The 72089-nt window shown below is 35.3% G+C and overlaps 2 protein-coding genes and 1 long non-coding RNA gene across 15 annotated transcripts; 2 read left to right on the forward strand and 1 right to left on the reverse strand.

The window, feature by feature from the left end:
• The first annotated feature begins 19579 nt into the window (after positions 1 to 19579).
• LOC111880112 (uncharacterized) lies at positions 19580 to 23035 on the forward strand. 2 transcript variants are annotated; one of them, XR_002846366.2, is made up of 2 exons: positions 19580 to 20352; positions 22081 to 23035. It is a non-coding gene; the product is annotated as an uncharacterized LOC111880112 (long non-coding RNA). The 2 variants fall into 2 exon arrangements; XR_002846369.3 differs by lacking the exon at positions 19580 to 20352 and adding an exon at positions 20523 to 21778.
• Positions 23036 to 35984: 12949 nt separating this feature from the next.
• LOC111880129 (2-hydroxy-palmitic acid dioxygenase mpo1) lies at positions 35985 to 38216 on the forward strand. Of its 12 annotated transcripts, none has more exons than XR_006190063.1 (6): positions 35985 to 36536; positions 36685 to 36747; positions 36882 to 36953; positions 37043 to 37105; positions 37508 to 37618; positions 37803 to 38216. XR_006190063.1 is itself a non-coding variant. In XM_042900847.2 (6 exons), the coding sequence occupies exons 1-5, from the start codon at positions 36189 to 36191 to the stop codon at positions 37328 to 37330; spliced, it is 588 nt and encodes a 195-aa protein (XP_042756781.1). In that variant the 5' UTR covers positions 35985 to 36188; the 3' UTR covers positions 37331 to 37377; positions 37508 to 37746. The 12 variants fall into 12 exon arrangements, 5 of the variants coding, with proteins under 5 accessions (XP_042756781.1, XP_052626117.1, XP_052626116.1 ...); XR_006190062.2 differs by lacking the exon at positions 37803 to 38216 and adding an exon at positions 37289 to 37381 and having other exon boundaries at positions 37508 to 37746; XM_042900847.2 differs by lacking the exon at positions 37803 to 38216 and adding an exon at positions 37289 to 37377 and having other exon boundaries at positions 37508 to 37746.
• On the reverse strand, positions 37241 to 39566 carry LOC111880123 (cytochrome P450 704B1). Its single transcript, XM_023876520.2, has 6 exons — positions 39263 to 39566; positions 38837 to 39052; positions 38262 to 38558; positions 37792 to 38181; positions 37497 to 37697; positions 37241 to 37420 (listed from the first exon to the last, which is right to left on the reverse strand). The coding sequence occupies exons 1-6, from the start codon at positions 39539 to 39541 to the stop codon at positions 37241 to 37243; spliced, it is 1563 nt and encodes a 520-aa protein (XP_023732288.1). The 5' UTR covers positions 39542 to 39566.
• Positions 39567 to 72089: the final 32523 nt, after the last annotated feature.

Here is a 72089-nt window from a genome sequence, read left to right on the forward strand (position 1 = left end):
AAGCTGTGAGAATTGGATGAAATGGTGAATACTAATTGAAGTAAAAAGATACATAAATATGTAAAAATAAAATTTTTATATATTTAAAATACATAAAAATACATATAAATACGTAATATATATATATATATATATATATATATATATATATATATATATATATATATATATATATATATATATATATATATATATATATATAGGGAAAAGATCAAATGAGAGCACCTAAAATGTTGAGAACGCGAGAACACTTCTGGACCAATCATATTATAAGGCTATATTAGTAATTGTGTATTTATTTTAAATTTAAACAAATTAAATTCAAATATTAATTTCCTAAAATTTAGCGATACTGATTATCTACCTAAAATAGAATATGAACCGATTTTTTTTATTTCTTTTATTAATGGATGATAAATATAATTTATTTTATTTTTTTGTAAAATAAAAAACCTTTTTTTTTTCTAATTTTTAATTCATCAAAATATTTTCAATCATATATGACTAAAACATTTGTAATTATAAAAATATATATTTGTAATCCTAAATAATAAATCATAATTTAGAGATAACATTTATAAATGAATAAAAAGAGTGAATTACACGAATGGTCCCTATGGTTTGGGATAATTTGCACGCCTGGTCCCTAACTTATTTTTTTTACTTGGAAGGTCCCTACTATTTATTTTTGTTACGCGTTTGGTCCCTACTGTTTGTTTTTGTTACGCGTTTGGTCCCTATCTTACTTAAAAAATATTATTATTAAAATATGAAAAAATTGTAGGATAGGTAAGGTAAGATGAGGGGGTGGGGTTGGGGTGTGTTTATTCAAATAAATTAAAAAAATCAAGGGCAAAATAGTATTTTTAGTTAAGACAGGGACCAAGTGCGTAACAGAAACAAACAGTAGGGACCTTCCGAGTTAAAAAATTAAGTTAGGGACCAAACACACAAATTACCCCAAACCATAGGGACCATTCATGTAATTTACTCGAATAAAAATAAACTACTAATCATACATGAATATTCTAACAAATAAAAAAATCAACACATTAAAAATTATATTCATCAAATAAAAATTTCAAATATTGAGTTTATACATTTATATAATTATATTCATAAAAGAATATGCCAAGACTAGTTTCATACATTTATACATAATTATATTCGACAATGAGTAAACCACTTCAAAGGAAACTTTTTTTGCAAAATTCATCCCTATATCAACTATTTTCTTGAATTGGTCGCAACCCCTTCCTTCTTTTTGAATCAAATGGCTCGTAAGCTTGTGTAACGAGCAGGAGCAGACACGATATCTAAAAAATTCTAGCATACCTTTTTCTTTGAATAATATCTACAAAAATGACAATAGCATGTAAAGACAATAAAAAGACCAACAAAATATTAAAATGAATGATTAGTAGAAAAGCATACGTTGTTATAATCATAAATGATTATTAACAACCATGTTTATAATCATAAGTGATTATACAAAATACACATCAGCATAACAAGTGTAATCATGGATGCTTCAGTCCATCCTAACCCAGCCCGCAAAAAGGAAAATGTAATTGGCATTCAATTGCTTAACCAAAAGAAGCACTACATGAATATTGCAGTCTCAAAACATGGAGAAAAAGGAAAAATCAAACAAATGAACAAGAAAAATATACAACTACTACAATTCAAATCATTGATTTGCGAGGGGAAGGTTAAAAGCGTATTAAAGCTCCATGTCACCACAACCAAGCTTCTGGATCACCTTGCATAACCCAAAATTGTAATTTAACACTAATCCAAACCAGGAAGTCGATCTTGTTGCTTGATTCCACAATCAGAATCCAAAATTAGTGTGGAATAACACAGAACAAAAATTAGGTTGTAGCAGTAAAATGAAATCGAACGTACCACGTGACGCATGGACGTTGTGAGCACTCGATCTTGTTGATGTTCATAATTAGCCCTAGGTAGGGTTCTTCCAAAGGCACCACTATCAGAAGGATTCTGAAATTCATTTGTTTGGGTGGATGAAGATGAGATGGTTATGGTGTTGAAGGTGGGTCAGATGTCGCCGAAGAGAGAAAACGAAAACGAAAACAAAAACAAGGGGGTTATGATAGGCAATCGAACGTACTACCTTGTATCATCGACGAAGACAGAGGCGATACTTTTTCATGCTCCGACTGTGAAAGTGGTTCGTGGATGGCGGCGACGCAAGTCGATAATACTGGAGTGAATGATGAAGTCGTAGGTTTAGGTATATAGAGAGAGAGATTGAGAGATTTTAGGAGTTGTTAAAAATAAGGGAATGATTAATTACATTGATACTACTCCTATATATATATATATATATATATATATATATATATATATATATATATATAGGGGTAGGTTATAATGTGGATGCACAACTATTGTGTGGACAATGTTATTCTATGAGAATTACTAAGAGAATAGGTTGTTTAGTAATGTGAATACGTTCAATCTCACTCGACTATTGTTATTTTAATGGATTCTCACTAATTCTAATTCAATTTTGTTCTCACGTATCGTTTTCACTTATTTTCATTCTTACAGAATACGACTCAATAAACATTCTGACAACATTCTGATAGAATGAGAATAATTAAAAAAAAATTTATAATAACCTTATAGACGATTTAATTAGTGAACAAGCATAATAATGACAATAGTTATAGAAGATTGAACGTATTCATATTATTAAACAACATATTTTCTTTGTCATTCTCATAGAATAACATTGTCCACACGTTCACACAATAAATGTCAATCCACATTTGAACTTAACTATATATATATATATATATATATATATATATATATATATATATATATATATATATATATATATATATATCTTACTATATTATTATACAAACCTTACTATTTCTAAAAATATATTTAAGACGTCCAAGTGTTTAAGCTAATAGTACAACAAATCAGCATTACAATAATATAATAATTTAAATCCTACAAAATACAACGCAATAAGTACAAATGTTTAATGCACAATAAATCACATACTCCAATGTTGAAACATTCAAACGTCAGGTCCTTATCTTTCCAGATATAGAGGACATCAACAACTTTGACTTGACTCTTTTTTTCCTTCTTTTACTCTTTATCCCTTCTTATCTTGACATTTGAATTCCCTGTCAATTCTCTTAATTTGAAATTTAAAAATATGTATGAGGAGTCATCAATTGTCATAACTTGATAATAACCCCTTAGGTCTACACGTTTTAAATTTTTATGAACTTTAATTGATAATGGACGTTATATCATAAAAATGATTTCTAATTAAATATGGGGCCTATAGAAAAAAATAAAATATTAATATAAATTTGTTCCACTAACAAACTCATGGATGTATTATGTCACAAATAACGTCAAAATATAATTATATTGTTCTTAGAGAGTTTGTAACGCCCATAGATCAGGGCTAGTCAATTTAGAGACAATAAGCGTCAAAAATGACTTTTTGATAGAAGATTATTTAGGATGAATAATCCTAACTAAGTTGTAGTATATGTTACAAGGTTTCCGTGCATATAAAGAACGCCAAAATCCGAGTTATAACAAAGAAGTTATGACTTGTTGAAGTTTTGTGACAGAACCGGCACAACGCTGAATGACGTAAAAAGTGAATTTACGTTAGAGTGATATTTAGCCTTAGCGATCTAAACGAGAATCGAAGATCTCGTTGTTAGTAGCAAAACGACGAAAAGTTAGGCAAGAACGGACGTCAAACGAAGAAGTTATGAATTTATAACGAAATCTTCTGTCCCGGCCTATTAAAAATAAATAATAAAAATAAAAGTCAAAATTAGCCGACGGAGTCTAAACGAAAGTCGTAGAGCGTAGTCTCACCTACGCGTGGATATAAAAAACGTCGAAAACGGAGTTCGTATGAAGAAGATATGAATTTTCGAAGTTTATTAAATAATTAATAATTAAATTTAATTATTAAATCCCAGTATTATCCGAAGACGAGTCATCGGACTCATCCGAAGTACGCCCAGCGTACTAGTGTACGCCCCACGTTTAGCGAAGCATGACGACCTTCGCACTCGAGTTCTTCGGATGACGCATGCAGTGACGTTTCGAACGCGTACGCCCCGCGTACTCCGAGGCTCCAGCCTTCTATAAATAGGATGCGAGGGCAGCCGGCTTATTTGCTCTTTTTCTCTCTTCTCTCTCCCGTTTTGCATCGTTTTGCATGCCCGAAGTGGCCCGAAGCCCCAGTATCAATCCCGAGTCCCGAAGCAAGATCCGAAGCCCTGAGAATCCCGAAGAGCGTGATTCCCGAGCCGAAGCTCTGCCGGCGAGAAGTTCAATTTTTGTGAAGATCTTCCAGATCTGCGGAGATATACTACTTCTGCAAGCCGTAGTGCTATCTGATCATCTTCTGATCAAGTGAGTGTATACTACCTTTCATAAACACGATAATAATACAAGTATGGTTTGAGTGTATTAAGTATATTGGTGTTTATATGCATGAGTGTGTGGTTACTTTCTTCTAACACATAAATATGAAGTATTTTCTATGAAATACGTGCTATGTGTTTATATATTATTTGTCTATTTGAGATGGGCATGGAAATTGGTGTTTTATACAGGTGTTAAATGATTTAAACTGGGTAAGTATTTATATCTACGAAAATGTTGGGTAGAACATGGGTAGATAGGATAGTTGGTGACTATGGAGTTAGCGCCTATTGTATAAACCTTGGTGACTATGGAGTTAGCGCCTATTGTATAAACCTTGGTGACTATGGAGTTAGCGCCTATTGTATAAACCTTGGCGATGATGTGACTTCGTGCCTATTTGATGAACCTTGGCGACTATGGAGTTAGCGCTTGTTGAGTAAACCTTGGAGACTATGGAGTTAGCACTTGTTGAGTAAACCTTGGCGACTATGGAGTTAGCGCTTGTTGAGTAACCCTTGGCGACTATGGAGTTAGCGCTCGTTAAGTGAACCTTGGTGACTATGGAGTTAGCACCTGATAACTATGCATTTAGTACTTGATAAATAAACTTTGGCAGCAATGGATTTTGTGCCAATTCCTTAGGAATAAAGGAATGAAGGATAGTTGGTTCTTAGGGTAAAACCTTAAGAAGATAATGGGGATGGGTAATTGGGTTGATTGTTTGCTGGTTAAATATAATAATTATATTATCGTGGGTTGAAAACCCTATATGCTCACCAGGCTCCCAAGCCTGACCCACTCAGTTTTCTTTTCATTACAGGTAATGGCACAAGGGTATAAGTTGGTGGACTTGACGAGAGATTTTGGATTATAGATCAGTAGTTAAAAATAACTATTGTAAGATCTATTTTATATTGTTTATGCTTTTGGTCTGTAACGAACATGACATCCCGAGGTTTTATTATTTAATGAAAATACATTCTCTTTGAGAAATGTTTTGATAAATGGTTATCATATTTTATTTTGGAAACAAATTCCGCAACCGTTTTCTTTAAACGATCACTCTGATTTATAAAACAAAGCATAAACAAATCGGTCTTTTCTGGCCGTGAAATTGGGGATGTCACAGTTGGTATAAGAGCATTAGTTTAAGCGAACTAGGAATATGGATTTATTTCTAGACTTAAACTTAGAATGCTAAGCAATGATTGTGAGTTGAGTGTGTCCATTATATTTTAGGTAGTACACCTAAATTGACACAGGCACTAGTTTATTTTAGGAAAATTGCCTAAAATGCTATTATGTGCTAATTGTTATATGTTTGCCATATATGATGTTAATTGTTCGAATCTAGGGTCTGTTGCCGACCGGATCTGGAAACCTTATGTGTTTAGGATTCTAAGCGTGCGTCTACGATATTAGAACTAGCATGTAAACGTTTCGGAGTGATAAGGATGATTTGAATATCTATCGTGAATAAGGATCTGATTTCACCTTATTCGGTGTATAGATCAAAAATGGTGAGAACGAGGAGTGGAGTTGGAAATGCTGATGAAAACAGGAATCAAATACCAGTGATTGAGAAAATACCTGTTGTAGCAGCAGCGTCTGAACCAATGACAATGGCCGGAGTTCAAGTGATGATCCAGACAATGTTGAATAATCAGATGGAAGAAACCAGATGTCTGATTAGGCATAATGGCGAAGAATTGTCAATTCAAGTTGAAGAGCCCGAAGTAAATGGAGGGCAGTCTGAAGGAGGAAACTACAGTGGGACCATTGGTCAAGCCAACCCACCAATAGTTCGTCGAAACAATCATGATGGAGGCAATGATGGACGTGGATGCAAGTATAAGGATTTCATGGCATCCAAACCACCATGTCTTTCTGGGAGCCCAAAATCGGTGCAAGTCATGGACTGGATCTCCGAGATGGAGACAATGTTTGAAAGTTGCGAGTGTAGCAACAAACAGAAGACCGCTCTTGCAATCCCTCTGTTAAAATCTGGAGTACTGAGCTGGTGGAAGTTATTGGCTGGTTCGAGGCCCAAGGGGGAAGCTAGCAAGATGTCTTGGGAAGAGTTCGTGGTGCAACTGAAAATGCAATACTGCTCTGAGCAAGATCTTCTGGAAATCAACAATGAGTTCCAGAATCTGAAGAAAGGCAAATTGAGCATCACTGAATATGCTACGAGCTTTACGGAGAAGATGAAGCTTATTCCATACCTAATTCCAACTGAACTTTCCAAGGTCAACAAGTTTGCCAATGGATTACCAGCGGACTTTGGTCCGATAGTCAAGCAAGCAACCACTCTGAAATCCGCCATCTGGGCAGCCAAGAATGTTGAGACCCAAATAAAAGAAAAGAGTCTGGAAAGAGCTGAAGTTGGAGAGAAAAGGAAGTGTGAAGGATCTTCAATAATCGACAAAGAAAGCAAATTCTCGAAATCTGGGGGAAGAGATGAAGCTAAGTGGTGTGAGAAGTGTAAGAAGAAACACTTCGGGAAATGTAGCGAGGAGATGACTTGCTACAAATGTGGGAAGACAGGGCACTACGCCAACAAGTGCGCACCCATCAAGAAGGTGTGCTATAGATGTAACGAAGAAAGGGCATATTTCTAAAGAATGCCCAAAGAAAAACACACCTCCACAGCCAAGGGCATTCAACATGTTCCTCAACGAAGCAGAAAAGGATGGGAGGATTAAAAGATGAAGACTTCATATTAATATATAAAGTCTGTATCGGGAAGCATAGCCTGTTAGAGGCATAGTATAGGGTGAACTTGAACTTTTGTGTAATAGTTTCAAGAATTAATATAAACCCTGGTTTTGTTATCTGATGTGTTGAATGATTATATGATTTATGTATGGTGACTTGGTTAACTGCGAGACAATGCTTGGGACGAGTATGAGTAGGTGTGAATGGTAGTAGAGATCTATACTACCGGAAGCACAGGACTCACGCTTGGATCAGGGAAAGTCACAAGGTTACCAAGAAGCTAGTAATTGATTTCGTTTTATTCAAGTTTGTCATTACCCTTGTTTCGGTAATGGCTAGTAGGATGATGGTTATTCCGACCCTAGTGGTCATATTAAATTCAGTCCGACCACGATGAGAGGTCATCGGGACACGACCCATCGGTTAGTTACAATAGATAAATGAATGTATTTATCCTTAGAAGAAGAAGGAGTCCACAATAAGGATTTATTTTGTGACTTAAAGATGTCGATCGAAAGTCCAACGTAGTACGAAGAGCAGATGCAGGATTGAGCATCAAGGTTATTACTTAGGATGGAGAGATAACTTATGGAGTTAGTATACGAATCCTATTTCGTTGATGATTCCGAGACGTAATCATCCTAAGGGGGAGATAATTGTAACGCCTGTAGATCAGGGCTAGTCAATTTAGAGACAATAAGCGTCAAAAATGACTTTTTGATAGAAGATTATTTAGGATGAATAATCCTAACTAAGTTGTAGCATATGTTACAAGGTTTCCGTGCATATAAAGAACGCCAAAATCCGAGTTATAACGAAGAAGTTATGACTTGTTGAAGTTTCGTGACAGAACCGGCACAACGCTGAATGACGTAAAAAGTGAATTTACGTTAGAGTGATATTTAGCCTTATTGATCTAAATGAGAATCTAAGATCTCGTTGTTAGTAGCGAAACGACGAAAAGTTAGGCAAGAACGGACGTCAAACGAAGAAGTTATGAATTTATAACGAAATTTTCTGTCCCGGCCTATTAAAAATAAATAATAAAAATAAAAGTCAAAATTAGCCGACGGAGTCTAAACAAAAGTCGTAGAGCGTAGTCTCACCTACGCGTGGATATAAAGAACGTCGAAAACGGAGTTCGTATGAAGAAGATATGAATTTTCGAAGTTTATTAAATAATTAATAATTAAATTTAATTATTAAATCCCGGTATTATCCGAAGACGAGTCATCGGACTCATCCGAAGTACGCCCCGCGTACAGCGAAGCATGACGATCTTCGCACTCGAGTTCTTCGGATGACGCATGCAGTGACGTTTCGAACGCGTACGCCCCGCGTACTCCGAGGCTCCAGCCTCCTATAAATAGGATGCGAGGGCAGCCGGCTTATTTGCTCTTTTTCTCTCTTCTCTCTCCCGTTTTGCATCGTTTTGCGTGCCCGACGTGTCCCGAAGCCCCGGTATCAATCCCGAGTCCCGAAGCAAGATCCGAAGCCCCGAGAATCCCGAAGAACGTGATTCCCGAGCTGAAGCTCTGCCGGCGAGAAGTTCAATTTTTGTGAAGATCTTCCAGATCTGCGGAGATATACTACTTCTACAAGCCGTAGTGCTGTCTGATCATCTTCTGATCAAGTGAGTGTATACTACCTTTCATAAACACGATAATAATACAAGTATGGTTTGAGTGTATTAAGTATATTGGTGTTTATATGCGTGAGTGTGTGGTTACTTTCTTCTAACACATAAATATGAAGTATTTGCTATGAAATACGTGCTATGTGTTTATATATTATTTGTCTATTTGAGATGGGCATGGAAATTGGTGTTTTATATAGGTGTTAAATGATTTAAACTGTGTAAGTATTTATATCTACGAAAATTTTGGGTAGAACATGGGTAGATGGGATAGTTGGTGACTATGGAGTTAGCGCCTATTGTATAAACCTTGGTGACTATGGAGTTAGCGCCTATTGTATAAACCTTGGCGACGATGTGACTTCATGCCTATTTGATGAACCTTGGCGACTATGGAGTTAGCGCTTGTTGAGTAAACCTTGGCGACTATGGAGTTAGCGCTTGTTGAGTAAGCCTTGGCAACTATGGAGTTAGCGCTTGTTAAGTGAACCTTGGCGACTATGGAGTTAGCACCTGATAACTATGGATTTAGTACTTGATAAATAAACTTTGGCAGCAATGGATTTTGTGCCAATTCCTTAGGAATAAAGGAATGAAGGATAGTTGGTTCTTAGGGTAAAACCTTAAGAAGATAATGGGGATGGGTAATTGGGTTGATTGTTTGCTGGTTAAATATAATAATTATATTAATGTGGGTTGAAAACCCTATATGCTCACCAGGCTCCCAAGCCTGACACACTCAGTTTTCTTTTCATTACAGGTAATGACACAAGGGTATAAGTTGGTGGACTTGACGAGAGATTTTGGATTATAGATCAGTAGTTAAAAATAACTATTGTAAGATCTATTTTATATTGTTTATGTTTTTGGTCTGTAACGAACATGACATCCCGAGGTTTTATTATTTAATGAAAATACATTCTCTTTGAGAAATGTTTTGATAAATGGTTATCATATTTTATTTTGGGAACAAATTCCGCAACTGTTTTCTTTAAATGAGCACTTTGATTTATAAAACAAAGCATAAACAAATCGGTCTTTTCTGGCCGTGAAATTGGGGATGTCACAGAGTTATACTTTACTTTCTATGGAACATAACATTTTTATAAAATAAACGTATCGCCGAAAAAAAATTATTCGTGTGCCCAATATAAACAAAAACGACAAATACATCAAAGAATACATTGTTTCTCGAAAAGAAAAAAGAATCAATAAATTGAAACTAATATGAAAAGAAACGATTTGTAGAAACAACGTATTTGTCACCGCCGCTTTGCGCGGGCAACGACTATTATATATATATATATATATATATATATATATATATATATATATATATATATATATATATATATATATAAACTTAGAAAAATACATAAATATGTAAAAATGCATATAAATATGTAAAAAATATGTTTATACATTATATACAAATTTTGAGAAAATATGGAGAGAAGTCTTATTGTTTTTGGAAAATTAATGATTTGGCCTCATAACCTGTTGCACAGGTTAAAAAGGCTAAATTGAATAAATTTGTCAGTTACTTGAGTTTTTCTATTCAAAAGGTTAAATAATCCAGACTTTTCTGTTAACAAAAATTAGGACTTTATCAAAAAAATTTCCAAAATAGTGAGACTTTACTGTAGAAAACTCTCTCTCTCTCTTTCTCTCTCTCTCTCTCTCTCTATATATATATATATATATATATATTGAGAGAGAGAGAGAGAGAGAGAGCTAGGTTCATGTGTTTTAACTATCTATTATATGAATATAGGAATCAATATGGACCAATAATTTCAAAAGGATAATTTGGTAGTATTAGAATTTAATTATTATTTTAAATTTAATTAATTTGATTCCTATGCCAATCAAATCTTTTTATATTAGGCAATTATTTATGATTGATTGCCTACCACTTTTGATCGATCACCACTAAAGCCCTACCTTGCTCATTGCTCCTCCTTCCCCCAAACACTGATGAACTAAAGTCTACCACGCCATGAATTCTCCATAGAAGGTCTGTAACCCTAGTTTTCTCAAGAAATTCTCAATGCCTCCACTGATGCAATCGCCATCTACATTTCTCTCTGTTCTCATGTATATATGCCAGCAGAAAAAGAAGCAACCCTGCTCTCTGAGACATGAAACAATCGCTAAACAACAAACCGCAGGTAAATTTTTCTTTCTTTTCTATAATCAATCTTCATTTCTTCCGATCCTAGTCTGCTATTTTTGTTTTATTCTAACGAATCTTGGATCAGCATATAACTTCATAATGCTAAACTCTGAAACCAGAAACGTACACTACAAAAAGTAGAATCAATATTGTGACAAACAAAATGGAATTATTAAATCGAGAGATTTCTTTATGTTATTTTGATTTTGATATTCAATTTTTGATTCAACGCATCTTCATTATTGTTCTTTCTCCTTCCTTAAAGCATGCAACGTGTGTCTACTATAGAGATGATAAAGCAGAGTAGAGAAAATGATTGAATTAACATAAAAAATTTGATTTTCTTGTTCTATAAACTAGCATTGAGCTTCAAATTGATAAGGTATTTGATTTTGCCCGCCAACTGTTTGCTAAAATGTTTGAATCAAATATTTGAACCATTTTTAAGATATACACTCTAATGTGTTTTGTTATGTGATTATGAATCGGATTTCGTTTGTTGAACTTCGATCTTTGGTGTGTTCTTAATGTATAACAAATAATATGCAGGAAATTCTATGGCATCAATGACGTTTATGAAGGATTATATGTAATGGCTCTCTTTGATCATGTAGACCAATCACTCTACAAACTACTCATCCTACAAGAAACCCTTAAATCCACAATCAAACAGCTGGAAAGAAACAAAGATTGGTTGCACCGGCTCCAAAGTAAACTTTTCTGATCGATGGTTCTCGTGTCGATAATTCTTTCAAGGTATGTTGTTTACAAATTAGTCTACCTTTTCATAAGATTTCTACAATTTTTTTTACTTTGTATATTCTAAGAGAATAACATTATGTATGTAAGAATTGTTTTCTAAATTCAAAAACCCTTTTTGAGTTGGATGTTTTTGTGTTATTAACTGTTTTTTGTAGCGATTCTGGTAGAATTATAAGTAAGGTTTTGAAAACCAGCATTCTTAACGAATATGAACTTGTTAAAGCTTCTAATATGAATTATTATGCAATAATGTAACATTGGTATTTTTTATATCAGTATATTCTATCAAAATTACTACATTTTTTTTATTATTTGTCATATTAAATCATTCTCACGGAATTTTATTTTACATAATTCGATTTGTAGTTATTCTCACAGAACACGTGAAGGAACATGATGATCAAGGACCTCAAGGTTGGATGATGGTGTATGAGATTAAGATGAACAATGGTCATCGATCTTCCAAAAAGAATGCACCATTCATCGTTATATTCTGTAGAATAATCGACAATAGAACAATAAGATATATGTAATATTATATTCTGGTAGAATATTCAAATAGAATAATCCACACACTGTGGTTTTTTTTAGTGAGTGTTCTATTGTTATAGAATTGTATATAAGTTTTTTTTTTTTTTTTTTTTTTAAGAATGTGATGAAATTTTGTATCTGCTAATTTGTTATTCTTCAGAAAGTTCTTTCAATCAATATATATATAATCAGAATATTTATTATTTTATGTTTTAAAAATATTGTTATTTTTTAATATATTCATAAATATATTCTATTAGCATATCTGAATTAAGAGAATTATCATCAATAAAATCAGATTTTAAAATTAATATAATATATGATCCCTTAACATATGTAATTTTTCTTTTTTAAATTTAGATTAATTTACTAAAATGCCCCTACAATAAATTATATTGTATTTTTCAATTATCTTTAATTCAATAATATTTATTAATCAATTTTTTTTTAAAATAACTAAAATAATTGGTCCACAATCAGCTCTACATCTACACAATAGATGGTTAGCATCCAATTGAACATTTCTTTCTTTCATTATCGTTTTATCATCTCCGTTTTCTTTCCTCAATTATCGTTTATTACTTCATCCAAGTGAACATTACTAAACCCTAAACCTAAACCTAAACCCTAAATTTAAACCCTAAACACTAAAGCTAAACCCTAAACCCTAAATCTAAACACTAAACCCTAAACCCTAAACCCTAAATCCTAACCCTAAACCCAAAACCCAAAACCTTAACCCTAAACCCTAAACATAAACCTAAACCCTAAACCCTAAACCCTAAACTCTAAACCCTAAACCCTATTGTGTCGATCTTGAATTTACATCTTGAAGTATTAATCGTGAATCCATTAACCGTAATCTTTATATAGTAAAACAATGTATTTTCAAGAGGTTTAGTACCTAAGCTTAGGTGGGGCTGTAATGTATATTCCTTTTTCCCATATATATATATATATATATATATATATATATATATATATATATATATATATATATATATATATATATATATATATATATATATATATATATATATATATATATTCTTTATCTATATGTCTCCTATTGGGTGATGTATGCATTAATATCTTTTTTGATCGCTATAAGTTTTTTCTAAAAACAGTAAACCGCATCATCTGGCCGATTAGTCAATACTAAACCCGTCCAATGGTCCGTTATGTGGGTAAATCACAAATCAATAGCAATATTTTGGGCAAATAATTGCTAAACCTTTAACCTACTTTATTAAATTATGCACGTCAACTTTTAAACTTCATCACAGAGGCACATTATAAAGGTAGAGGGTGTTCATCCGTCCCACGCCACATAGTATTTTTCTCTTCTCTCAATTCCAACCCTCACAAACCTAAACATTTGGAAATGCGAAATGGGGTCTTTTCAACCCACACATGTTGGTTCAAGTATAAAAACATAAGGTACAACTAGACAATAAATAAGCTTTAAAGGGTTGGTCAGATTAAAAAGTAGTTCAAAATTAACTGTATCTAGCCTTCACAAAATAATGTTCCTATATGTACCAACGGTACCTAAGACATACCAAGGTAGGGATGAGAATTTGGCCCGAAAACCCGAACCGAACCGAACCGAATTAGACCCGAATAAGCAATTCGATTCGGTTTTCGGGTATCTATATAAGCCTTATTCGGTTTTCGGGTTATTCGGTCCGGGTTACCCGAATAAGGGCTTATTCGGTCCAAAAGGACCGAACCGAATATGAAAAGTCACATTCTTTTTCCACTTGCACGATTGCTTATTTGGTCTTGTGTTCTATCGATCGTTACCTAAAATACCCAAGTAAGGTTTAATGTTTAACTTATATACTTATAGATAGATTTTTGGGTGTTTTAGATGTTTAATGTTTAGTGTTTAATATGTTGCTTAATAACTATATCTTAAGAATGTAGTGGTTGGATTTTACATTTTATATATCAAGAATAATTAATCCGTGTACATGTTATTTGGGTTATTCGGGCTGGAACCGAACCGAATCAAATAATACCCGAACCGAACCGAACCCGTATTGCTTATTTGGTTCGGTTTTCGGTTCATATAATTACCCTTATTCGGTTTTCGGTTTATTCGGGTTCGGGTCGGTTCGGTTCGGTTCCGACCCGAATAACATCCCTATACCAAAGTTTAAGTTGTTCGATTCCATCGACAATAAAGCTTTTGAGTTTTCATATTCTAGAATTTATAATTTATTTATCATTTATCATATACAGGTGGCTTATCAAATTTATTGTTCATTGAAACTTTTTTTTTCTTTGTAAAAATGGGTTGAATTTTTAAGACACTTTACAAAAATGGATTGATTTTAAATTGGTTTGTATTTATTTTTAGGTGGCCCTAGTAGAAAAACAATGTTTGTATGTTAATATTTTACATTCGGTTCTTCTATTTTTTATTTTAACCTTCATAATTTATATATTATTTTTTTACATCTTTTATTTTAGAAAAGTTACATCATATATAAATTTGTATATTAAAAATAGGGTTTTTTCATAAAATAAAAAGTTAGAGGTTTTCTTTTAATAATTTATGTATTTAATTTTTTATTTTTATTTTATTATTTTATTATAATACTAATGTAATATTTTTATATGACAAAAAGTATTATCTTATTATTATTTTATTTTATTTCTCATATAATATTATGTTACATATATTTTTTAAATTAAAAACAAGAAAAAACATCATAAATGGTCTCTGTGCTTTCCCAAAATCTGAAGTTCCGTGGTTTAAAAACTTCATAGATGGTCCCTGTGCTTTCAAACCTTTTGACGATTGGTCGTTATTGCTAACTCCGTTAAGTTTTGTCTGTTAACTGAAGGGTATTTTCGTCATTTCACTACAACAGGGACCATTTATGATCTTTTCTCTTATTTTATAAAAAAATGAAATAATATACAAAGGGAGTCCCACCTCTCTCTCTCTCTCTCTCTCTCTCTCTCTCGTATGAACACCACCACAATCCCTAAAATACTAAACATGTTCTGAATTTTGGGTTCTTGAATCGATGTATAGGAAAAAAAAGGAATAAACTTCGTGGTTACTTCTAAACTAGTTGTCGATGGTTAAGTGCTACAATAATGAGGTGGGGTTTGAGTTAATTGGTACAAACAACGGGGAAACGAATCATCGTCTTCATTAGGTGGATGAAGAAACAAACGAAAAGAAGGAAAAATTGGGAATCTCCGGTGAGGCTGAGAGATCATGAGAAAGGGAAGGCGTTGACCTCCGGCGACCATCGTGGGTTCAATCTTCGTCTGATCGGAAGGGAGAAGTACGAACGAAATCAGCAAATGAGTTTCTCCGGTGGGTTTTAACAGATCACAAGGAGGGAATAGTTGATCCTCAACGTGCCTTCATCTTTACCTTGGTCATCGTCTTCATCTGATGGGAATGGAAATCGAACGGAGTGGTCAAAAGAGGTGGTCCGACGACTGAAATCGGTGAAGATGAAGAAGGGTTGTTGGATTTTCCAACGACCCTTCTCTTGTCTGTTCGTTTCCGGCTAACGCGAAAAGGGAAAGGAGGAGTTTGGCCCTCACCAGTTTGAGAAAGAACTGGACAAAATCAGAAAGTCGGGTGGGGTGTGGGACCTCGTCTTCATCCGATTGAAGGAGAAGAAAACGAGAGAACGACATGGGGTGTTCGAGGGTTGAGCTTCGACGGGAAGGGATCTGTTGGAGGTTGGGATGGAGGCAACAACCTCCTCTCTCTCATCTCGCGTTTTCTGGCGATCGGAGGACCATCCACCTCCGGTGGGTGAGTCTTGGCAGTCTAATGAAGAAGAAATAGGGACAACAAGAGTAAGTATCGGGGGGGGGGGGGGGGGGTTGTGAGGTGCTAAACGAGAAGAAAATAAGAGAAAGAGAGAGAGAGGTGGGGCCCCCTTTGTATATTATTTCATTTTTTATAAAATGAGAGAAAATATCATAAATGGTCCCTGTGGTAGTGGAATGACAAAAATACCCTTCAATTAACGGACAAAACTTAACGGAGTTAGCAATAATGACCAATCGTCAAAAGTTTTGAAAGCACAGAGACCATCTATGACGTTTTTAAGCCACGGGGATTAAACTTCAGATTTTGGGAAAGCACAGAGACCATTTATGATGTTTTTTCTAAAAACAATAATCTTAAAGTTACAAAAAAAATTAATTTAAAAAAACATATTTTCCAAACAAAAAATATCAAGGTTGTTATGAACTCGACACAAATAGCTCATTTGTCAAACAAATATATGTGTCGGACATGTATTTACACGACATAAAGTTGTAAAACATGAACACGATACAAATTATAAAACTTGTTTTGGGTATGATACCCAAACACAACGGGTAATTAATCTGAGTGATACGTGACGCAACACAAATGTACACGTGTTTAACCGTGTTACACGAAAACACTAATTTACACGAATTTATACATGCATTCTGTAATACTATTTTTTTAATCTAGGAAAACATGTATTTAATTCGTGTATGTAAGTGTGTATACGTTTGTATATGTTTCACATGTTAAACGGATTTAATTCGTATTTTATATATGTTTAAACATGTAAATTCGTATTTGACATGTGTAAGACACAAAACATAAATTTAGAACTTGTGTTGAAATGAATAAATAAAAAACAAAAACTTCTAAAACTATACACGAAAACTTGTGTCATGTATCAAATTATCGGGTCTACCTGATCGTAGGATTGTATGATTCTATATATAATCCCGATCTTGACAACCGTGAATGATATTATTTGTAAGAAAATTATAATAAACAATTATTTTAGTAAAAAAACTATTTTTATAATGGATATTATATTTTAGATAAAGAGACTATTATAAGATCAAAATAAGATAATATAATTCGTCAAACCGACAGAATATACCAAAATAATAAGATAATATTAAAAAATAAAATAAAAAACAATTATTTAAAAAAAACCCTTAAATTTTGATCTTGTTTATAAAAAAAAGGCCTCGTAAGTTGTTGGACCGGGTAAAATAAAACGGGAAAATGACTTACCAAGGTAATTAACTTTTCGGTATGTTCACATATAGGTAACTATCTTTTTTTGTACATATCTAGATAACAAACTTGTTGGAAGTGTTCACATATGACCATTATGACCTGCTATAGCAGGTTAAATCCTAGATGTAAACACTTTCAACAAGTTCGTTACCTAAACGTGTACAAAAAAATAGTTACCCAAATATGAACAAAATGAAAAGTAAATGTAAATTACACGAATGGTCCCTGTAGTTTGGGAGAATTTGTGTTTTTTGTCTCTAATTTATTTTTTTAACTTGGAGGACCCATAGTGTTTATTTTCATTATGTGTTTGGTCCCTATTTTATCTAAAAAGATTATTGTGTCCTTATTAATTTATTTTTTAATTAATTTTCTTATTTATGTATTTATTTTTTTACATATTAAAAAAATTAATAGACCCCACATATTTGTATCTACTCGGATGATCTTTACTGTTTATTTTTTAATTAATTTATTTTTTAACTCGGAGGATCCCTACTGGTTAATTTTGTTATGAGTTTGGTCCCTGTCTTACCTAAAAAGACTATTGTGCCTTTATTATTATTATTTTTTAATTATGTATGTATATTTTATATATTTAAAAAAATTAATAGACCTCATATATATGTATCTCCTTACAATCTCATCTCTCATCATCCTCAACTTCTATTTATTTTCCATCTTTAGTGATATCAACGTCTTCACCATCCCTTCTTTTTTTTTCGGTCCTTCAACTCCATCGAATCAACACCACAACCACTAAAGAAGAAGAAACAGTAGGTTATGGTGTTTGTTCGCTAAAGTTGAAGTACCAAAAAAAGAAGGATGATGAAGACGTCGATGTCACTAAAGATGGAAAAGAAATAAAAGTTGAGGAGGATGAGAGATGAGATGGTGACCGGTAAGACCCAAATTAAATTTCTCAAACGTGGTTTCAGGTTTATAGTGAGGAGATACAAATATGTGTAGTCTGTTAATTTTTTTAAATAAATCAAAAATAAATACATAAATAAGAAAATTAATTAAAAAAATAAATTAATAAGGGCACAATGGTCTTTTTAGGTAAGACAGAGACCAAACGCGCAACAAAAAAAATAGTAGGGATCATCTGAATTAAATCTCTCAAAAATGGTTTGAGGTTTATGGTGAGGAGATACAGATATGTGGGGTCTATTAATTTTTTTAAATATATAAAAAATAAATACATAAATAAGAAAATTAATTAAAAAATAAATTAATAAGGGCAAAATAGTCTTTTTAGGTAAGCAGGGACCAAATGCGCAACAAAAATAAACAGTAAGGACCATCCGACTTAGAAAAATAAGTTAGGGACCAAAAACACAAATTCCTCCAAACCACAGGGACCATTCATGTAATTTATTTTTACTTTTCGTTTTATTCATATTTGGGTAACTATTTATTTTGTACACATCTAGGTAACGAATTTGTTGAAAGTGTTCACATCTAGGATTTAACCTGCTATAGCAGGTCATAATGGTCATATGTGAACACTTCCAACAAATTTGTTATCTAGATATATACAAAAAAAAAAAAAAAGATAGTTACCTATATATGAACATATCAAAAAGTTAATTACCTTGGTAAGTCATTTTCCCAAAATAAAACACTTACATTTTTTTTTGGTTTAATTGCTAATAAAAAAATATTAGGATTTAATTGAATATGATATTAAAGCCTAAGGAATTTTTTGAAAACCCCCCTTTAAAATATTACATAAATTTAGATTGTATATGTTTAATAAACAAATTATATCGTATATGTAATAGAGGTAAAAAAACAAACTTTACAAAATAGAAATTGTAAATAACATATTTGTATAAGTTAGAAGACTCAAATTATAAGTTAGAAGACTTAAATTATAAACCATAGGGGTCAAATGAAACATTATGAAACTACCGTTGGTTTTCTTGTGGAACCAGTGGAAACCAACTCATTTTTACAAATAAATTTAAAATCAACCGATTTTTATACAGGTTTCCAAAATCAATCCCTTTTAACAAAAATACTCTACAAAAATATACCAATTTTGTTATTAAAAAAACAAACAAACACTCACAAATCATGTTATCCATTTTTTTTTAAACAGGAGATAAGATTTAAAAAAAAAAAAAAAAAAAAAAAAAAAAAAAAAAAAAAAAAAAAAGATTGAAGCAATCCCATCAAGTAGATGAGGGAAACCATAAAGAGACCTTCAACTTACAAGATAAACATGGGACACATAACATGCTATGCCATGCCCCCATCCATATATTCCATATCACCATCACCATCTCATCATACCCTCTTCTATGTACGCAATATCCATATGTTCCAATGAAGACCCTTCTCTCCAAGGCATTTTTTCATACACCCAAAAATGTCCAAATGAAAAGACCATTTCCATATATAGAAATCAAGTCCCACAATTGACTCTTCTTTCCAACTAACGCATCCTATTTCCATAATTGGAAAAAAAGATTAAGCATTGATTCTTAATCTTCATCTTCATCACTATGTTCTTCATCCTCTTTCCACAATCCGAAAAAAGTTCCCACATTTGATCCTTTTCTTGTTTCGGTCTCATGGGAGATAAATTCATCCAAGTTCTTGCATGTGGAGACAAGTTATGTGTAGTGCAGCCAAGGATGACTTGCCGGAGATATTCTTAGGTCTTTGTTTATCCATCTTTGAGTTCTTTTTCTATTTCTTAAAACCCCCCAAAAAAATCATACTCAAAAGGTCACGAAGGCACGCATTTGAAAATTTATATATCACCCATTAATCGTAAAGTTTATTAAAGATTCATAAGCTCCGGTTGGTTAACTGCATAAACTATTTATTAGCCTGTTTCGTTATTTTCATGTATACGTACATAGGATAAGAAAGAAAGCATAACGTCGGCAAGTTGTCCTAGGCTACATATCTATCATGTACTCACATGCTAGAACTATGATGAGCAGTATTCAAGATTGATATTGCAGAGAGTTGGGGGATATCATCTATGAAGTGTTTTTTATGGTAAGTCTCTTTTCCCTTTTTTATATGTTTTGTCTCATGAACAGAATTTGTATTTTGTGTTATTAATGATGCTATATATATATATATATATATATATATATATATATATATATATATATATATATATATATATATATATATATATATATATTTCTTTTCATTTTAACACAATAACATCATTCCTTAAGTTAATAGTCAGTTTTTGATCTTTAATTTGGTTTATCGATACTTGAGTTGGGAGATATATTAACCACTGGTTGTCATGTTGTAAACTTCCGTATGCTAAAAATAGTTAAAGAATGTTCACAGTTGTGCTTGAAAAAGAAAGGCAAAAACAGTTAATTAGAAAAATTAGAAGAATATATTTGATTGATTATTTCACAAAATGCATATATAGAAACTAAAATGAAACTAAAGTTTGTGATAGCTGGTGATTACAATTATTAATGTAACTTGCTTGCAAGTTGGGTTCATTTAAAAGATGTAAGGTCTTATCTAATAAATTATAATAAATAAAAAAAACAATTAAAAACACCCGATTTAAATGTGATTTTATGGTCCTGCTGATAACATTTATTATTAAATTTTAAAACTACTAAGGATAATATAGACATATAAAAGTATAAATGTATGATGCATCAACTTGTGAATATGACGTATTTAGCCCTTAATCTGTTGTTCTCAAATACTTGCTTTTTGCCTTTTTCATTTTTTTTGAACCTTGTAGAAAGTTAATCAAACTAGACCGCAATAATTTTGATTCATTTGATGATTTGACGATGGATTAATTTACTTTATTATTATTATTATTATTACTAGAAAAATGTGGGGTTTCCTACAAAAGTTTCCTAGGACCAAATTTTTTTCGCTACTTCCTACACATTACTGAGGAAATTCCGAGGAAAACATGCTTCTGATAATTAATTTGAAGTTCCTCGGAAATTTGGAGGAAATACCGATGAATTATCCGTCTTCGGAAGTTTCTCGGAAGTTCCTATACTTTTCCTACGAAATTAATGTATATTTAATGTTCCTAGGTAGTTCCTCGGTAGTTTGTTTTTTACCATTTTATTATTATAAACAAATGATATCATTTTTTTATATAACAAAAAGCCTCACATTTACGTTAGAAGCATTTCATTTAAGTGGTTTCTAGGAAGTTTCTTAGAAATTGTGAGGGATTTCCTTGGGAATTTTCAAACCAAGGTTTCTCATCAAAATGTCAAACTTTTACCAATTATCCTAGGGTCCAAGTCAATAATTTAATACACATAAAAAAAACTTATAAAGTTAACACAATTAGACAATTCCTAGATATAATACAAGGAGCTCTTGCTCTTGTGGTTTTTGTTTTCAATTTTGACCAATATTTCCTGCGCATTGAACTGGAATCATCGCCTCTAAGCATTGTCGAACCTCATGGAAGGTAAAGTCCTTCAATTTTCTGCATCTTCTTTTCCTTCTTCATCTACTTCATATGAGTTAGAAATATAAATGCTTACTGTTGGTAGGTTTGAGAAATCGATTACTACATGAATCAGAAAATTAATTACCACTTTTGGAGATTTTATATATATATATATATATATATATATATATATATATATATATATAATAATAATAATAATAATAATAATAATAATAATAATAATAATAATAACTTATGAGATGATCATTAACACTTTATTGAGGTCTTTGACATTTTTTTTTTATTTTTTTCTTTTGCAGTTGATGTGGTGTATGGTCTGTAAGCTCCTATATTCATTTATCTTATTGTCTAAGTTTGGAAATGTTATTTGGGGGAAATTAAGAGTTTGATTTATTTCGGTTTGTCTTGTAGTTTCAATGTAGTTGAAATGGAGAACCTCTAACCCCATAGAAAATCAACTACCTGAAGCAATTTGGTTGCCTGATGGGCCTTAAAAATTAAATCAAGGAATGATTTGGTAGTGAATGACTTAAGCTACCATTTATGTTGCAACAACCAAACAAGGGATGGATTGCCTTTATGCTTGAAGTGTTATTGGTATAGATGTCAGTCCAAACTTCATCCATCTAGTTTTCTGTATATAGTTTATGCAAATGTAAAAATTACCTATTTAAGGTGTGTATTCTTATAGCATCCAGGAATAAATTTTGCATGAAAGATGCTCAAAAGAGTGTGTAGTGTTGGTTGTTAGTAATGAATTGATCAAAAAACATGGGAGAAAAGAATCATATGATACGAAAGGGTAAAATAGTCATTTTTAACATTCAACTACTTATAATATGCTCAGGTACAAGCTGAAGTTGAAACAAATACTACAACAAATTAATCAAGTTGCAGCAATGGTCTTCTTTACTTGACAAGGTATCTTTTTGTCTTTATTTACATTCCACATCCACCAAACAGGAATGTACAAAGGAATGAAATCCAATTCCATTCCATTTCAATTCTTTTTTGGTTTTCAAGGGCAATAGACTTCTTGGTGGAGCTATTCTGTAAATTATACCAACATCAAGGCTGGTCTATGCAACAAGCTTGCAATCTACCTAATGATCCTTACATTATTGTTGTAAACACTAGCTAGTACTTTTTAAAACCATTATCTTATTTTTGTGTTTCAACATTTATATTATGTTTGTTTTTAAACCTCTGTTTTGAAGTTATGTTGTAATGAAGAATATTTCAGATTTATGTTTATTGTGTTTGTACATAAACTTCAAACATAATCTGGAAAGTCACTGTAGAACAATGAACTTTTGTGATTTGTCCGACTTGACTAATTATGTTTTTTTCTTGCTCATAAGGTCATCTAACTTTTACTGTACATGTCAATTAGGTCATTATCGTTAGTTTTTAACCATTCCTCCCTTAACTAGTTATCTAAATTACACGAATGGCCCCTATAATTTAAATTTCTTTCGTAATTGGTCATTATCAGCCATGTTTTAAAATCACTCGACTAAAACTACCACAATCCTGAAACTCTAGCGACCAAAGTGTAACATTGTCATAATTCTCCTTGTTAAATCTTGTCGAAACACAAAGCTTACCATTGGATTTCGTAAGCAACAACAGTTAAACTCGCAAATCATTCATCATAAATTGAAGTCGATTTCGACTCCAAAAGTATATTCCCAGTACACGATCAAATCAATTGAAACATTTACATACAACCAATTTCGATCTCAGTTCACTTCTCAGTGTCGAAGCTTTAATTTTGAATTTAATTCGTTGACTTTTCAGATACAACCAAGTCGATAATCAAATACACTATCATCTTCAATCCTTCGATTTCCATCATTCCTTGACCACAATACAATCGACTATTAACACCATATAACGAATACAACACAATAAACTAGGTTATCTGACCCCAAGATGTTCGACCGTGATCCCAAAACGAAACCCAGATCGGGAATGAAAACCAATTCGAACTCCAATCAGTCGAATAACATACATAACACAATGATTTGACTTACACAAATCAAAATCAACTTCAAACTTTAACTATCTACTCTAAGCTTTCGCTTTTCACAAATCGAGCCTTCAAAGTCAAAATAATCGTTGTACGCTGTTCATTCACGAAATCAAAACAATTAGATCCAAAATCAAATTGATATCAACATATCGACATTCAAAGTCGATTTCAACTCCAAATATATATTCCCTGTTCGCTTTCAACCATCGATTATCAAAGACTTTCAAAATCATCAATTTCGACTTTCTGTGTTTGACTCTTAATTGAACTTCAAGAACATATGTGATTTCCATTAATGAAACGACATCAAGATGTGAACAACAATACTAGTCAAAATCAGATCGAATGACTCAATGCCATATTGAAACTGTAGTGACCTTTCGATTCCTAACCCAAGCATCGCCAAAATCAACTCTGATGCTTGACTTTATATGAAAATCAAATTAAATGAGTTAAAGAAATATATGGGCTTCGAAGTCGGATGAACAGTAAAGGATTTTAGGTTATGAAATCCAATGGTATGTGCTAACATCAAAGAAAAATTTGCCTATTATTTGGTTTGGTGCTTATGAAATCCAATGGTATGCTCCGTGTTTCAACCAGATTTAATGGGGAGAATAATAACAATGTTACACTTTGGTGCCTAGAGTTTCAAGATTGTGGTAGTTTTAGTTGAGTGATTTAAAACATGGCTGATAACGACTAATTATGAAAGAAATTTAAACCATAGGGGCCATTCATGTAATTTAGATAACTAGTTAACGGAGGAATGGTTAAAAACTAACGATAATGACCTAATTGACATGTGCACTAAAAGTTAGATGACCTTATGAGCAAGAAAAAAACATTATTGGTCAAGTCGGACAAATCACAAAAGTTCATTGTGCTAGAGTGACATTATCCCTAGATTTATTATTATTATTATTATTATTATTATTATTATTATTTTACATTTTGAACAGAAAAGAATCTGGTTTTGTTTGTGTTTATTTTGATTTAAAAAAAATCAGATTTCCTCAGAAATGCATAGGAAAATCTATTTTAATAGTGTCACTAAAAACTGTCGCGAAAACTGTCAAAACAAATACTTCCTAGTAAATTCCTCGGAAAAGTATTGTAGTAGGAAATTCATCGGAAATATATTTCCTAAGAAATTCCTCAACAAAGTACTGTACTAGGAAATTCTTCAGAAGAAATATATTTCCTAGGAAATTTCTCGGAAATAACAACACAATTGGTATGTAGGAAAATTCTCGGGACTTCCGACAAAAGAGCTCTCCTTGGAAATGCCTCATAAATTTCCTTGGAAATTCCTCACAAAACATTTCTTAGGAGCCTTTTACCTATGCACATATTTTCCTCGGAGTTTCCTCGGAAAACCCGTTTTGTTAGGGATTAATTCCGAGGAAATTGTCCTTCAGAAAAGACGCTTTTTTTTAGTAGTGAATTAAAGGTATATTATTATTATTCAAAATTTTAATTAACAGTGAAACAGATTAAAAGATTGGACTAAAAGTCACCCAAAATATATTCAAATTATTATTCTAACTAGATTATGATCCGCGTTAAACGCATAAATAAAATATAAATGTATATAGATATTGCAGAATGATTATAAAAAATCAGGGTTATTGATATTATTGAAATGTATATAAAATACACTGAGGTTGGTAAATATATATAGTCGTTGAAGGACTTCTTTGTAGACAATATTTTTTGTTTTATTAGTTGAACGACCTTCATCGCCACAAAGTACCTTCAAAACTTTTTTACTTGTGACACCGGAAACAACTACATATAGTTAACCATGCACAAAACGGGTCTACGCAAGTATAATCCAACGTTTGACAATGTACTTTCAAAATACATTGTTATTTTATGGTTATATTGCGAAATAGAATTGTTTATTTTAAAAAATAGCAACTTATTTATGTTTATTTGAAATGAACCACATAACCCCCCCCCCCCCCCCAACACACACACATACAATATTAAATATATAAAAAAAACTCTAACAAAGAAATATAAAAACATTTATGCTTGCTCGATTTAGATATTGCTCATAACTCATTGAAAATGTCAAAATACATAATTGGCACACAACTTACTTGTTATTATGAGACGAGTTAAACAATTTAAACAAATGATGATTTTTTTTTTTTATGACAATGATAAAATAATGGAAAAATGAATGCTTACTTCAAGACATTTGCGGACGTTTGAGTAAGGTCTATGGTCTTAACTGCTGAGTATTCATATCTTTCACATATATCTATTAAATAGTTATTCAAGATGAATTAAAAGTTCATTGCTATTTCTTGCCAATTTAGAAGTATGTTTCGACCACTTTTGCATCAGATAAAAAAACATATAGGTTCTTTTAGTATTACTGCAATCATACTTTCATATAAAATTATTTTTTTTCGCATTAGACCAAACTCGGTGTTTTTTTAAGCATTATTATCATCCTATATTATACATTCTTGATAGTTTTTAAAAGTTAGTTGCAATTTCTCATTTCTTTTTGAAAGTTCGTTGTTATTTCTTGTTGCTTTTATAAATAAGTTTTAGACTATTTTTTGTATCAAACCAAATTTGAAGGTTATTTTTGCATTATTACCATCGTATATGTTACATTTCATTTTTATTATTTGAATATAATTTTTGTAGTTCAAAACCGATACGAATATAAAAATAACGACTACATATTAACCGACTTTCTATAATGTATAATTAAAAATCAAGACACTATAATCATAATTTATTGATGTTAGTTAATATGTAATTTATTTGGGGATGAGGTTAGTTTTTGGTTATTTATTTGGGAAGTATAATATGTATTATGCATTACAAGTGTTTATCTTTTAAATTTAGCATTTGTTACTTTAGAATTTTATTTTGGCTTGAAATAACCATGATCATCCCATATTTAGTATTTTTCTTTTCTTGCACCTTTACTTCCTACTGACTTGCATTCATTAAAACAAGATTTAACATTTAAAAAAAACAAATATGAACAATAAACTATTAAACTCAATGGATATGCTAAAAGAGACATAAGACTTGCCTTTTGTGAGATCAATAATACCAAATTGAACAACTTTCTGCAAAATAATTTAGGAACCGAAGAAAACCTGATTGCCCAGATATCTAATATTATTATTTAAGTCATAACATGTTATATGCCGACAAAATTGAAAATTTCAGCCAAAACTCTGTTACATGTCATCAAAGTTGAAAAAAATCATTTAAAGTTAAATGATGGTATTAATTAAAAAAATTATCTTTCACTTTTTGTTGGATGTATTTTTTTGATGACAAGAACAATTATCAGTCCAAACATAATCCGTAAAAACCATCATAGCCAATCATAGATCGCTTCATCAACAAAATAGAATACCACGGTCGTAGATGATAATCCAGTTAGAACATCTTTTTCTAAAAGATCAAGAAATGGACAATTTATTAAAATCTTATCACGCTGATAAAAGTCATAACAAAGTGACATAGATTGAATCGATAGTTTACAATAAATATAAAAAATGAAGCCCTATCAGAGATAGAAAAACCTGAGGATGAGACAAAAAAAACATGTAACACTACAAAGTTGCAAACATAAAAAAACACATGATGCTAAAAATCTAGAAAAAAAACCAAAATTTATACATGGTTGTGAGGTGAGCATAGAGAACTTGTGTCAGATTCTTTGAGACATTTCGTCAAACACCTAAGGTGTCTGTTCTAATAACCCATATTTTGAATGTAACATGACAAAAAAATTCAATGTTACAGGAAAGTATAGAAATGAACTAAATTAACATGTATTTAGATTATACAAATTATTTTAAACAATGTTCCTTCAAAAATATACTTATTGTTGTTTCATACCTACATACAAAGTTTAATAAAAACAATGTTAATTGTAATTATGCAATTTGATTCTACAATCAAATAAAAAATTTCTATAATACCGTAAATATGATATTCAAGGAAATAAGATTATTTCTAGTTTAGATTCTAACTTCTTAGCCTACTTTTGATATGGTTCATGTATTAATATCTAGAGAAACTGGTAGGAAATGATGTTGATATTAGGTGTTGTATATTGTTGTTACCGATAAAAAACTAAGTTGTAGTTTAAATTAAAAGTTCTTTTTATGGTAATTATGTTGCTATAAATTGTAAAAAAAATCACATAGCTATTGCAGTTTGTAGAGGTTGTTGAGTATCGAGTCCAAGTTAATAGGTTAAGAATTTAATATGAAAAATTATACAATTTTGTTTTGTTTGACTTAATCTAGACTGAATGACGTTAATCAATTTCATGTAAGTTGTGACAAAGAATATCAAAATATATATGAATACGTATATTTGATACGGGAACAAAAAAAATATAAAAAAGCGAAAGAAGGTACTGACCTTCTAGTGCACAACAATGAAGGATTGAAGCAGATAATGATGATGAAAGTGATAAACAATAAGAATGATGTTGTAGGAGAAGGTCTGAAGAAAATCAATGATCGAAAATAAGTGCGAGCCGGAAATTCAAGGATGAATCGTATATGTATGTGATAATTTGAATATGATTTTTTAGTATTAATGGTTTCCTAATAAAAATGGATTTTATATTAATGGTTTGCTAATATAAACGGATTTATATTAATGGTTGATATTTAATGTCTTAATTGAAATGGTTTTCACTAATATGTTTTTAAAGTTGACTATTTTAAAACCTTTATAACCGAAAATTCAAGATTTAAAATAGGAGGAAATTTATTAAAATTAAATACATTCTATTTCAATGGATTTAAGTTAATTTTGTTTGACAATTGGAAAACTTTTATTGGAATTAAATACATTCCATTTACGGAAGATGATGTCACCAATTTAATCTAAGGGTGGAAAACATAAGATTGAAATGCAATCAATGACCCAAACTGTTTCAGATGATATCATAAGATTTTGTTTTAATATATATTAAAGATAACATAATTATTGATATGCTTATTTAATGAGTTTTTTTAAAAAGAAAAAACTAATCAGGTTTAAATTTTGAAGCCAAAAACTATAAATAATGGAATTAAATTATGAACAATATTAATTAGGGTTAATGATGACATAGATCGTCAAAATATGTCTTGAAGGAGATGCTTGCTTCAGTTTGTAGAGATTTGTGTGAAGCCAAAATAGAGGTGTGATAATTGGAGATGCAAGGGAGAGACAATATGCAAATTCTAAGAATACATGAGAAAAAGGAACCACCTTATGGTGCTACATTCTGTTATGAACACACAAAACATCAATTGAAGCACAACCATTGACATGAAGAAGAAGAAGAGGATTAGAGAATTCTAGTTTAAGAGAAAAATAGAGGAGAAAGATGGAGGCGGTTATTCATATTTTTGGCCAGATTTATGGAGAAACCGATGTCTCATATATAAATAGAATGATATGCTTTAATTGATAACATAATTGCTGATTTTAAAGATTCTACAATTAAATGTAATTATGCCCGAATTGTGAAATATATTTTCGAAAGTATGAATAGATTCTATAATTAAATATGAATAGATTCTATAATTAAATATTCCATAATTTAATGTAATTGTGATTGAAATGTAATTGGTAAATTTAATGATTCTATAATTAAATGTTTGAATTCTATTGAGAGAAGATGATGTCATCAATTTGATCTAATGGTGAAAATCATATGTTTGAAATACAATCAAGGGTCTTGATTGCTTCATTGGTGAATTAAAGGTTCTCTTTTAATAATATTTAGAGATAATAACCTTATTTTCCAGTCGTATTAGTATACTTAGTTATTTATAAAATAAAAATGGATAAAATATGTTGATGCATTAAAGTATCAAACCAATAAACATGTATGGACCGTATGTAACAATTATGTATCACCCAATTTGTCGATTAGCTCTAAGCTGTATAAATGTTTATTTGATTGGTTTTAAAAACATTTTTTTGTGTGCATAAAATGCTGTTATGATAAGGTTTTATTGTCGATTTTTTTCCATATAAAAGGACTAAGAGTAAATTACACAACTTATCTATATGGTTTGGGGTAATTTTCATGTTTTATCCCTATCTTTTTTTTCATTCGAATTGTCTATGGTTTGGTTTTGTTTCCAATTTTAATATCAGACTTAAAATGACTATATTATTGTTTCTAGAGAACAAGAAATAATATAATAAATGTTGATCTCTTAGTACTATAAAATGAATTGTAACATCAAAAGTAGGTCGTGTCCATATGAATTCGAAGTTAACAAGCTATACTAAGTACGAACGAACAAAACGTGTAAAGAAAAAACAATAAGGGGTGGGAGTTGTATTACTAATATGAAAGGAAATTAATAAAAATCCAGAAATAAAAAACATTCCAGTTCAACTTATGATCATTAACGAATTTGGTGCAATGATTTCTTAAAATGATTTGATTGTCATTAGTTATCAAGCACCCCAATAATTCTTCTATTTATCTGATTTAACTAAATATTGTTCGTGATTAAACCTAATATGCTATTCTAGATTCTAATTGTTCTAAACATAATGTGCATATTACATTGATGTTGATGGAAATGCCAATTATAGCCAGCAATTCATGTAGTTCGGAATGTTGTAATAATATTATATGAATCTATAATGGTATCAAAGTCATAAACAAAACAATACCATTATTTGTTCCATACTAAAACTTAGAATTATAACGGGATTCTAAATCTAAATGAACTTTATTAAAAACTAATAACTTGATCAGATTTATTAAGAATCTAATATATGTCCGAGTTAAATATATATGAAATTAAACACAATATTTCATATAAACAAAACATTCAAAAGTAATATAACATGATCCTTTCATGTAATAGATCAAACCAAAGTTTCACACAAAAACCCTAATGTTAGAATCAATGTGATTTACCCACATATGAAGGCTAATTAAATCATCATTACAATTTGTTCGGTTGTTCGAACAAAAAATTACTTTTATAATAAGATTTAAAAAAATGCGTTTAAATTGGCTTCTAGAGCATTCATCCCATAAAATATATAGCTTCTAGCATTTAAGAACTAAATTTCATTTGAAAAAAAATGATTTGTACTAAAAATATGGTGATGAAAAACTGTTTGCATGACCATGAAACTTAATGCAATTTTTACATGGTCATGCAATTTATAATAGATTGTTGTTTTGAGCTTTGGCATGAACATATGTTGTGCACTCATTTTTTCAATAATTTTTTCTTCTTCAAAGTTTATTTTCCTTTTTTCTTTATCATTCCTTCAATAATCTAAGCTTTTTATCCAAATTTTCATCGAGTGTCTTCAAGTCCAAGCTTCCAGATTCTGCCTGCTTTTGTCCCGAAAAAAAACAATGTACAATACAAAGATGTCGTGCAATGCATGATAATGCTATGATCATGTATATTAAACTATGCTAGATGTTAAATAAAACATGGTAAAAATATGCATGAACTGCAAGCTAACAAAATATCCCTAAGATTTATCATTTCATTGTCCTCAAGGAAAAAAGAATCGAAATTAACAAACAAACAAAGTTAAAAACATCATTAAACATTAAACGATGCCAATCAACATTTGATCCATATGACATAAGTTTATTCTTAACAAGCAATAACGAAGAAGAAACAGGTGATCATCTATTAATTAGATGCAGTGTGGCAACGGAGGCTAGAGCGTGGATTTTCAAATGGTGCGGTATGCCTCTCATTCCTTTTGAAAATGTGGTCGAATTTAGTAACTTTCCAGCTACGTGGGGGAATTGCCCAAGGAAGAGGAAGAAGATCATGGCGGTGTTTTATGGGCTATTGCGGTCCATCTGGATGGCTAGGAACAACAAGCTGTTTAAAGGATTGCCAACGAATCCAGCTAGGATTATCGACGAGGTGGTGTCCATGACGTTTGCTTTGTTCAAGTATAGAACTTCGATGGTGAATTGCAGGTGGATTCATTAGAGTATCTCACCCTTTTGCTAATCTTTATTTCTGTTTTATGTTGTGCTGCACTCTTACTGTACATTGTATTATGCCCTCGATTTAGCTACTTACTAATCGTGTGGCCTTTATCTATTTATATATATTTGTCGTTTCCAAAAAAAAAACAAGCAATAATAATACAAGTGTTACATGTTAAACACGAGGCCCACAATATAGATTTAGGAAAACAATGATTCAAAGCCATATGTTTGTACTTATGAACTATCTCTTTCTTGTCTTTAGAAAGTCTCAACAAAATCACGAACTTCATAAATTATCCTCAAAATAATACTTAGTAGAATCCGAATTTAAAAGAAAAAAGATGTACTATTAGACTAGACTTTATATTATATTAGAAGGTGTCAAAGTGTAATATTGTAAAGTATATATATATATATATATATATATATATATATATATATATATATATATATATATATATATATACCCTTGTAATCTATTGAACGATAACTTAGAATATACAACATCGATTACCAAGATTAACTTGGTATCAGAGCCCTAAACCTAATCAGCAGCCACACTAGCCGTTCTCCCTCCAAAAGTCGTTAACTACCATCTTCATCTATTTTCTTTTATTTTCTATTCTCTGGTAATCACAGGTAATTACAAAACAAGATGACAACTCTTGTTGCTTTTACTCAAGCTGAGAAAACCGTTTACAACTCACACAAGTTTGGTTTCAAACTATCCTCAACCAATTACGGGTACTAGAAAACGATGATTCAACCCTTTCATGTAACAAACAATCTATTCAGCTATATCGATGGTACCATTCCTTGTCCCCCATCTACAATCTCAGTGGCTACATCCTCTTCTAATAAAGACAAAGAACCGACAACTGCTGCACAAGTCAACCCTGAGTTTACAATCTGGGTTTTGAATGATGCTCACGTAAGGATGATAGTTCTGTCCACAATCTCTGAAAGTGCTTTTTAACATGCTCAAGGAAACACCTCTCAAGAATTATGGCTTGCTCTGGAACGTGCTTTTGCCCCTCATACCTCTTCAAGGGAATACACCTTGAAGACTCAATTGTTGAAGATACAAATGAAACCTGATGAGTCGTCATCTGCCTATCTTACTAGGGCTCAAGCATACTCAGATGCCCTAGCCAACATAGGCGAACCCATGAAAGAAAAGGATTTGGTTATGCTTGTTCTATCTGGGTTGCGTGAAGAATACAATGGTCTAAAGTCAACCATCCTTGCCCGTCAAGTCCCTATTCCTTTTGTTGATCTTCATGCTCTACTGTTAGATCATGATTATATGATCTCAAAAACCTCCAACGAGGTTACTCTAGCGCAAGCCTTCACTGCAACAACATCTATTCGGAAAACCAACCATTACAACTATCTCTAACGAGGCCTCCACAGAGGCAATTCAATCCATTTAACAACTTGCTGCTCAATTAGGTTTTCAGTTGCAACCTCTTAGTTCCCAACAACCTCAAGCACACTACACAAATAGATCTCATAACAACCGTGATTGGTCTCAAAACACTCGACCTGGCAACTCCAACAACAATCGTGGACGTGGGAACTACAACAATCGCATTCAAGGAGGAGGTACTCGTAATCAGTTTAGTTGGGCATCTAATCAAAATATTGTTTTTGGTACATGTAACAGGTGTGGTATAGGGCATGTACCGCCTCAATGTCCAAACCGTGACCCCAGTACACTCAAATCGAGACAGGCACCGTCTGCCAACTATGCTGATTACCTTTCACAAGCTTCAAGTACCTGACTTCCAGATACAGGATCGAGTCATCATGTTGCATCAAATCTCTCAAGTTTTGACAACTCTAAAGCCTACTATGGCGAGGATAATCTTCATGTTGGCAACGGTAAAGGTTTACCTATCTTACATATTGGTTCTTCAAGCTTCTATTCACCCAACAAAACATTCAATCTTAAACATGTCCTATATGTCCCAGCCATTACACAAAATCTTCTCTCTGTTCAACAATTTTGTCAAGATAATAATGTTTATTTTGAATTTCATTCTACCATTTTTCTTGTGAAGGACACGTCTACACACAATATCCTCCACAAAAACTGGTTTAACAACCAAAAAACATCAATGGATCCTTTTAATTTTAGTAAACTAATCCTATACCTAAAATTTTGATTCCAACGCCTTCTATTCCTATCGTCTGTTGTCTTTGTGAATCACATTTGGAAACAAAAGAGAGACAAATTCAAACATCTTCTAAAAAATAAATGGATGTTCAACTTTAAATAATCTAATTCATGTATCCGTAACGTAACGCATCATAAAGACTTAACTATCTCATGATGGATTAATACTTAAGGAGTAAAAGGAAAATAAGTTTAAAAGAAAATATTTTGGATTTTTTTTGAAAAATTTCAAGCCCTAAGAGGTAAAACTAAAATGCAAACTATTTAAAAATTAATGCAACCTAAAAGTAAGTTAAAATGCTTGAAAATATATGCAGGCCTCCCAAAGCATAAGATGAAGCACTGTGTCATTGGTGCTTGGAATGGATACTTCATATTATACTATTAATCGTGAGAGAATGGGTGAAAACATAATCACGGGTTATGCCAGATTTGATTTTTTTTCATTTCTCGTGATTAGACGTTTTTTCACCGTGATTTTACTTTTATTTTCAGATATGATTTCTACTATTTATTTTGGGGAATCTACCAACACCGACAAAATCACACACAAACATTTTCTGTTTTTAACCATAGTCTTTACGAAATCTAAGCCTAACCTCATGCTTGGGCAATGTTTTCTTCATGGTTTCTATGTATTAATTCCCAATACGAAGGATGCCTCACTCATATTCTTGTTTATTCAACTATTTTAGACAATAACATCACATTTTATCTCTTTTACCAAATATAGGAACTCACTTTGCTATATTTCATTGTATTCATCTCCAATCATCAAACATTTTTCACTAGTTTACTTCTAACTAATATCATATCATTTTCAAATAAAAATTCTACAATAAATTATCCCCTAGAGAACGTTAAACCCAATTTATCATATAGTATAAATATATAATACGTGTATTATAAGTTTAATATGACACTTCAATCTAATTATAAATTATATCAATATCAATATTCCAAATGGGATTTAAACCTCCAACCACTTTGGGTTAAGAAGAACATCTCAATATCATTTATCATTTAGCTTGAAAAAAGACTTCACAATGGTACGTAACTGATGATGTTTTGAAAGATTTCAAATACAATTCACGAAATGGATCAAACAACAATAAGAAAATACATTTCTTTATATAGAGACTATTGAACTCACATTTATGAACTCACGAATACATCTTCGCAAATATGGTAACTTATTTTATTTTTGAAAAATTATTATTATTTTTTGATCATATAAGTTATGCTTTTAATATAAAAGTTCTTAAGTTTGTCAAATTTTGTTGGGTTTGTCTGCATATCATTTTTTTGTTTGTTAATGTCCAAAGTTTGCCAAAAAATTTGGTTGTTAAGTTTTTTTTACCACTTGTTACACTCTTATTCAATTTGACAAATATTATTTTGTGGTTATTTTGAATTAATTTTTTTTTCTACATGTTATTTTATGAGTTTTTCTATTTTATTAAATTCCACATAATATTTTAATATAATAATTGTAATAAATATATTAATAAATGAATATCAATTTCATTAATCAACTTACCTTTTAATTTCAAAATTCTCAAAATTAAAGTTCATTAGTTTCTTTTGTTTATTTATTTAAATTATTTGTTTAAATATAAAAGACAAAAAACAATTTCATCATAATAATTTTTTTTTTCTTATAAATTCAAAATTCTTAAATATTTTGATATTTATATTTAATTTTTGTTTTTAAATTAACTCATATAATATATAGATCTTATAATTAGTTTAGATAATATATATTTAGAGTAAAAACATAACATATTTATAAACATAAAGTTTTCTTTACGTAAATTTGATTTCATAGTTAAGTTTTTGTTTTATTATTATTATTATTATTATTATTATTATTATTATTATTATTATTATTAATAAAATTGTAAACTTAAAATATACAAATAATTTTTTTTTTGGTAAATTTTAGACATTAACATACCTAAACTTTAGGTTGACTGCAGTTTTGATTCTTAGATAAACACAACCCACACTGTCACCCAACCTGTTGGCAAAACGGTCTTCCCTCTCCTCAAGGCCAGTGTTGAAGCCCATGTTATGTTCTTGAAAAAAAAGAACAAAAAAAAAAAACCTTTGTTAAATTAAAACTCAAAACTCCCACTGATTTCGTTTGATCGGTTCTCTGCTTCCCTCAAATCACACCTTTTGCAAAATTGATGAAATGGGGCTTCTTGATCTTGAGAAACACTTTGCTTTCTATGCGGCTTATCACAGCAACCCAATTAACATAGCAATCCATATGATATTTGTTTGGCCAATCTTTTTCACTGCTGTTCTTCTCTTCAATTTCATACCACTTCCTTTTGATCTCCCTCACATCGATTTTTCTTTATTTGGGAATCATGTTCTTCTAATATTTAACTTTGGGTTTTTGTTGACTTTAATCTACGCTATGTTCTATGTCTGCTTCGATTATAAAGCTGGTTCGTTGGCTGCTTTACTCTGTCTCTTTTGTTGGATTGCAAGCAGTGTTCTTGCAAGTCTCCTAGGGTTTCAACTCGCATGGAAGGTAAGTTTTATCGTCTCTTTTAACATGAAATTGATTTCGATTTTGCTTATATTGATGATTTATCAATCAAAGTTTAGATCTTTTCGGTGAATTTGATTTGGGATTTTACAGATCATGTGAATTTTGCCCTAATTGATGTACTATATAGGTTGTTCTTGTTGTTCAATTGGTTTCTTGGACTGCTCAATTTGTAGGACATGGTGCATTTGAGGTTAGCAGGTTCCCTTTCATAATATTTTCTATTTCACAAAATTAATTATAATTCACAAAATTCTTTTATTTGTTTATGAAAATGGTTTGTTTCATAAATTGTATATAACTTCTAATAAAAAAAAAAATTCACAGAGAAGAGCACCAGCCCTTCTAGACAACATTTTACAAGCCTTCTTAATGGCCCCATTCTTTGTTTTATTTGAGGTAATTAACTTCTATTTTCAAAATATAATTCATCAAAAACTAAAATTAAGCTAAAATTTGATCATACAATTTTTTTTCTCCTAATTCAGGCGCTCCATAACTTTTTTGGGTACGAACCATATCCTGGATTTCATGTTCGTGTGACATCAATGGTACATGAAGAAATAGAAGATTATAGAAACATGAAGGGAGAATTACTATCTTAGTGTAATAATCCAAATATGATTGAAGATCATAATTCATACAACATAATCTATATATATATTTTAACGAAATTGGAAAGTATTTTACGAACGCTTTGAAACTGTAATCTTTAATCCATTTGCCATTGACAGAATTGTCATCATTCTGTAATCCACCACATGACCTTTCACTAATTCGAACTTGAAAAATCGACACAAAATTGCAAGCGCCATTTTCATTTGTAGGTAGGCCGAGTCTTTTCCAAGGCATATTCTTGGGCCAGCCTGTCATTTTAGTTAAAAAAAAAAATTATTATTTTCATTAAACAAAAAATTGTTTATATCTTTTTTTTTTTTTCACCTGAAATGCAGTGAATTTGAAAGGAGACGCGTTTTGGAAAAAGCCATCTTTAAGCCATCTTTCGGGGTTAAATTGATTTGCATCTGGTCCCCAATTGTACTCCATTCGTCCCATCGAATAAGGTACATATGTCACCATACCTCCTGCTTTTACTTTCGTTCCATCAGGTAAAATATCATCATTCAAGATTCCTTTTGGGTCCTTTTCAAAAAAAAATAATAATTATAAAACATTTACTAACTTCATCAAAGTGTACTTTCTTCTGTTTCAAATAAATTAAATTTAAGCAACTTACCTGAGGTACAGCAGGATACAACCGAAGTGTTTCTGTGATGACAGCATGCAAATAGTACAACTTTCCAAGCGAATCATAACTCATAAGTTGTGCAAATTGTTTTGTTCTCATGTCAAAAGATTCAAGATCTTGTGTTTCATCACAAGGTTCCAAACACATTTGTTCTTCTTTCGCACATTCTTGTTCAAATGCTTTAAGTTCTGTATACAGTTTTTCTGCAACATGATCGTGTGTCATGATCATGTAAATGGCCCACGAAAGAGTTGTTGCTGTGGTGTCACGTCCCGCAATCACAAAGTTTAATACAACGTCTCTCAAACTCTTGTCATTGATGTTGTTTTCAGGGTCTTTTCCTAACTCGATAAATCTTGATAATATGTCATGCTTCATCTGATAAATGTATGAAATAAGATCAATTTTAGTTACCTATATGTTTATATCACCTTATTAATATGTAACACTCGCATTACCTTATGGTTATTAGGACCCTCTTGAGCTTCTTCTATTTCGGATTTTCTTTTATGGATGACTGAATATGTAAAGTCATCAATGGTTTTTATGCTTTGGTCAAGAACGGCTTCCGAACCTACTCTTAGAAACTTTTTGATTTTCCATAGTGGATCAATGAACCGAAGAGTGACTATAATGTTTGCAGCATCAAATGCTTTGGCAAATTTGTTTTCGGGTAAGTTAGGAGCCAATGTACCAATCTCTACTCCAAATCCCACCTTACATATTGAGTCCAAAGTCATCCTCATCAATAATTCCTACAACAAAAACATGAGTTTTAGCGCATAACCAATGAGATTTGCTTTTTGACGCCCTATTTGTTGTACAAAACATGACTGACTGTATTTGACATGCAATAGACTGTGACAGGGGAAAAGCAAAAACTAATGTTAATCGGACAAAAGCTAAAATGTTTTGTTACACCTAAAAATGTAGACCAAGGTGGGAAGATGGACTTTACTTTGGTTATTTGTCTGTGGAAAAGACGTAATTGTCCTCATATCCATATCATCTAAAATAACCGTAGGAAGCTTACCTGAATGTCTAGTTGTTGGTTCTGAAAAGCTGCATGACTTAGAATTGAAGAGAGCTTGAGGCTATACTCTCGGAAGACCACCGTGCTAAAATCCCTTAAGTTTTTAGAAGCAAACTCAAAACTTGCGGTTTTTCTTTGTTTTCGCCAATTCTCTCCATCAGAATTGAAGATTCCATTTCCAAGCAAAACCTCCATATACGAATGATACACTTCGCCCTACAAAACCCGAAAAAGAAAAAACATAAAATTTTATGCCTATATCATAAACAAAAAAGAATCCCAATACAATTGTAGTAAAAAGAATATACAACAATACTCAATTCCCAGTCACATGGTAACACCTTAACCGTAAAAAGGAAAAAAGAAAAAGAAAAAGAAAAAGAAAAAGAAAAAGAAAGAAAGTCTTGAAAGTAAATGCAATGAGACCTTTGGGTAGTTTGCAAAGTTGGTTTTAAGAACATGCTCTACATTAGCCGGATCGGCTATGTAAGTGTAAGTGGTGAAGGGCATTGGGACCACAACAGTGGTTGACTTTGATAGATAGTTAACCAACCAATCGTGCATTCGGTCATAGTTCATTAGTTGCTCGATAGCGGCTCCAACAAGGGGCCAAGTTTTTGGGCCTTTTCTGGATCGTTGGTTCCATCGGTGAAGGAAGATCCATGTAAAGATTGAACATGCCAAAATCAAGGCTCCTATGTCCATTGTTGTGGTGTAAAGTTATCGAGTTTCTTCAAATTCAAATGTTATGGCACAAAAGGTAAAATAGGGGGGAAAAGATTAAAAAAATTGGAGAAGTGGTTGTGATATTGGTTACTAATGAATGAGCTATACTTTTGTCAACGATCTTTGTATGCTATGCTAATTAGAGGTTTTAATTTTAAATGCTTGCATGAACTTGGTGCCTTTAACCTAAATTTTTTTCAGTGTTATATATATATATATATATATATATATATATATATATATATATATATATATATATATATATATATATATATATATATATATATATATATATATATATATATATATATATACTAGCCGTTTACCCGCGCCAAACGTTGGGTGTGATAATGGTAGTTGAATGCTGAAAGATGAATTAAACCCTAGAAATGGAAACGTCGGCGATATATATCCAAGATTTGTGAACAGAAATTGCGAGATTTGGGGAAATACGGAGATAAGGAATGAACCGGGTCAAAATAGTCTAAGAATAGAGGATAAGAGATTTGACCTTTTCAACTGTTGACCATGTGTACTCTATTCTTTTTGTAATGCATAAATTGATTGTACAAATGCATTGTATGTTTGTACGACTTAAAATTCAGCATTTGACCAAGAATGCTTTATAAGGTAATTAAGATTAGCCGTTTACAAGCGCCAAACGACGGATGAAAATTGTTTTTTCAGAAATTACTTTCTACAAACGATTAGTTTTTTTACACATTTAACGTTTAGAAAACATTTAGAAAACAATGAACTTTTATTTTTACACAATGTACCGACTTTTAATTAAATCAACAACATTTTAAGTTTATTGACTTTATTCCATTAGTTACTCATTTTTATGCCATTAATGTCTTTGAATTATTTCAATATTTTAAAAAAGATTTTTTATATCCTACATAGTTAAAGGTAACATAAAAAAAATTTCTAGTGATCGAAGAACTGATCACCTAAATGCACATTAATTCTATTCTTTTGTTCATTTTGATGTTATGCACTACCGGAGGAATTAAATGGTTGAAACGGTAACATGATGAGTAATCCTTACAACCCATATCTTGTTAAAATATAGAAAGCTCTAACTTATTATTTTTGTTTTCCTGATTTATTGTTATTTGTCGTGAATATAAGTTAACCGAAGCACAACATCACAAAAGATAAAAAGATAGTATAATGAACTAAAATGATCACATACACAAAACAACAATAACCCATAATGTCAATCATAACATAGAGGACATAATTGAATATATACAACAAATGCATATATTAATCAAAATGACAATGTTCATTAGTGTAAACATAGCTAAACTAGGAAGCTATGGAGTCAACAAATGAGAATTCAGAAAATATGGTTAAAATCATAATTATCTAACTCTGTTATGTCCTCTAAAAAACTAAAATAAATCATCATTATGTTGAATCTCAAAATTAATAAGAGAATTCATTGAAAAGCTTGAAATAAAAGACATAGAACTTACAAATTGTATACATCGATTAAATACATTGGAATACTCTATCCATCCCAATAGTTTCTATTTCTCAATGCATCTCCATGTCGTCGCAATCATTTCTATTTTTCAATGCATCTTCATGTCGTCAAGATCTCAGATAAAACATTAGTTTGAACCTAATATTGAAAAATTGAATAAGATTAAAAATGAAATTGAAAAAGTAAAGAAACTTAATTTATTTAGAAATTTGATTCAAAAACTATTGATTATTTGTAGTAGCTAAATATTGAATAAACCAACAAGAAAGTTATTTATTTAGAAATTTGATTCAACTTTGAACCTATTTATTTTTAGTTTATTGTTTGTATAATAATAGCATTTGTTAAGAGAACTAGCTGTAAAACACATGTATTACATCGGTTCATTTAAAAGAAAAATTATATATGAAGTTCTAAATATTTAAAAGTTTGAATTTATAAGAAAATTAGAAAAATATTTAATTATTAAAATTAATGTGTTTTTTTTTTTAAATTTAAACAAATAATTTAGATAAATAAACAAAGAAAACTAATTAGGTTTTAATTTATAAATTTAAAATTAAAAAGAAAGTCAATTAATGAAATTGATATGCATTTATTATTACATTTATTATAATTATTACATTTAAATATTATGTAGAATTTGATAAAATGAAATAAAAAACAACAAAATGTCATGTGGAAAAATTTAATTGAAAATAACCACAAAATGACATGTGGCCAAATCAATAAGAGTATGACATGTGGCAAAAAGATTTTCATTTATTAGAGTAGATGCGTGGTAAACGTACTTCATTTCTTATATCATTCTACTTTTATTTTCTTGTAAGTCTGTGTATATTTACTTTTTTACCCTTTGACGATGATGCTTTTTTTAAAGGTAAGGCGGTTCTTGCGATTTATGCATAAGTGGATGGAAGCGGAGTGGAGATGTGCATTATTATTATTATTATTATAACCAAATCTGAGAGATGATAATTTTAGTATTACTATAAATGTGAATACAAGTGTAGAGAAGAAATTTAGGGTCAGACCATATGAAAGAAGAAAAAAAATGTAATTAATTAGTTTGTTTAGGGTTGATGGTATTTATTTGTGATCATATATTTGATTTCCATATCATTAAATCATGTATAGCGCCAAATACATGAGTGCCACATTGATCACTAAATTCTAGAAGAAAACATGAAAAATAACAATGCTTACAAGACATATGCGACAAAATAGGTTGGCAAATGAGTTTAGGGCTGCTTCAAGATCTTTATCAAATAATCCACTCATATCAAACTCCACATTTCCTGGTTTAGATACTTCAAAAGCATTCTCTCTATTAACAAGGACTTTATATCTTGTCTATAGAAACAAAGTCCCTAAATGCTAGGTGTACAAGTTCTTACCATGAGTTTAGAAGACTTTATGGATAACCGTTGTCCTAGTAAAACAAAAACAGCATCAGATGAGCCAAGTTGTTGAATGGTTATTCTGAAATTATAAAAAAAATCATGAACATGTGTTGGTATCCAAAAAAAGAAAAAGATGAGTTGATGGGATCATAAGAGTAAATAATTTGAGATACATCAACCTGATGATGTCATCTTCAGACTCAACAAGCTCTTTCTTTTCCTCATCTTCATCAATTGCTTCCTTTTCACTATCACTGCAAATTAAAGCTTCATCACCATTTTGATCATAATAGATTCTCCTTCAACCCAATACAGATTGGTGTTATGTCAATCTTTGATTTATGTATCATTCATAGTTACATAAACAGAAACAATATTAGCTTAAAGTTTACAAAAATTGTGATAGAAATAACAAACAAGATCACCTACCATGTATAGCCCCAAATAGGTTCAAACTGAATCAAATTTGAAAAACTTTTAACCAAAAGAACAGAAAGTTTTTTAAACAAAAGTGATGACCAAATCAAGATATCATTTAATTAGTGTTGCGGTTTGACAATTTTAGTATACCTGGGTAAGGATTAAAGGGAGATATATTTTGCCTCCTTCGAGTGCAGTATAGAGAGAAGGGGAAAATCTAATAGATGCCAATTGGTAAGGATGTTCGAAAATGTATCCATTACTCCATCTTCATCATCAAGGATCTACATGAAAAAACTATAAACAACAAAAACATAAAATTAGTGTTCCAGTATGAAGAGAACTATCCAGGGTGTTGTTTTCCTCTTATCCTTTGCCACTCAACTATTAGGTGCTAAACACCAACATTTCCTATGATATGACACAAAAGACACTTTTATCCAACAAAAATCATTGATGCAAACCTAGAGATGGTGGGGATTGATTGTGGTGGTGACGCTTAGGGATTTTTTTAGAGAGAGATGGAGGAGCGTTGTCACTGGCTCAAAACATTCATATTTAGGGAATAGGGGGAGTTATGGGAGCTCTAAGCTAGCGTTATTCATGGAGATTATAGCGAGATAGATGAACGAGTTTGCGATGGTCACCGATTAATGAGTTTGAATATTATGGTGGCTAGGGTTTCTCATTGCACCAATGGGCGAGGATGGTGCCCAAGTGGTCAAAGATGGAGTGGTTTATGGGCAATGTCTTGTAATGGTCTCCGATTAAGGAGGAGAAGGAGGAGAACGTTGATGGTTGAGTGTCTGGTGGTGGCAGTGTAATAGTAGTCTGACGGTGGTGTTGTGATACGAAGCTGATGGCAGTGATGGTATTAGGTGTGAGGTGGTGGATATGATGGTGTGCGATGGTGTTGGTCACATGTTATGGAGAAATAGGAGAGTGGTGATAGAGGTAAATATGTTGACCGTGAATGGAGAAGAGTGGAGGTATCATATAAATGGCTAGAGTTATAGCATTATAAGGCTGGAGAAAGGGCGAATTAGTAGGGAGGTTGTTGGACAGGATAGGAAATGAGATCTGATAAAAAAATCCATACGCATGTTGACCAAATTAGATTCAATTCATAAATTTATTGTACATGATGTTTTAAGGGGTTGTACCTCTTAAAATTCAGCCTTTGATCAAAATGTATATTAAGGTATAATATGTGTGTGTGTGTGTGTGTGTATATATATATATATATATATATATATATATATATATATATATATATATAAAGATTGTAAAAATTGCTAGACGTTAGGTACTTGGTAGACTGGGGTTAAGGGTTAATCGGGTAGGTAGGGACTATTTGGGAGATTATGTTGATACATGAAGTGACCCTCTTAATTTTGCCTACCGCAGCCTACAAGCATCCACAGTCAAGCTTCCATCAGCAGCCACATCCGAAGTCATCTAAGCTACCGCAGTCTTCTTTCTGTACTTAGTTTATTTTTATCTATCTTTATGTAATACTCTCTATTGTCCAGTATGCATTGTATGGCTACTCTTAGAGAGTGAATCATGTGTATTTCTTGAGTCTCTATAAATAGAGCTCACACTTTATCAATATACACAAATCTCTCTTTACTCATCTCTAAATCTGAATTATCTTCAAGTTATCTTTATGCATCTCATATGTTTCTTACTCTCTAAAATCCTCTCGAACACAACTGATTAATACTTCTCTTCGGAGCAAGTCATTCGTGACTTTATCACTAAGATTGATCTCACTTACTAAATTGGTTTGAATGCATTCCATGTTATGAATCAACTTATGTGTTTACTTGATATATCACCTGCTGTCATTTATGTTTCCTTTACTTTTCCGCAACTAACTATCTAACTATCTAACACATTAACTTATTATTGTTGAGCTTTTAGATCCTTTGAGAGTAACTAATTCCGTAACTATACTTGTTCTAACGTTTGTTCAAGTGTGTCTCAAGTTTTTCTCTCAACAATTGGTATCAGAGCCATAGTGGTTGCTTTTTGAAAAACGGAAGTCTGATTTTTCAAAGGGCCTTCTATACCACTGAAGCTCATTTCATAAAACAAAAAATGGCACAAGCACTTTCTTTAAATGTTTCCAACAGTGTTGGTGGTTCAAATCGAGCTCCAATATTGGTTGCAAATAAATACCATCACTGGTCTCAAAGAATGGAAAGATACTTACGGAGACTTGGTAGAGATATATGGCGATCTATAGAAGAAGGACCACATGTCCCTGTTCAAACTGATGGCGCCACAGCCAGACTAGGAGGAGGACAACCAGTCTTGAACCGTCCCACCAAGGATGATCTTGATAAAATGGAAAATGATGCTGTTGCTTTTTATGAAATCTCTTGTGGAGTTGCTCCTGACAACTTTGACATTATCATAAATGGTAAATCAGCAAAAGAGATCTAGGATGTTCTCAAGAACTTGTATGTGGGCTCAGAAGAAGCTCACAACTGCACTCAATGAATTCAACAACTCCGAAGCTCATTGTAACGACCCAATTTTTCACGTCCAAAAATTTCATTTTTGATTAAGTGATTTGCAAAATATTTATAACATAATATCAACCGACCATATCATTTCATAAAAACATGTCTCGTGTCTGAAAACCGAATCGTAAAAACATAATAATGTCAGAGTACAAATCCTAGAATAACTCATAGTGCGGAAAACAATGTGTGCGTATGATGTGCCGCTACCACGCCAGCTCCTTCCCCTTAGTTGAAGAGGTACCTGAAACCAAAACTATAAACTGTAAGCACGAAGATTAGTGAGTTCCCCCATCGTACCACATACCATACAATCACATAACATACATACTGCCAGGCAATTCTGGGGTTCCCGACCTACCCGGTACGACCATTCTGGGGTACCGACCTACCCGTGCAACCATTCTGGGGTGCCGACCTACCCATGCGACCATTCTGGGGTGCCGTCATACCCGTGTCAAGCCATTCTGGGGTGCTGACCTGCCCGTCGGTCCTAATGTAGAGACTAAAATGTTGTAAAAGTCGAAGTGTTTGTTTCTTTAGTTTCGCATGTTAGTTATGATGAGTTATTAATTAACTCTTTGATCGATTAGATCTTTGTAACAGGTATGCGATGAACGTAAAAATAGTAAACAAAACACAAGTATGAATCAAGATGTGTCGAATGATTAGATTACTCGATCCTCAGCAGAGCTCGACTAAGAACTTCCGCTGTAGAGGATTCTAGGGTTACAAAATAAGAACGATAAATTTGCTGAACAATAAAAATCTCTAATCGCTACTAATCGTCATGTATTTCGAAGATGCATGCAAACACCTATTTATACCAAACCCTACAAAACTCACGGATGGATAGGCCCATACCGGAGATACATATTGGACTAGCTAACGAGCCCAATAGACGCAACACAAAATACGACCCAACAATCTCCCCATTTGCGTCAAATTGGAGCGAGACTACCGTTTCTTCTTGCTTGGACCAGCAGCGGGAGCCTTCTTTACTGTATTGAACAGACGTGTGATAAGTGCAAGGATTGTCTCTGAACCGAATGTACCATTGAATCATATCATCAAAGTACTTTACATCATCCGCTGTGTTCTGCTTGCATCGATGGATGATCCCCAAAATGTGTTCCAAACAGGCAGTGGTGTAGAGATGTTTGTCTGCCAAGGCGAAAAGACATTTCTGTCCTTCGTTCCTGGTAAACATGACAGAGTTTCTCTTTGGGTCAATTTTTCCCATCTGCATCATATTGAGATCACTGGCAGAGCCAACAGGAGATATGGTAGGTTTCTTCTTGAACACGCTCACAATCTCCTGATCCATCAAAGCAACTTCCATGATATAGCATACAGGCATCCTCTTAAAGTGGTCGATGATCGGACCATATTCAGCTTCGTTTGTAAGAAGGATGTTGTGCAAGATAATCCAATCATGGGGATTAATGTTGGGAAGATCTGCAAGTGAGATGGCATGTTCGGTCTTGGCAGATCCCCGTAGTACCTTGAACCGAACGTTGGTGAAGTTGCCTTCCCTGTACGACGTCAGGACCCGAACATTGACGATTTTCTGAGCGCTCCAAGTCTGGTATTGGGGTTTTGCTGCCTTCAGATAAAATTCAGTTAAGTCCCGATCAACCTTTGGATGAGGATGAGGGAACTTTGCAATGTTGTCAAAGGCATGAAAAACAAACGCCTTTCGGGTCAGTGGCATATCGAACAATGAGTCGACAGTGTTAGAACGATCTAAAGAGATCATAGGTTCTAGCCACAAGATACTTGGTGTGTCAATGGCTTCTTTAATCAGCCTCTCAAGAGTCCAAGAAGGAAAAAGAGTTTTCCTACTCTCAAGAAGGTCGTGGGCTTCTTTCTGTTTCCTTTCGACTTCTTCAGCCTCTCTAGCCACACAAGCATTAATGTCAGCCTCTTTATCTCGACCCTGTCGCTTCAAAAGGTCGGCAATTGTCTCCTTATCATCATCGTCACTCTCCTCAGCAATATTCTTGCCTTTGTATTTCACACCGGAACCTGAGGCTTGGCCTACTGGAGGAGGTTCGGTTGTGTGAGTTGCTGAAGTAGGAGGTGGTTGAGACACTTGTTCTTTTTCTCCCCCTTGTTTCGGAATGGACACGAAATCAAGGAGCCCTTCAAGTTTGCTCAGTAGAGAAAGGGCGGGAGCAAGCTTCTCTACAAGGGTACGTCGTACTGAATAATTGAGGATTGGGTCATGTGCTTCAAGGATGTTTGAAATAGCAGAGTGGACATCCAAAACACACGATTTGACCACCTCTCTTTCAGATCGAAGAGAGTCAATCTCCAATTGAGAGTTTGAGAGTTGAGTACTATTGACCTTCAGAGCAGTAGTCTTCCTTGCGAGAGCATCCATGAGAGAGTTCTCAGCAGCTAAGTTTTCTTGAAGCTTGGATAGACGCTCTTCAATGGATGTTCTGAAAGCTGAGTTGTCATCAGAAATTGTTTGACGAAGTGAAGCGAACGACTTCAGCTCTGATGCGACTGAGATAGCCAACTGGTTGACAATGGGTTCCAGCTTTGTCGTGGTGGCTTCAGCGTTTTCCTGTAAATATTTCAACATGGAAGAAGCATCAGTGAATAGTTTGTCGACTTTTTCGGTCGCTGCCTCACAAGCTTTGGTTGAGGCGTCAATGGCTGCAGTGGCGGAATTAAGGGAAACTTGATGAGCTTTGGAAAAAGCATCAACGATTTTCTAAATGGCAGCTTCAGATATGGAGTACTGAGATGTGGAAGACGAAGCAATGAGCGAATCGATTTTGTCATGGAGCTCCTTGAGATGCCTCTTTGTGACATGAGCATCGTCATCGTCGTCACTTTGAACTTGAAACGGACTGTAATAGACCGAATCAAAAGTCATATTCTCCCCGCCAAGGAGTGGTTCTTCTTCCTCCGAAGCATGAGCAGGAGAAGATGGTGGTGGTGAAACTGGAGGCTCGGTAGTAGTAGTAGTTTCGAGTTAGGTGGTGTGTTCGGTTGTTGGTGTGGGTTCGGGTGCTGAGGTGGATCTTGGTGCGTCAGTATGAACCCCCGTATCAGATACGTTGGTTCTAACATCTGCAGTGGTGGTGGTTGTTGCTTCGGTAAAGATAGGTGGTGGTATTGGGATGGAAGTAGGTGGTATTTGAGTGGTGGAGGTTATGGGGGGAAAAGAAAAAGGAATTGTAACGGGTGGAGAAGAGATAGGAGAAGTAGAAATATGTATCTCTGGGGTAGGCGAACGTGGTGGAGTGTTGCCACGTTGAGATCCATCCGAATCAGAACCAATTGATCAATGATGGGAAATTTTGTGACAGGAACTCCATTGGAACAGCTTCAGCCCTGGTAAGAGCAGGAGCGATTGGCGAGAACTTCAGGCATTCAATAATGGGAAACATCAAAGTGTCATATGCCTGAGGAGTAAGATCAATGATCAAACTCTGCTGGGGACGAATGGGCAAGATGTGAGAAGTTGCGTGAATAGATGAAGAATCCGCCATTGTTGAGATGAAAGTGGGAGAGATGATGAACAGTAGAGGTTTAGAGGATTTTCTTGCTCTCTGGGAATATAGGTGCAATAAAGAGGTAAACGGTGGATCACATTGCCTTTTATACTGTGGGTAAAGGAGAGAGAAAAATCTTTCCCAAATCTTCGATTGAAAAACGAAGGGTTTTTCGGAGGTGACTGACGCGTGACAGTTGGGTGTGCCGATGATCACGCAGGAGATAGAGTGTCAGTCCCTAATCACACGCCTTCCCATCAGGCGCCGTTTGGAGATGAAACGGTTCCTATTCGCACGCTTTTCCCTCTTGCACCGTTTGAAATCAAATCGATTGGACTCCCGCCTGAGTCATTATTTCGTCATCTTATCGCTTTAGAGATTAACAGCATCTTTAAAGTAAAATCCCCACGTGGATCAATATTAACCACAACCTTTTATAACAACCAATCCAATTAAAATTCCTTAGAATTAATGAAACCAGAATTTTGGAAAATCAAAAAGATTTTCGTGCTGAGTGTGTAAAAGAAAAAGAAATAAAGCAACACTTTTGAGGGATTATGTGATGTCAATAAAGACACGAAACAATGGATCCCGGACACGAATCTCTTCCTTCAAAGTCAAGAGAGACTTTAAAGTGTTTGTGTGGTTTCCCGTTGAATAACGATCAGACACTTATTAAGAAGTGTTGAAAGGCTTCTTTTAATTAGTCTTATGGGGTGGCTTTCGCTTTGATTCATAATTTCTGATCTTGATATAAGATAGAAATCGAACGAAGTACTTGTGAGACCAATGTAGTCTGTTGAACAAGTAGGTTGGAGATAATTTAAGTGGCAAGGTAAACTAATGTATGCGAAATCTCAAAAAAAAAAATTAAAACTGGATCCCAAGGGAAGAAGTGTTATTGGATTTAACAATTTCATAGGAATCACTCATAAGAAAAATAGAGATTTCATGTTGTACCCCCATGGATAAGTTCGTCAATTCATTAGTGAAAGCTAGAGCAAGTTAATTGTTCACCGTCAATGCATAGTAGGTATTGAATTGTGGGTTTCACTTAGCACGTAGTGACACGAAGCTAAGATCATGAACACAGAAATTGTGCAACCATAAACCTCAGTGGTAATGTCTGAGAGTCTCAAGGGTTACGTTTGTGAAGCGAATGTGATGGAGAAAAGTAATGTAGGTGGTGTAAAGAAACCAAAGTACCTCTGCTATAAAAATAAGGACTAAGCAGAAAACTCTTATCTCATGTGAGAAGAGAGTTTGGTAGCTCATGATTAGAATAAATATGAGAGCCTAATTGGGAAGACAAAGTTTGTTTGTACCAAGTCAGTGAGGCTATTATTCAGAATCAGGTGAGGCTTTAGACACATACAACAGCATGCTTCTAGGGACACTTAGCTAGTAAAATGATTTACCCACAAAGAGATATACAAAAAGATAAGAGCCAAAAGTAAAATAAAATAAAGAAAGAGAAAAATAAAAAAATTGTTTTTGGAGTTTTTGAATTTAAAAAAATAATAAAAAAAATATTTTTGGAATTTTTGATGAAAAAGAAAGTAAGACATAAAAAAAATTAATACAAGAAAAAAATGTTGGAACCGAACCCGAGCGTTCGGTTTATTTTGGTTGAGAAAACTTTGGAACCGAGCCCGAGCGTTCAGTCTATTTTGGGTGAGAAAAATTTTGTAACCGAACCCGAGCATTCGGTCTATTTCGGTTGCCAAAAAAAAAATAAGATTGAAAAAGAAAAGAATTTTGACAATAAGATAAATGAATTAGGAAAAATAATACAAAAGATTTACAACCAAAGAAACTACCTTTGAGTGATAGGCGAAGATCAGATGATACAACCGAACCTGAGCGTTCGGTCTATTTCGGTACACCAGAGCAAGACCCGAACCCGAGTGTTCAGTCCATTTCGCTTCTTACTTTTAATCTTGAGAGGTAATTTTTGGTACTGACTCCGATTCCATCATTCCTGGCCCTTGTAGAATTTTGTTGAAAGAAGCTTCAAGAAGAGCTTTGGTGAAGATGTCAGCCAGTTGATCAGTGGTTCGAACAAAATGAATTTCGACGTTCCCATCTTCCACACGATCCTTAATAAAGTGATACCTCAGTGCTATGTGCTTAGTCTTGGAGTGTTGCACTGGGTTATGACAGATCCTAATTTCACTCTCGGAGTCGCAATATAGTGGGATCTTTTTCATATTGAGTCCATAGTCCCGGAGCTGGCTTTGGATCCAAATCACTTGAGATGTACAGGAGGCAGCTGCGATGTATTCTGCTTCAGCTGTAGACAGAGATACACAAGTCTGTTTCTTTGATTGCCAGCTAACCAACTTCCCATCAAGTAATTGGCAGCCTCCAGTGGTGCTTTTCCTGTCTAGTCCACAACCTCCAAGGTCTGCATCTGAGTAGGCTTGAACGAAGAAACCTGAGTTTGATGGATACCATAAGCCAAGAGAGGTAGTTCGTTTCAGATACCGGAGAATGTTCTTCACTACAAGCATATGAGGTTCACGAGGATTCACCTGAAATCTAGCATAGTAACAAACAGAAAACATTATATCAGGCCTGTTAGCAGTAAGGTACATTAGGGAACCGATCATCTGGCGATATAGCGTAATATCAACTGCTGGCTTATCCAAGGATGGAGTGAGCTTGGTGCTGAACGCCATTGGAACTTTAACCTTTGAGTCTCCCATCATGCCGAATTTAGCAAAGAGAGTCTTGGTGTAGGCTTCCTGGTTAATAAAGATGCCTTCGGGTCCCTGTCTAATATTTAAGCCAAGGAAAAAGTTAATAGGACCCATTGAGCTCATTTCAAATTTAGTCTCCATCAGCTTTCTGAATTCAGCCGTTAAGCTAGGATTCGTTGAGCCGAAGATGATATCATCGACATAGATTTGAGCAATCATAAGGTGGTTGCCTTCCTTCTTACGAAAGAAGGTTGGGTCAACCGAACCTTGTTTGAATTTGGACATCTTCAAAAACTTAGTTAGCATTTCATACCAGGCTCTAGGTGCTTGTTTCAGTCCGTATACCGCTTTGTCCAGAATATAGCAGTGATTGGGGTATTTTTCATTCACGAATCCCGGAGGTTGCTCCACGTACACCGTTTCTTCAAGTTTTCCATTTAGAAATGCGCACTTTACGTCTATTTGGTAGACCTCAAAGTTCTTGTGTGCAGCATAGGCAAGAAATATTCTAACAGATTCCAGCCTAGCTACAGGGGCAAAAGTTTCCTCATAATTGATTCCTTCCTCCTGGCAGTATCCTTTCACCACTAGACGAGCTTTGTTTCTTATTACATTGCCTTCCTTGTCCATTTTATTTCTAAAGACCCATTTGAGACCAACAACCGAGGCATCTTGAGGAGTTGGAATGAGGCGCCAAACTTTATTTCTTTCGAACTCATTAAGTTCGTCTTGCATAGCTTGAACCCAATCAGAGTGATCAAGAGCAGTGTTTACTGTATTTGGTTCAGCTTTTGAGACGAAAGAGTTAAACATACAGAACTCTACTTTTAAAAATAAAGATGTTTGCTTTGCCTTCAGTTGAGATCGGGTCAGGACTTTTTCAGAGATATTACCCATAACTTGTGAAACAGGATGATCTCTAGTCCATTTGACAAGAGGAGGGTAATTTGGATCATAGGATGGATCAAATTGAGCATTTACCATCTCTTTTAATTCAGATTGACTGTCATCGTCATAAAACATATCGGCATTCTCCCCCTCGACTGATGAGCTTTTAGGTGTAGCTTGACTTTCCGGAGCTACAGGAGTTTCGGGTGGTGTCGAGCTTTCGGGTGTTGCAGTACCTTCGGGTGTTATTGAGCTTTCGGGTACTACAGGACTTCCGGGTGCAGCTGGAGAACAGTTCTCCCCCTCAACTTGTGAGCTCGACTGTTTTAAAGAAGATGGATCCTCCCCCTCAACTGAAGCACCGTGCTGAGGAGGTTCATTTGAAATTGATACTCCTTCATCCATTCGTTTGGCAGCGTCTTCGACGATTTGCTTTATATGACCTACTTTTTTGTCTGCTGCATTAGCTTCCGAGAGAGTAGCCTTCTCCGGTTCATCGAATAACTCCACAAATTGCTCAAACAAATTTGCAATCGAGGCTGTGACTTGGCCTGTTTGAGAGAAGATTTCTCCAACTGATTCTTCCGTGGCCTTCAGCTTCTTGACATAGCTGTCATCGAAATTCACATAATACGTTTCTTCAATCTTCCTCGAATGCTTGTTTAAAACCCTGTATGCTTTCGAAGTGAGAGAATATCCCAGAAAAATCCCTTCATCGGCTTTTACGTCGAACTTGTTACGATGTTCTTTAGAATTGAAGATAAAGCATCGTGAGCCGAATACGTGGAAGAATTTGACGTTTGGCTTTCTGTTGTTGATGATCTCATAAGGAGTAAGAGTGAAACGCTTATTGAGATAGGACCTGTTCTGCGTAAAACATGCTGCAGCAATAGCATCGGCCCAGAAATACAGAGGTAGAGAAGTGAAACTTAGCATGGTTCGGGCCGCCTCACACAAAGATCGGTTTCATCTTTCGACAATCCCATTTTGTTGAGGGGTGTAGGGAGCTGAGAAGTTGTGACTGGTTCCTTTTTCTGCTAAAAAGTCTTCAAATTCTTTATTCTTGAACTCCAGCCCATTTTCGCTTCTGATGTTGCGGACGACTTTCCTCAGCTGCACTTCAACCTGCTTGATAAACATCTTTAGCTTGAGAGTTGCCTCAGATTTGTGCTTCAGAAAGAACACCCATGTAAAACATGAAAAGTCATCAATAGTAACAAAAATATACTTGCTACCGCCAATGCTTTCGATAGAAGATGGACCACATAAGTCAATGTGAATTAACTCAAGTGGTTCAATGACTTTAGTGTTTATTATGGATGGGTGACTTTGACGACTCTGCTTCCCCATTTCACATGCAGCACACAAATGTTCTCGATCAAACTTGAGCAATGGAAGACCCCGAACATGACCTCCTGTGACAAGTTTGTTGATATCCTTGAAATTGAGATGGGAGAGCCTTCGGTGCCACAGCCAGCTTTCGTCAGAATGTGCTTTGGATAATAGACAAATAGCTAGATTTCCTTTGACAGGTTTGAGATTGAGAGGAAACATTTCGCCTTTGCGCTCTGATTTGAGAATCACTCTTTTTGTTTTCTTCTCTATTATTTCCGAACCCTCATCATCAAATGAAACTTTAAGACCGGTACCTCCAACAAGCTGAGATACACTGACGAGGTTATGCTGTAGTCCTTCAACGTATGCAAATTTTCTAATCGTGAAGTCTCCATTTGTTATCATTCCATAACCTTTTATCGTGCCATGTGAGTTGTTCCCGAACTTGACATTCCCGCCGTTTGGAAGAGATCAGAATTCCCTCAGCTCTTCCTTCCTTCCTGTCATGTGACGTGAGCAGCCACTGTCAATATACCATTCTTCGTCGAACTGCTCGTCACTGATAACCTGCAAAAATCAAGCAGATTTAGGAACCCAAAGTTTCTTGGGTCCACGTGAGCCTTTCACAGGAACAGGAATAGTAATAGAAATGTCAACAAGATATGTTCTTTTTATTAAAGTTGTTTCATCTTTCTTCTTAATAGTGAAAACTTTAATTTTGTTGTGATTTGTTACAGTTGGTTTGGTTTCAGGTTCAGGCGTTTGGGCCTTGGAATGCTTATGATCATTCTTGACTAAGGAAACCTTCGATTTTCCTTTCAAATCTGTTGAAGATTTTGGATTTTGAGTTTGAACATAATTGGATTTAGAATAGGGTTGAGAAGAATTAGAATGAGAGAATTTAGACTGTGAAGTTTTCTTGACTTGAGGTTCTAAGTGACCCTTTTGTTTTTGGTCATTAGTGGGACCGAACCTTGAACCTCAAAAGCTTTTGCTCTCGGAACCGAACCTATGCTTTCGGTAGCTGGTGTTCTCTAAACCGAACCTTTCCCTTCGGTTGTTATTCCTTTCAGAATCGAACCTGTCCTTTTGGTTACTTTCTTGCGGTCTGACAACACTTTTCTCTGACTTTGAATTTCTATCATGATAAGAAAAATGGGCGTTTTGAGATCACCAAAACTATTTTCGTTCTGAGAGATTCTTTTTGTATCTTAGATTTCTTTGCTGCTTTTGATCCTTCACTTGCTTCGGCTGTCTGTGGATGTTGGCTTTTTGCTTTTGCTTCCTGTCAGCCGGTTCACTTTGAACTGATGATGTTTCGCTTGAAGGAGTGACTTCTTCTATAGGAACTTCTTTTGTACCACTGGTACTTGGCACATCGAAGTTGTCAGGGTTGTTTAGTGGCTCTGGCACATATCTGCCTTTGGTTTTCCAGTACGTTCGCTCTAACAGACCAACAGTTTCGTCAACATTATCTATAGGAGCAGACCAGAAGAACTCATCACAACCATCTGCATTATCTTCGTTTACAATAGCTGTGAGTTCGGCTGTCTGATGTTCGGTTACTCTTGTGACCTTATACACCTGATTTGGTGTTGTTCTCACCTTTTGGTACACAACAGCCTTTTCTTCAAGAATCGGGGACTTATTTTGGGACAAACGAGCAAACTCCACAGAATTTTCTGAAATAAGATTTTTGTGGTTTTTGGGTTTGCTCTTGACAAACTCAGAACAGTCAACTTCATCCTCTATAGAAATTTCGCTCATATCATCATCCTCATTGAGCTCAGACGCGTTTTCAATATCAATTTTATTTTCTGAGCTCAAGTTGGCATTCAATGAGTCAAACTTTTGCATGGCTTCGGTCCTTAGTTTCAGTTTATCGTTTTCATCCAAAAGGTTTTTCAACATGTCCTTATGGTCCTTGGACTTTATAAAAGATTCGATTTTGTCCAGACCATACATATAAGTCGGATTGACATCATCAGACGAAACTACACTTTCACAATTATATGCTTCAGCGTCGATTTCATCTTCCTTAAATTCAAGGAAGGGAAAAATCATGCGATGAATTTTCTGCCCTATTTCACAGTTCAGATGAAGTTGAGTGATGTTAGCATAAAGACGTTTAACAATTAAACAAAAGACATTTCTTTGTTTCAAAAGTTTTAAATTGTCTCTTTGCAAATAAATGTTTTCATATTTGGATTTAATCAGCTCCGACTCTTTCAGCTCTATCCACATCCTCCGTTCCTCACTCTTGGAAGACACCCTGCTTATTTGGTCAGTTAGGTTAGAATTGGTGACCCGTGTTTGAGTTAAACTGCTATCTAGATTTGAGATTCTTGAATTTAAGATTTTTAATTCTTTTTTCATATGAATTTTGTGGGATTTTGAATGAAACAAAAACGGATTGTACCTTCTTGATCAATTCATCTAGCTCATTGATCTGCACGCTGAGAGGTTTTGTTGTGAAGCATAGGTCCTCTCGCTCCTTGGATTCTTCATTCCCACCATCCGTATTGTATCCCATCATTTGAGATACATCTGTCACCATCAAACACTTCCCACCGCTTTCTTCACCTCTTGCAACGTATGCCTTTCCATGAGATGGCTTCCTGACCTCATCATCCTCTGAGTCGGTTGACCAGACCTGCACGCCACCGAACTCATCATCCGCTGCCAAACCCTGCACAATTAAAGCATTCATTGAAGGGTTAGCAGTAGCTTTCTTTCTCTTGATCTCTTCCAGCTTTTTCATCAACAAGGCCTCTTCATATTTTTCCTCATCCTTCTCTGCCATTTTCTTTAGAACGCAGTCTTTGGCATAGGGGTTCTTTCCTCCACAGTAGTAGCAGTTTACACCTGAATCTCCTTCAACTTTCGCCTCTTTCTTTGGTTCCTCTGTCTTCGGTTCCTCCCTAACTTTTTCAGAACTGTAGCTTCCCTGCCAATTTCGGTTCTTATTGGTAGGGAACCTTTTCTTAATGAACCTCTTTGGATTCGACACCATCATTGCATAGTCTTCAGAAGTAAGATCATAGTCTTCTAAGTTGAGATCTTCATCTTCTACCACACTTTTGCTTTTGGACAAGAGGGCCAAGGACCCTAAACTGGAGACCACATTTTTCTCTTGCAAAACAATCTTTTCTTGGGATTTCAAAATCCCTACCAGCTTTGCCAACGAATAAGATTTAAATTGATCACGAGCTTTAACAGTGGACACAACCGCTCTCCACTCGGATCTAAGGCCATTCAAAAAGGTTACTTTTTGTTCAATCAGCTTCCTTTCTATATCGTGTTTGATCATCTTGCTAAGAAGATGATTGAAGCGATCGAACGTCTGAGTAACAGTTTCATCAGAATTCTGCTTAAATTCACCAAACTCAGACAAAAGCAAGGTCTGAATAAAATGCTCCAAATCTTCATCTGTGGAATATAGCTCTCGCAGCCTATCCCATATTTCTTTAGCAGTGCTGCATGAACTCACTAGCCTGAATGTATCTGATTGCAGAGCGAATCAAATCAGTCTCAATGCTTTAATGTTGCATTGAAACTTTTCCTTTTCGTCTTGAGCAACATCCTTTACGTCCTTTAACAGCTCATTGTACTCTTTCTGAGTTTTAATGATTTTTGACGTTCCAGAGTGAGCAAATGGTCCAGAAATGATTGCTTCCCAAATAAGGTATCCATTGTCTTCCGATCCGATGACATAATCTTCAAAGTGATGTGCCCAGACTTCGTAATCCTGGGTGTAAAGAATAGAAATCTTCGTCGTTGATCCAATGCTATTAGAGATGTTGATGGGATTAGATTGTGACTCGTCCATGCTTGATCGTTTTTAACCTGTTTGAAAGATCAGACTTGTAATATTTAATATTAGGGCAAACAAATAAATGCTGAGTTACGTCAATAATGGAATGACGGATCAATAAATATTAGTTAATGCGGAATAACCCTAATCGCAAACTCTTTCACAGAAAAGATGTGTATGAATTACACAGCCTCCTGCTCTGATACCAATTGATGAGTTATTAATTAACTCTTTGATCGATTAGATCTTTGTAACAGGTATGCGATGAACATAAAAATAGTAAACAAAACACAAGTATGAATCAAGATGTGTCGAATGATTAGATTACTCGATCCTCAGCAGAGCTCGACTAAGAACTTCCGCTGTAGAGGATTCTAGGGTTACAAAATAAGAACGATAAATTTGCTGAACAATAAAAATCTCTAATCGCTACTAATCGTCTTATATTTCTAAGATGCATGCAAACACCTATTTATACCAAACCCTACAAAACTCACGGATGGACAGGCCCATACCGGAGATACATATTGGACTAGCTAACGAGCCCAATAGACGCAACACAAAATACGACCCAACAAGTTATTTTACTAAGTCTTCTTTTGTGCGAAGCGTATAGTTTAGGACTTAGTATATTTTTTGTACACTTAGGTTTCCTATAAATAGGGACTGAGGTTAGAAGTAGAGTAATCAGATGAACGAGTGATTCATCATTCGCAAGTTTTCTCTGCTTAGTTCTGTAATCAGGTCTTTATCAATATAAGATCTGATTAATATTTACTTTCTGTGTTCATACTTTTCATTCATACAATCATGATTGCTTTCTAAATCTCGATAACAATTCTCTTCAATTGGTATCAGAGCGGGTGTTCTTGATTTCATCAAGAATTGATCCTTGATGGCGATTTTGATTTAGTGATTCATTTTATGATCTTGGATCTTCGTGGTTTAGAGAGTTTTTTGGATTCTAGAAATCGAATTCATCTTTGATCCTATTCATAATTCGATTTTCTTCACTAGAATTCAAGTGATTTTTGCTTTCTCTCTCTAGAAAACTCATTCAAAATCACTTTCTCTCTCTAGAAATTTTCAAGTTATTGTGATCATGGTGGATTTGCCATATGATTCTTGGATTGTAATCATTGAAGATATCAAATACAAAGTCAATGAAGATCATTTTTATGGGTTGGTGTTAAGCAAATTGATTTCATGGGGTAATATGGTTTCTTATGGAGGTTTGAAGGATGATCATGGAAGCTTGGTATTTCAACCATTGTGTAAGATTGCATGGTTGAATAAAATTGCCTTGTCCATATTAGTTCGTAGTAGAAATCAAAAGGAAGGAGAAGAAAGAGATTTGTTCAATAAGAAATACATTTCTCTAATTGAAAACCCAAATGATCTTCGTGCTCTTAAGTTTCTTGAAGTTCTTGATAATGGAGTTCAATGTGATGTTCTTGATGTTCAAGAAAAAGGAGTTCAAGTTGATTTTCAAGATGATTTTTTTTTGCTCAATTGGAGTTCAAACCGATGATATTTTGTGTTCTTGTGATTCGTTTGAAGGAATGATTCCTTATCGGAAGCCGGTGGTTCAAGAAATTCACAAATATCAAAATCCAAAAGATTTGATTCAAACTCAAAATGTTCATGTTGTTGAAAGTGGGTTTGTTCATGAAGTCAAGTCTTCAAGATGCAAAAAGATGAGAAAGAAAAAGAAGAAGAAGATGAATCGGAAGAACAAGCGGGTTTACTCACAAAAATCGTCATATGTTGTGAAGCCAAAATCCGTGAAGCAAATTTGGGTTCCAAAGCAACAATCTCCAAAGGTTGCATTGAATTTCAAGTCAAAACCCAAATGTGTTGGTGGTTCTTTTGAAGATGTTTTTGGATCGTTGAAGAACACGAAGAACGAGCTGTACATCTTGCATGGTGGGTGGTACAATGTTCGATTTGGAGATTTTCTCATTCCGACAAAAGAACCAAGATCTTCCAAATTTGATTCGTTCGTTGAAAATGGATCTCGATTCGTCAAAAAGGTATCTCAAATTCTCAAATGGATTCCAAAACATCCATGATTTCGATTCATGCTTTGCGTTTTTCATTTTTGATCGATTTGTTTCGTTGGATCTAATCCGTTTCAACCCCTTTGTTGATCCAATTAATTTTTGTTTAGATCAAATTCAAACCAAAAACAAAATAAAATTTACTGTTCATGATTCGTTTAAATTGAGCCCAACATTTGAGTAGTTACTGTTCATGTCCGATTTGAGCCCAATCTAATTTGTTTTGATCTAATTTCTTTGATCTGAATCCACTCATGCGAATCGATTTCATTATTGAGCCCAATTCTTATTGTTTACTGTTCATATAATCAAAATATGAGCCCCATTTTCTTTACGATTCATCAAAATTCCGTCACGCAGATACGCATTCATCGTCATATGATTATTCAAGTTTGAACAATCTGAAATCGCATTTTTTTTTCTTGAGTCGTGATTTCTTCTCATCACTCTTAATGATCGATGAGTTTTGATTTTTGTGATGAACTTGTGAATCGGTTGTTTATGACTTCTTCAATTTCATACCGATGAGGATCAAGTGAGTTAGTTGTTTTTGATTAATCTCGATGAAACTGATCAAGAACAGTGAAGTAATCTCGTTTTGATCTAAAATCTGTTGAGAGATGCATTGATTTCGTGTTTAATTGCATTTGATTTCAAAAAGTCAATTCCAGAAAAAGTCAAACTCGATTTCCATGGGTTGATTCAGTGAATTGAAAGTTGAAATTGGCTTATTCGAGTCATATTTGGTCTGTGAAAGTCGAAACTGAGTTTAATTGGGGTTTAAAATCGAAATTGGATGGAATTGTCTTCTTGATGACGAACACTGTGAGTTTTTCATGTTTGCTTCTTCAACGAGATTTGGAATTCGAATAGATGAAATCTGTTGTGTGATGCTCGATGATTGATGCTGATGAAAAACGTAAATGGTTTGAAGATGGTGTTGAAATCGATTCAAATTGTGTGTTTTGATTGTCGATTTTGAATCGATAATTTTGGAACAAACTGAGACTCGCAATCGATGGTTGATGATTGAATGAACAAATTTTTTTTTGGGGAAGAACTGTGATATCGACGATCTAGATTACAGTGAAATGTCGATGATATGGTTGTTTGTGTGAGTTCGCAAGTTCGATTGTTGATTTATGATGTATAAAGCTGAAGAACGAAATGCGAAGATGTTACAGGAAAATGAAAAATTGATTGCTTGTGTTTGGATTGTGAATGAAATGCGAATAATAAAAATTTTGTGATTGGTTTGTGCGAGTTCGCATCTGGGTTTCAAACATGAGTTCGCATTTGAGGTCAAGAACGGTTCGCATATGAGATCAAAATAGTTAGTTCGCATCAATGGATTGTATATGCGAAAGTTCGTAACTGGAACGAGAAGTGTCATTCTGATTCGCATTTGGTTAATTGGGTTAAAGATGCGAAGTCTTCTCATCCATGGTTCGCATTCATGTTTCACGTGCGAAGAATTTGAGATGCGAAGTTTTCATTGGTTAATGAATTGGGAAGAAGAAAGCAAATAGTTTCGAATTTGGCCCTTTATATTTTCACGAAATGGCAAAATTACCCCAGTTTCGCAAGTTTGAAGAAAATGCAGAAATTTTCAAAATGAGTACCTGCAGTTTCGGATTATTGGCAACAAATACCCAGCTTCGCATATGGGTAATAAAAGCTGAGAAATTGCAGAATTTTCAATTTTGGTCCCTGCAGTTTGTGCGAATTTACGCTTTATGCCCGGTTTCGCAAATAGGCTAGAGTTTCACATATTTGACTGTTTTTTGCACAAAGGGTCCCTGCAAGTTTCAGAAAGTGACAATTTCTACCCGGATTTTGAAAAATCTTGCAACTTTCACCCAAAAGTCAAAATTTTTCATAAATTGGAAATTTTTTGTGGCTTTTTGGTGATTTTTTCGTGCAAGATTTTTGATGATTCATTTTTGGTACACATCAAGGGGGAGTATTGTGAAGACTATTCCTCGGGCGCTTCTCATCCTTAGTGGGTTTTATAATCATTTTTTTGATTATAAAAAAGGGGGAGAATGATGGGTATTAAAGAAGAAGACAACTAAAAAGGAAGAAAAATGTGAAGGAGTTGCGAAAGATGAGCTTTCTCCCAAAACTAAGAAGGAGATAATACCAACAAAGTCAGGGGTATTAAAGAAGCTTCGCAAATCCTCACAGACGACGATACTTCTCCTACTATTCGCAAAACTGAGGTGAGTAGTAAGGGGGCTATGTTTAGAGATGTTCCGGCTCCTGTTTCTCCTGGTTCAAAGAGAAAAAGATCTCAAGAGGTTGCGAAGCATATTACACAAAAGATCTACAAGAAACGAAAGATGATAATTCGCAATGAATCGTCAGATGAAGAAGTGGTTCCTGAAACTCCACCTGTCTCAACTTCACCAATGGTAATCATATCTCTTCCTATCACTTCGAAAATTTCCACTTCAACCACCATTCCACTTGAAGTAGTCACTACTAAATCAGTTTCTGAGGAGGTACCTACTTCGGATATGGTTGTCAACGTATCTGATACGGGGGCACCTATCACGAGTGTCGACACTACCATGCCAATCATTTTATCTTCATCTTTACCCATCTCATCTAAGAACATATCTGTTTCATTACCATCGTTTTTTCTTCCAAACACAAATATCACCACTTCCTCAATCTTTGATCATCCTTTACAACATCCATTCACCACATTATTTCCATCACAATCACCTGAAACACCACAACCTTCGCAAGCTATGTTTGATGAAGAAACCGAAGGAGGTGGTTTTGGAGGGATGTTTGAGGCTTTACATTTCGATTCAGAGGAGGAGGAGATACCTGATCATATGCTTATGTCAGGAAAGCAATTCAAAATCCTGAATCAAAAGTTAAATGCTAGTATTCAATCTCAAGCCGATTCGGGCACGAAGTCTTCCATTTCGGGTTTAGAGGTTGAGTCCATGATTAAAGAAGCGGAGAAAAGAATAACTGAGAAAGTGGATCATTCTGACAAGAACAATGAGCTTCACATTCAAGCTCAAGGAAAATCGTTTGATGAGGCTGTTAAGGAATTGAAGAATGTTACAAAAGAACGTCATGTTCTTTTTGTACAGGATGTCAAGAAAGTCAGGGAAGATGTTAACTTCAAAATTGAGGAGTTAAAGAAAGAAATTGCGAAGGAGCTTCAAGACATTAATTCGCAAAATCTAGATGTACAAAAACGTGTTGATATTCTTGCTGAAGCACTGACCAAGCTTACTGTTGATTATAAACCGTCTGCTCAACTTATCGAAGCCAAGCATCAAGACAATAAGGAGCAATTTTCCAAATTAATTCAGTTGGTTACTGAATTAAAAATTTGTGTTTCGCAGCCTTCTCAATAGTCGATTCTTACTCCCGAATTCTTAAGTCTCAAAGTTAACACTTTAGAGCAAGCTATTCAGAAGGCGTTGGCTCTGATTACCAATTTTACTTCGCTTTTGCCATAGAATGCCCCACCTACTTTCACAGGGGTGCAAGGGGGAGAAATAAAAAGAAGTAAAGGAGAGGATGCGAAAACTGTTGGGAAGATTCATTCAACTCAAATTAAAACGTCTTTGCCAGTGACCACAAAGCCAATTTCTTCAACAGTAACTACAACAAAACCAATTACCAAAGGAATAACAATTGGTTCAAAAGAAGGAGGAAGTTCAAGTGCTAAACCTCCAACTGAGGATATTGGAAAAGGAAAAGGAGTGGCTTATGAAAAATGAAAAGAAGAAAAGAAAGCAGAGGCAGAAGCTGAAATGGAAAGGTTAAGACAAGTGCAAAGTATTATGAGGCAAAGAGCAAGTGACCCACCAACAATGAACAAAGGGCGATCCTGCGAAGTTATATTCTTATGAAACTATTGAGTCCAAAGTGTTGGGGAATCACTTGTATGAATTTGAGAAGAAGCCTAGAAGGAGTTATGATATTGCGAACTCAGACAGAAGCCAACTTGATTTTCCAATAAACGAAATGATGTTTATTATGGCTCAGTACAAGATAAGTGAAAATTTTGATAATGCTGATGAATACACTTACTTGAAGATAAGATTTCTTGTTGTACTTGCGAAGGATCAAGAGGAGGTTTGGTCTTTAATGAAAATCAAGAAAGTTTTAACAATCAAGAAGGATGTGATGTTCGAGAACATGCTTCAAAATTTTTGATATTTTGTGGTTCGAGCAGATAACAAGGCATTTGACTTTACCATTGCTGATTTTCCCTTGATGAATCTAAATGATCTCATTCAAGTGGCATCTATTCTCAAAGACATGAAAGACAACAAGCTGAAAGGACATGATACTGTTGTGTTCAGATTTGGTTTCGCACATATGAAGATATTCATAGATAACTACTATGATTGCTTGGCACTGACTGATGAAGAACTTGCATTGAGTCTTGGAAGAAAAGTTACAGTCTCTTGGGAATCAACATTACCTCAAATAGAGTTAAGGAAGTATGTAGATGGAGAAATTTGTCTTAAACCATTTGGAATGGTTTTCGCAGGAAAAGATACGAAAGGGAAGCCCAAGAAGTTTTTGTTCAAAGTCTCAGAGATAGAAAGAGACACCACTTCGCAATATACAAAATTTGTTGTTCGTATGAATAACTGTGCGAAGAACAATGAAAGAGACAAGAAGGAGCTTAAAAAGATAATCACTTGGTATTCAGAAATTCGAAGAACAATGCACTCAGCTATTCAGCATCTTACAAACTGAATAGTTTCGACTGTTTACAAAGGGGGAGAATGTAGAGACTAAAATGTTGTAAAAGTCGAAGTGTTTGTTTCTTTAGTTTCGCATGTTAATTATTTTACTAAGTCTTCTTTTGTGCGAAGCGTATAGTTCAGGACTTAGTATATTTTTTGTACACTCAAATTTCCTATAAATAAGGACTGAGGTTAGAAGTAGAGTAATCAGATGAACGAGTCATCATTCGCAAGTTTTCTCTGCTCAGTTCTGTAATCAGTTCTTTATCAATATAAGATCTGATTAATATTTACTTTTTGTGTTCATACTTTTCATTCATACAATCATGATTGCTTTCTAAATCTCGATAACAATTCTCTTCACCTAACAACCGACCCTCGGGGACTATTCCACCCCCTTCTGCTACTATCACATATATCATGACATAAACATATTATCAGACATATCTGGGGTGTCCGAACTACCCTTCGGTCCTAACAACCGAACTTGGGGACTATTCCCCTCCTACTACCATTGTCATCTCGAAGATGGATGATCAATGCTCGCATGATAACTATTGTTATAGGAGAACTCTGCCAATGGAAGGTAGGTATCCCAACTACCTCTGAAGTCTAACACGCAAGATCGCAGCATATCCTCCAGGGTCTGGATGGTCCGCTCGCTCTGACCATCCGTCTGCAGGTGAAAGGCGGTGCTAAAATGTAGACAAGTACCCAACTCGTCATGAAACTTCTTCCAAAACCTAGAAGTGAACTGCACATCCCTGTCTGAAATCACCAATACTGGCTCCCCGCTCCGCGCCACTACCTCCTTGATATAGATATCGGCCAACCTTTCGGCCGAAATACTCTCCTGAATCGGGATAAAATGGGCGCTCTTGGTCAATCGATCGACGATGACCCAAATTGAATCCACTCCCTGCGCGGTCCTAGGAAGCTTTGTGATAAAATCCATCGTAATATCTTCCCATTTCCACAACGGAATATCCAACGGCCGCATCTTGCCGTGTGGCCTCTAGTGCTCAGCCTTGACCTTCCTGCAGGTCAAGCACCGCTCCACGTACCATGCTACATCCCGCTTCATGCAGGGCCACCAATAGTCCAGACGAAGATCCCTATATATCTTCGTCACCCCGGGATGAATAGAGAAATGAGATCTGTGTGCCTCCTCCATCAGAACCTGGCAAACACTCCCGAGGTATGGCACCCACACCCTACGGTGTAGTGTCAGTAATCCTTGGTTGTCATAGTCGAAGGAGGAAACCTGCCCCACAATCCGCTCGCTCTTTCGATGTTCCTCCTTCGTGGCCTCCTGCTGGGCCTCCTGAATCCGCTCCAACAGCGGAGTCACCACTGTCATCCTCAGGCAGATATCTCTGATCGGCGCTGCCTTGCGGCTAAACGCGTCGGCCACCACATTGGCCTTCCCCGGGTGATAAAGGATCTCACAATTGTAATCCTTTACCACGTCCATCCACCGACGCTGCCTCATGTTTAGATTCGGCTAATCCATGAGGTACCTCAAAATCTTATGGTTCGTGTAGATGGTACAGCGAACCCCATAGAGGTAATGATGCCAAATATTGAGGGCGAACACAACAGCCCCCAACTCCAAATCATTCGTCGGGTAGTTCGCCTCGTGAGGTTTCAGCTGCCTTGACGCGTAGGCGATGACGTGCCCTCTCTGCATCAATACTGCGCCCAAACCTGAGATGGACGCATCGCAGTACACAATAAAATCCTCCATACCCTCTGGTAGGGCTAAGATTGGCGCCTCGCACAATCTCTGCCTCATTGTCTCGAATGCGGCCTGCTGCTCAGGCCCCCATCGAAAGACGACAACCTTCCTTGTTAGCCTGGTCAGGGGTATGACTATCTTGGAGAAATCCTGGATAAATATCCGATAGTAGCCGGCTAATCCTAGGAAACTCTGAATCTCAGATGGAGACTTCAGAACCTCCCATCTCATCACGGCCTCCACTTTGGCCGGGTCCACTGAAATCTTGTTTTGGTTGATGAGATGCCTAAGGAACTGTACCTCGCGCAAGAACTCACACTTGGAGAACTTAGCATACAAGTTCTCCCTCCTCAAGGTCTCCAGCACCTCCTGTAGGTGCTCCTTGTGCTCCTCCTGCGTCTTGGAATAAACCAAGATATCATCAATAAACACTATCACCGACCGGTCTAACATCGGTCTACACACGCGGTTCATGAGGTCCATGAATGCAGCAGGAGCATTGGTGAGCCCGAAGGGCATCACCACAAACTCGTAGTGGCCATAGCGCGTCCAAAACACAGTCTTCCGTACATCCTCCTCCCTAACCCTCATCTGATGATATCTTGAACGTAAATCAATCTTGGAGATCCAAGATGCTCTCTGCAGCTGGTCAAAGAGGTCATCAATCCTCGGGAGTGGGTAACGGTTCTTCACTGTTACCTTGTTCAGCTCCCGATAATCTATACACATCCGATGCGACCCATCCTTCTTCCTCACAAACAGAATCGGGGCTCCCCAGGGAGACTTAATTGGTCTAATGAATCCCTTGTCTTACAGCTCCTGCAATTGTGTAGGCAACTCCTGCATCTCAGGAGGAGCCAACCGATACGGTTCCTTGGCTATCGGAGCAGCACCAAGGACTAGGTTGATCCTGAACTCCACCCGCCTCTCTGGAGGTATCCCTGGAAATTCCTCGGGGAATACATCCGTAAACTCTCGCACCACGGGCACATCATCCATTGTCTCCCTACCCGTCTCCCGGGTGTCCATGACATAAGCGACATATCCTGCGCAACCTTGTTGAAGGTAACACCTAGACCTTGCTGTTGAACATACCGTTGGTCCTTGTTGTGCCCTCTCGCCCTGAACTACCAACTCTCCCCCACTTGGGTTCCTGATCCGAACCAACTGGTGAGCGCAATCTATCACTGTCCCATTGGGGCTCAACCAATCCATGCCTATAATCACCTTGTTCCCTCTCAACGGAATAGGAACCAGGTCTACCAGATAACGCTCCTCGAATATTCTCAGCATACAGTCTCGGAATACCGTCGATGCTCGCACCGATCGGTCATCTGCAATTTCTACCTCTAAAGGGCAATCCAATATGCCCGAAGACTCAGGGAACTTCTTGCTAAGCGCAAGAGAGACAAATGATCGAGTAGCACCCGAATCAAACAATACCTGAACTGGAATACCGTTCACATGGAACGATCCTAAACATAGCACATACATAACATATCAAAATCACAACAACATATCATAACTGCATAAACAAGAAGTCATACCCGTTACCACATCGGGTGCAGCACGTGCCTCCTCGGTAGTCAACTGGAATGCCCGGCTCCTCACCATTGGAGCCTCTGCCTTGCCCTGTCGTCCCTCAGTGATCCGCAGGGTCGCTGGAGCTGGCGCCTTCACTGGCGCTGATGCTGCTGTCAACTGGGGGCAATTGGCCTTCTTGTGGCCCCTCTGGTTGCAGTGGAAACACAGCAACTCAGAAGTCTGAAAAACCAGTGCAGGGGCAGTACAGTCCCTGTTGAAGTGCCCCGTCTTGCCGCACTTATAGCAGTCCGACGATCCCAATCTACATGCCCCCTCATGTGGCCTGCCACATTTCCTGCAGCGGCCCGGTCCTGACTGGCCTTTCGGCCTACCATCTGATCCCTTGGGCTTCTTCCCCGAAGCCCCAGTTGTCTGACCCTCCTCAGTCTTCCTCTTTCGTACATGCTCCAGATCAATCTCCCTCTCCCTAGCCCTGACAATCATGGAATCCAGGGTAGGACAAGCGGAAAAACTAACATGCTCCCGAATGTCGGCTCACAGCATGTCATGATAGCGGTTCCTCCTCATATCCTCATCTCCGCATACTGGGGCACCAATAATGCCCTCTCCCGGAACTTGGCGGTGATATCCGCCACAGTCTCCGTAGTCTGCCTCATGTCCAAAAACTCTCTGGCCAGCTGCTGAAGCTCTACAGCTGGCGCAAACTCCACCCTAAATCTGGTCACAAAGTCCGACCAGGTCATAGCCTCCATCGTTGAGGCTCCCAATGAGTCACCAACAGACTCCCACCAGTCTCTAGCTCTGTCTCTCAAACACCCTGCTGCATATCTCACCTTCGACCTCTCGGGGTAGAAGCTGGTCAACTGTGCGGACTCAATGTCTGCAATCCATCGTCTGGCAGCAATGGGGTCCTTCGCCCCATGGAAATCTAGCGCACCACTTCCCCTGAAGTCCTTAAAGAACAGTGTATGGGATCCTAACTGTCCAGACGCCATATCACTCCTGAACGCCTTGAGGCGATACTCCATCAGCTCAACTATCCCTTCCTTGATTGACCTTAAGATGATGGGGGTCGACTCAAGGATGCCTTTGGTGATATCTGACGCGATGAACTCACGTAGCCTCTCATCTACTGGATCGGAACCTGATCCCTCTCCTGAACTGCCAACTACTGGCCTCTGTCGTAGTACCACCATTCTGCAAGACATAATACCAACCATTAGTGATACCGATACCTTTAGAGGGATCACATCCACTACAAGTTCCCTGTTCTTGCCTCAGCCTTCCTTAATTCGGGTACGGATCCTCTGCTTTCAGTAGTACGGGCCCATACTACCTTCCACATCTATCTGTACCTTCTTCAAGGTCTGCCTTGACTCCACCAAGTCCCTTTCACCACTGCTGATTCTCTGCTATTCCCATTCTAGGCTTACCCTAGGGAAAATCTCTGACTCCACCCAAACCGGTCCTCAGCTGCTGAAGGCCTCCTTGTAACGCCAATTAGCCATTACCTAAATACCATCACATGTGATGAGGCTCAAATAATCCTTCGAGTAACAGACTCGTCCCTACAACGGTTAGACTCAGACAAGAGCTACACAATAGGGCCAAATCTAGCACTCTGAGATTATTCAACCTGATCACATGTGACGTGACGTATTCACCTAATGGCTAACTCCCATCACTCAGAGCCCCTCAAAGCACAAGGCAAGCGATATTCAGACACAGGAAAACTACTCAAGCAAATCTATTCTCATAATGAGAAGCTACACTAGCATACACTGCTAAGCTCCTACTATCAGGCATAACCTAAACAGGCTATCCTACTGCTGTCTACTCAATACTAGCATGCAATTCACATAAGCTGAAGCACATAGAGCAGGCACATAAGGCATCATTCCTAGATCCTTAGTCCTATTCTAGCATGTTGTTCTACTGAATCTGATAAACATAGTATAACATTGTATGGGTACTTTGGGGAATACTTACTTGAGCTCGGCCAGTTGCGCACATCACACACTTGCTCCTTCTCAAAAACTCTTCTGTCTTATTCTTTAGAAAACCATTTTCTTATAAAATCTTTTAATCCCTCGATTTGAGTCCAGACACCCCCGAAGGTGTGTCCGAATCCCTCAAGTCAGGGCTCTGATACCAACTTGTAACGACCCAATTTTTCACGTCCAAAAATTTCATTTTTGATTAAGTGATTTGCAAAATATTTATAAAATAATATCAACCGACCATATCATTTCATAAAAACATGTCTTGTGTCTGAAAACCAAATTGTAAAAACATAATAATGTCAGAGTACAAATCCCAGAATAACTCATAGTGAGGAAAACAATGTGTGTGTATGATGTGCCGCTACCACGCCCACTCCTTCCCCTTAGTTAAAGAGGTACCTGAAACCAAAACTATAAACTGTAAGCACGAAGCTTAGTGAGTTCCCCCATCGTACCACATACCATACAATCACATAACATACATACTTTTGGGCAATTTTAGGGTGCACGACCTACCCGGTATGGCCATTCTGAGGTGCCGACCTACCCGTGCGGCCATTCTGTGATGCCGACCTACCCATGCGACCATTCTGGGGTGCCGTCCTACCCGTGTCAAGCCATTCTGGGGTGCTGACTTGACCGTCGGTCCTAACAACCGACCCTCGGGGACTATTCCACCCCCTACTGCTACTATCACATATATCATGACATAAACATATTATCAGACATATCTGGGGTGTCCGAACTACCCTTCGGTCCTAACAACCGAACTTGGGGACTATCCCCCTCCGACTACCACTGTCACATATAACATATCATGCCAGCATATAAACATATCATCACATACTGTCAGACATATCTGTGGTGTCTGACCTACCCTTCGCTCCTAACAACCGAACTCTACTACTATCACATATAACATATCATGCCAGCATATAACATATCAGGTAGTAGCAAAACTATATGATATCACAAAGACAATCATCTAACATACAACTCCTATTGGTGGGCAAACATTGTGGCCGTAGACCCCCCGCTACTGGAAGGTAACTCACCTCGTAGTAGTTGTTGAACTGTGCGGGAATCCTCTGACTGCTGTTGCTGCTGCACCAGAAATCCTCCGGCTATAATTCCCACAAAACACTTAGTCATACACTGCTACTGTTCTTAGGGTAAAATGACCATTTTACCCCTGACCAAGTCAAAGTCAAAGTCAACTTCCAATTGACCTGACTCGCCGAGTTGGCTCGCCAACTCGCCGAGTCCCTATCCCTTTACTCGTGCTCATCCATGACCCCACTCGTCGAGTTGGGCCGTCAACTCAACGAGTTCTTCTCTCATATGAACATCACATGAAAACTCATCCGACTCGTCGAGTTCACCTTCATCTGATGAACAAGTTCTGTCCTCGACTCGTCGAGTTGATGAACAACTCGTCGAGTTCATCTTCATCCTTAAGAAGATTGCCTTGGACTCGCTGAGTCTACTCATGCACTCGCCGAGTCACATGGATTTCCTGAACAATGGCTTAGTCCAGAATGTTGGGTCACTCCCCGGGACTCCCTAAAACCTTTCCACACTCAACTGGGTGCTTTTGACCCTCACTGAATGGGACATAAACCTTAGACTCGCCGAGTCCAAGAATGGACTCGTTGAGTCGGTCACATCCCTTCACTAACACTTCAATTTCTGATGTACAAGCCTTGATCACAAGATAGATCTATGCTTCTACAATTGATCTAGTATGTAAAGTTACAACCTTTACGTGCTTGCATGGGACTTTGAGCTCAAAAGGTCCTAAAACAAGCTCTTACAATGCATGGGGCCTTCTTTGAGTGCAAAAACCACTCCTTTCTACCTTGTAACCCCTCTAAGGACCTAGATCCGAAACATCAACCCCCAACCATGCTTGCAAACATGGTTTGTGACCAAAATGGCTTAGAAAAAGCCCTAAAACTCCACAAAATGGGATCTATCTAAAGATCTAACAAGGTATAGACTTTATACCTTCTGAAGACTGCAAATGATGTTCAAAATCGGATCCCTCAAGCCTCATGTTGATCCTTCAAGCTTTTCCTTCCTTCCTTTGACCACAAAAGCACCAAAATCACTCCAAATGCCTTAGATTGCTTTAATAACGGCTAGGGTTTCCTATGGGGGTCTTCTGGGAGCAAATGAGACGAAGGAGGCCGAGTTAAGGTGTTTTAATAGGGTGCAAACCCTCGGATTAGGGCTTTTGTCCAGACAGGGCCTACTCGCCGAGTTCGGGACTCGACTCGTTGATTCCACAACTTAAACTCCGCGTCTCATCCCGCTTCTACTCGGTGAGTTGGTCCTTCAACTCGCCG

This window comes from Lactuca sativa, chromosome 4 (genome assembly GCF_002870075.4).
Source record: "Lactuca sativa cultivar Salinas chromosome 4, Lsat_Salinas_v11, whole genome shotgun sequence".
Classification (NCBI taxonomy): Eukaryota; Viridiplantae; Streptophyta; class Magnoliopsida; order Asterales; family Asteraceae; genus Lactuca; species Lactuca sativa.

Bases quoted from the DNA above. Each gene is read 5' to 3' on its own strand.
- LOC111880129 (XM_052770156.1), top strand. From the start codon at position 36,189: ATGGGGCTTCTTGATCTTGAGAAACACTTTGCTTTCTATGCGGCTTAT. The intron at 36,748-36,881 runs GTTAGCAGGTTC...AAAAATTCACAG, and splicing joins TAGGACATGGTGCATTTGAG to AGAAGAGCACCAGCCCTTCT. The intron at 36,954-37,042 runs GTAATTAACTTC...CTCCTAATTCAG, and splicing joins CATTCTTTGTTTTATTTGAG to GCGCTCCATAACTTTTTTGG.
- LOC111880123 (XM_023876520.2), bottom strand. From the start codon at position 39,541: ATGGACATAGGAGCCTTGATTTTGGCATGTTCAATCTTTACATGGATC. The intron at 38,559-38,836 runs GTAAGCTTCCTA...TTTTTGTTGTAG, and splicing joins ACCAACAACTAGACATTCAG to GAATTATTGATGAGGATGAC. The intron at 37,698-37,791 runs GTAAGTTGCTTA...TTTTTTGAAAAG, and splicing joins TGTATCCTGCTGTACCTCAG to GACCCAAAAGGAATCTTGAA.